A 72089-nucleotide genomic window follows, 5' to 3' on the forward strand; every position below is an offset into this window, starting at 1 on the left:
TGTCGCGTTCTGCTTGGCGCGAAACGAAATACAGCAGGGCGCCAGGCGTTCTCGGAACCCCGCCTTTTTCCGAGACTTCAGCTGGGAATCAGGCACGCTGTCTCGCGCATTCCTTTCTTCCTGCATGCCTTATTTTTGTTTTCGTCGACGCTCCGTCCCGTCCCGTCCCTTCTGTGTGTCGCGAAGGAAGTTTCAGCAGCCGAGCGCGAGTTGGGGATGGCCAAAAAAAAAAAAAGACAGAAAGAAAACGCTTTCGTCCTTGGCCAGCGTCCTACCCTCCTCTCACACGCGCACACGTGCGCGCCCCTCGCAGAGGGGTCCTTCCCTCATGCTCCTTTGCGACTGGCAGCCGGCGGTGGGTTGGGAAGAGTAGACGAAATGCGCGCGCTTTTTTCAGAAAGGAGCAGCCATAGTGACAATCAAACGGAATGGAGAAGGAACCATGTCATACGAAATATTGTTGTGTGGCCGCATGTTACGGCGAATATTTGCGTGCCGGAAAGTTCATAGCAACCGACCAGTGAAGGTAAGCGCTCGATTTTCTGAGCTCGCCTCGTTCTTTCGAATGCAGTTTACTTCGTAAAAGAGCGGGAACAGGATTGCCCTCCCGTTTCTAACTTCTAAGCATATCCTTGCTTTTGTGAATGCGTACGGTTGTAAAAGGGGAACACGTATTCACTTAAATTTTATGGAAAGAGTATAATGAGAAATCAGGTGGGCGCTCAGTAGTAGATTTTTTGTTATGATGCTGAAATCGAGTGTATATATGTTCTGCAAGAACCTTGATATGTACGATTGGCTTTTAATTTACTTCTCGCCGCAGCTGCTCACGAACGCGAAAAATACAACTAATAAATATAACTTTGTTATGTTTAATTTCACGTGAGTTTCGGCGGCATGCTGTAACGGAACACAATTTAGCGTTGCAGTTAAGCCATATGTTATCAGCTGCTTATGCGAACCATCTTACGATGTAAAACAACGCCTGACGTCTTTGTAGTATTCACATATTTTCCATGTGAAAGGCTGGTCTACGTCGGATGCTTATAACTAAAAGAAAATAAATTACAAATAAAAATAAATAAATAAAATGATCAAAAATAAATAAAAATAAGAAAATAAAACAGCTAAGCCAGTTTTTAGCACATTTTTCGAGAGCAAAAGGTAAAATTAGGCAACCAAGAAAATACACGGTTGTAATTTCATCTAGTTGTACATATAATGTTTCTTTTCTTTACATTTGCCTGTTTACTAATTTTTGTTCGTTGCGTTTTTATGTTTATGGCCATTGAGGTAATTATCGTCCTCTTTCAATGATTGCCGACGTACCACGTCGTCATCAGTTAGTCGGCTTCTCTTGTTAATTGAAAATTCTCTGGCAAGCTGTCTGAAGACTTTTCACTTAATTACTCAATGGCCTGGAAAGAAAGCTGTAAGGTATTTTATATAATTCAGTATTTTGTCCTTTTCTGTTTTCCAGGGATGCTTGAGAAACCAACTCAAGCGATGTGCGTCATAAAGTTGGCACGGGCATTAGAAAAAGTTAAACAAGCAAGACAAAGTGAAAAGTGAAGAGGCCTGTTTTGCTATAATATTCCTTCCTAAAGGTAAGGTTTTCTCTATTAGCTAAAATTTGCTTCACTTCAGTTTTCTGAACCACTTCTATACACTCTGTTTTGTTTCAGAAATACCTTATGATTTACCAGCACCACAACATTGACACACGAATAAGCTCATCTGACAGCAAGCGTCATCCAAACTGCAGGTGAGCTTCTGAGCACCCTGTGTGTTAGAGCAATGCCATTTTGTTTGTTTTCCAGGAATGGCAGTCAAACCTCATTTGAAGTGCCAGTACAAGAAAATTGATGAGGCCATACAAAAGTCCTGGTGTTCTGAGAGGTGAGACATTGTCTATGCTGTAACAACTTTGCAACTTCTCCTAAACGACAGCTTTTTTTCATTTCGCAGAAGCGTGGCAGTAACAATCCCATGTTACTGGGTTCATGGCCGTCAAGTATGTCATCAAACTGACTTGTCAAGGCAGAAGAACAAGCAAGCCCAGGAGGAGAAAAACGAAGGCAACGGCTGAAACAGCGTACTTGCGAAATTCAATTGCTTTAACACAATACGTATTCGGATCGATTGTTAATGGTAAAATAAAACGCTCATGTTCTTTCATCTTAAAGAGTGTCAGTGTTGTTATTTACGCTAGCTGGCATGTTCCTTGCTTTAAAATTCCGCCATTTCCTAGTTTGTTATTTTGCCGGACTGCCTTAATTGTGTGTGTTGGTCAGTGTAGGGATCAAATGTATGAACATGCAGTCTAAAATGCCAGTTTATACCTTTCAGGAGTTTATGAGGACGAGGTTTGAAGTGCTCGCTTATCATGCAGTCAACAATCGTCTATCTAGGAAAAAGTTAACTTATAATATCTAGTTATTGTTGCATGTATATTAGATACATGTAACTGTAAGTTACCTGTACACTGCTGCAATATCATCGCTTCGTAAGAGAAACATTGCTTGAACGTCATATCAACAGTGCACGGATGCGGCCCTCGTGGGGAAAAAACGTATCTGTAAAGTCGCGGTAACGTTGTAGGAAGCATCGCTTGAACATGATAGCGACGTTTTCTAAATGTTACCCGCACGTTGGAAAAATATAGCTGGAAAGTTACCGCGAAATTGTAGGAATGTTATTGCAACTTCATAAAAACATTGCTTGAACGTTGCAGCAACGTTCTTTGTATGCTAACTTCATGTTAAAAGTGTGGATCTAAAGTTGCTGCAAGATTGTAGCAATGTTATCACAACGTCCGAATGGTACAGGGATATGCTTAAATGTGGTATGCACGTTGCGAAAATGTAGCTGAAAAGTTGCTGCAATGTCATCAGAAAACGTCTCATAACGTTGTTCAAATGTGTCCCGCACGTGGCTGAAAGGTTGCTCCAAGAGTGTAGCAACGTTGACGAACGTCAGAAACAACGTTATCCAAACATTAAAACAACACCCTTAAAACGTTGCCCCCATGTTGGAGCAATGCTAATATCATGTTGACGCAATGTTTCCCAGAAACATTGCACTAACGTTAAAAAAAGCGGACATTAGCCACGTTTTGGCAACGTTAAGGGGAAACGTTGTGGAAATGTTCGGGCAACATTCTGTGCTACTAGGGCAATTGAAGCTGAGGATGTGGTGTAATAAAAATTTACTTCATATTGTAAAACAATAGCAGTGTTGATGTCTTCTTGAAAGTGTAAGAAACAACAGCCTTTCTTGGACCTTTTTCATGCAGACTTATTTTTGGATAACCTGAAAACAATTTAAAATAGTTAACTCGTTTCTTCTTGTCTTCTTTTTCGTTTATGGTAGGTGGTGCTTCTTTTCTTTCAGGTTGTTTTTCATGACTGATTCAGCTATTTAAGCATTCTGGAGTAGACATCTTCTCAGTACAACTGAGCTGACGTTGCCTGACGTTTATCATGCAAAGCGTCACACGTGCACCCTGCATGCTCACCATGGGCACGGACGAGTTGCAGGGTATGAATGAAGATAGCACAGAATTCTTTTATCAGCATGTAACCACCTAAGAGTCCACATACTTGAGCAAAATCATGGGCATCTTATGTGGCATAGAAATAATAGCAGTTGCCCTGCCAGTTGGAAAACATACAATTCAAACAATGCAGATGCTAATCAATATATATTTCCTTCTGCTTAGAAATGGCCTCTTTCTGTATTTTATAGTTTATAAATAACATAATGCTTGGCTGCAGCAGCTGTGATAAACTAGAAAATGTCAATAATGAAGAGATGGGCATTGCTTCCACATAATTTAGATATTTTTTTTTTTTTACCATTCGTGATGTGAAATTGCCTAGGCGAGTCTTTGGAGCTTGGTAAGAATCTGCTTCAATGCACAACGTAAACCGTGTTGGACAAACGGCACTGCTAGCATGTGACATTATGCACGTGAAAGAATGCAGGATAAAAGTTCTATACATCTTCCGGTTTCCTTTTCCTGTGTCTGCATGTTGAAAGCGCCTTTATTTGCTAAAATAAGGCTGAGTGGGAGGAGGGATGTGAAACGTTTAAAGGTCACACTGCAAAAGAATGTGCCTTAAGAGTTTCGTAAACACTATGGATTAGCTGCTTTACATCAGAAGCGTTTCTTACCAACACGTTTAGCCCCGGTGACTTTCTTGCACAGCTTGGCAGCCATGCGGAAAAGCCAACTTTAACAGCTGGAGGCAAGGTGTACGAACACATACGAGCTAAAAGCACAGGTGCGCGTTCCCCCGTTTGTGCTCAAGAGTTCCTGTAGAACATGCTTTAGTTAACTGCTGCGTAGTCAGTTAAAACTGGTGTTACGTGCGCCGCCGAAACCACATCGCGCTACACGGGGCAGCGTATTAGACCTCACTCAAGGACCTTTAGTGTTGATCGAAACATCTGGTACGCACAGTAATTTTTCATCTTCATCGTAAATTCAACGCAGCCTTGGCTGCCGGGAATCGAACCGGAGACATTGTACCTCCTGCAGCCATGAGAGGCTATATATGCGAGATCTGAGCAATCTGGCGCCTGAGAAATCTGGCGAATAAAGCCGACGTGGGATATTATTTAGAGAGTTGGCGATACCCAGGAATGGACAGCTTGAGGCTACTATAGATACATACTTGATTACACAAAACTCAAAAGTAAAAAAAAAAAAAAAAATGACGCGGGCGGCCCGACACAACATACGATATGTTGATCAACGCCGTATGTTATGCACCGGCTGCCCGCGTAATTTCTGTTCCTGCTTCGATTAAATGCTCAAACTTGTCGTAAACGGCCATGTGGGCAGCCATAACCAATTTCACGCCCATGACTACAGCGCAAACTTTGCTGTGACCGAAACCAGGTACTTTGCCGTTCGTACCAACGTTTATAGATACTTTCTATAAACGTTGGTTCGTACGAAGGTCGTCGCGTCAGCCCGCCACCAAGCAAGCTCGGGAGCTCGAAAGTGTTTCTGACAGAGCCTCATAGATGGCGCTATATGGGTAGTGCGTATAGCAATTTCCGGTGGGGCTTCACTACGTAGTACATATAGCATCGTCCTTTCCCGAAACCGTTCGTCAAACAAATCGGATCGCTGCCTGACGTTCGCTCAAGGCAGATTCCACATTTTTAGCGATTTTATTATGGTCCTTGAAACAGATGTAATCAAATAATCTGATGATGGTCAGCTGTAAAATCGAAAGTTAGACCAGTTGGACTGCGCACGGTTACCGGCAGATTGCACACAATGGATGGGGAACAACCCCTACTTGAGGCATTTCTTACCTTTTTCACCGAACGGAACGGGAACGATGCATGCGTGGGAATAATAAAAGCCGAACTTCACTGAATCCGAGTTTTTATTACATAAAAAAACTGACGAGGGCAGACTCGCCTCCGCGTGCACCACTTCGAGTATTCGATTGCCCTGTTTTCAATCTCACCGGAGTCACGTTTATCGGCAGCGGCCTTGTTCTTGACGGTACAGCGGACACTGTGCTTAGACAGGCCTGTACTTCTGGCGATGTCAGCCTGTTTTTCCTCGTGTTCAACAGCGTTAATTACGCTTAATTTATCCGAGAGTGAAATCAGCTACCCTGCCGCTCATGCCGCTGGTCGCACAAAAAAAAGCCACTGGCTTGGCCAGCTTGGCTTGGTTGCGCCAACGACCCGGCTGCCAGCAATGTTGCCAGACATAATAGTTTTCTTGGCAAAATAAACGAAAAAGCACACCGGGCGCCGGCCCCGCGGAAGTCAGCTATAAACGTTCAGTCGAAACAATTTTCGCCTAAAATTTAGTCTGTTGTAGCCGATAGTCTGCTCTAGCCGGGTCCGTTGTGAGCGGAGTGGACTCCATTTAAAATGCATGGGTACCAGACAAACCAACAGAAATGGTCTGTTGTAACCGAAAGTCTGTTGTTGCCGGATCCGCTGTAAGGAGCGTAGACTGTACATTCTATAACGGCACCATCCTGTCTCATATCTCCCCCAGCCATTTCACCTATACTACTACCTTGACTGCCACACCCCAGACACAACCCCGACCTCATATTCTCCTGCCCTCACCGCCCCTCCCCACTCCCAGCACCTACTCCCGAGCAGTGGGAATGCATGCTGACCAGCTCGGAGCAAAACCTGATCCAGCGGGCCACCCGAGCAGCGGCAGCACGCGGCTACCTGCACTAAGACGGCCACCCATCTGCTCTAAATATGTAAACTAAGCGTTTTTTCCTCCTACTACTACCTTAGAAAAACACCCAACGAGCATTATTACCCAAATGAACGCGGGGACTACCAGTAAAGTATATATATTTTCCCTCAAATGTACCGCAGTTTTCTTTGCCCTACCTAACCAGGACTTGTATGACCACTGCCAGCCGCCCCAGGAGTTTCGAACGGTTCTGCTTATACAAACCTCTTGTTCCAATCCTCTCAACCTTTGGCCGGAAGGCTGAACCGGGCGTATGCATCGTATTTCTGCGCAATAGCTTGCGCCGGAAGGCTCACTGTACCTATACTATCGGAAGACACGTGCTTGCAGTCGATTTTTTCTCGCAGTCGATTGCAGCCAATTTTTTCGTCGCGTTCGAGCTGTTGTTGTGTAAACACCTGCGCAGCACTCTGACTCGTCCTCTTTTTTCGCATCAATTGACGCGTTCATGCTTGAAGCTCATTCATTTTTGGTGTGCGACCTTCAGCATGATGTGCGGGGACATGGGCAAGGCGGCCCTGTAGCAGTGCTGGGCGTTGAAGGTTGAAGGGCGTGTAAGAACGAAGGATCGGTCAATTCCATCCTTCCGACGAGTGGGTGCAGCTCCACGGCGACAGGTTTGTCGCTACTTGAGAAAGGGTGCAATCTGGCAGTCGGCTAGATAAGTTTTACTTTCTATACAATCTGAGCTGCTACGTGAAATATGTCGTCCTCCATTTTCCGGCTGGGATTCGTGACGTGCCCGATCACCGGCCTGTCTTAGCGGCGCTTAACCTTAATTGGCACCAGTACGCCCCACCACAGGATGTGGCGGATGGACAAGCGTCTGCTAACCGACAGGGACAGTTCAGCAGCACTTAATGTTTCGTTGACTGCTTTGTTCGAGTTCAGTTCTTAGCCTTGGGATGAGTTTTAGGACCACTTGCGCGTGCTTTTAGTGAAGGTAGGTCGTGCGCGCAAGGCGCGCGCATCACGGCAGCTCTTAACGACACGTTGTTGAGGCTTCGCATCGTACAGAGAGGGGGTACCTTACCTTCGCGATGCGTGACTATGTCAAACTGCTAAAGGTACGCTACGAGTCCCTTTTACGGCAGTCATCGCAAGTAGCGAGCTGTGCGCCCACTTTGGGTAGGCCCGTCTTGGACCCACCTCTCCGTACTCCGGCAAATGAGAGCTGTCTCGCTTGTCTAGCTTGCGTTAGCCACTGTTCCAGAGGTTACACTCGCTCATGGGACGGCTAGCAAGAAGGCTGAAGATATAGCCGACGTATTCGGTGGACATGTCGCCACCCTTTCGTCGACCGAGAGCGCGTCATGGTATGCAGAAGATTTTAGGGACAAGCTTAGCGCATTTTGTAGAGTGGTTCCGTGCGTGACACATCACCTCGTTGAGTTGCTGCATGCTTCGGAGGGTGTTGACAAGTTTTGCGAGTGTGTCACAAAATGAATGCTGCGTCGGCGCCGGGGCCTGACGGGAACGCTGCTTGATTTTTCAAGATTTTCCCGGCCATTCGGGTTGCGCTGCTCGACATGAACGGCTTTCTTCTCCACGGCGTAAGGCTGGAATCCCTCCGTGAGGGTCGTGTAATCTTGACTGCAAAACCAGGCGGGTATCCTAAGCAGCACCAGGCGGGTATCCTAAGCAGCACCAGGCGTATCGACCGATCACACTCCTCAACACTGACTGCAAGATCGTAGCATCCATTTTGGCCAGACCCACCAGTGCTATTTTGCCCGATATCAGCCAGGCGCAAACGGGCAGCGTGCCAAGTTGCACGATTTTCTTATCCCTGCCGCCGACAGGGGATTTTTTCAGCTACACGACAAAGATTGGCACTTCTGGATTCTTCATCTCTCTCGATCAAGCGACATTAAGCCTTCGACAGAGTGGAACGTCGATACTTGGCAGGCGTTTTGCGTCAATACGGCCTTTCGCAAGACTTTTTAACAATGCCAGAGCTGTTGTACTCGCACGTGAGCGTTCGACTCCTTGTCAACGGGCTATCAAGTCGTTCGTTCTCTGTCACCTGTGGCATAAGGCTGGGCTGCCCCTTGTCGCCTGCACTCTTTGTCACTTGTCTTTGTCCGCTGCTTTGCCGTGCATGCAAACACAGCCATCTGCGGCTTCCCGTTGCCAGGCAGAGGCCAAGTCAAGGTGTCCGCATCTGTGGATGACGTGTCCCTGTTAATCCGGGACGAGGACAGCTATCAAGCGTTTATGCGGCTATTCAATGAATGCGGTGACCTCTCTAAAGCTGGACTGGACTGTACAGGGGCAAAAGCATGGCGATGCGCTTCGGCACATTTGCGTCTGGCTTGGCGGGCGACGTAGAATGGGTGACGGGTGTTCGAGTACTTGGTGTGGTTTTCCATTCCTCGGGTGAAGTGGCGCGCAGTACGTGGAAGCGCCTCCTTGAGACTGCGGAGCAGCGTCTTGCAGTTGCAGGAAAGTTGAGGCTTTCCCTTGCAGAGCGACGCTACATAAATAAGTCGTCCGTCTAGGCGGCGCTTTTTTATGTATAGCACGCATAGCAAAACCGCCGCGCCATTTCACCCGATAGTTCGCCACGAAGTTTGGATCGTTCTTCTGGGCGGGCAAGACAGAAATAGTGTCACGAGTGGTGCTTAGGCTGCCCAAGTCAATGGGTGGTTTCAGTCTGCCTTGGTTGAAAACCATGTGCATGTGCTCGCCTCACGCGTAGTGTTCGACCTTTTAGATGCAACTGAGTACCCAGGAAGGGCGCTGCTGCACTACTTTCTGGAAACTTCCAGCCCAGTGTTTTAAGACGAATGCATTGTCTGTCAGTCTGCCGAGCAGTCGCCGCCATTTTATGCGTACGTTGTCAAAACACAGAAACTTCTACTCTACCTTGCCAATCGCCTAAGTTTTAGGGAAAGTACGGCAAGTGAATTATGCGAAAAATTGGGGATAAACCAGTTAGACAACCAACAGATAGCAAGATCACTCGGCATCTATTGGCATCAGCTGACTTCGGCGGCACTTCCGGGTTATGTTCAGGATTTTTAATCCTTCTGTGGTTGGGAAGGTCTCCCGACGTGTGACCGCCTGGTGAGATTAAGCGTTGTGCTTTTCATATGGTGCCCGCACTGCGATCACACTGCAACACAGGAACATTCCCTGTTTCAGTGTCGTGTAGCGGCAACGTTTCGGACTGTGTTAAGCAGGTTGTTTGGTCCCACACTTCGAATTAGCGCAAGTTCACATGACGTGTTGGTGAACTTGCTGATGTGGGCTGGTGATTTTGTATTGTGGCGAAACCGTGGTTCCGTGTGTCTTTGAGCCTGACCGCAACGGGCGATGTTCCCACTGCTGTGGCGTGGTATACGGTCAATCCTTACGAGTCACTTGAAGCACGAGTTGGCAGGTTAGGCGAAGAAGCCTTTCTGTTACGCTGGTCCACACGCTTCATAGCGGTCATGAACTATATCCTGAGCATATCTATAGTACCGTATTTAGCTATATCTATAGTACCGTATCTAGTTTCTGAACTCCTTTTTTGAAAACCTGTGAACTTCCTGTGGATTGAATTTGCAGTAGTTTGTTTCAGAGCTGTGCAGGGGCCGCAATTTCTAGGCCCGGCCCGACCCGGCCCGATAGAGACACGGCCCAGGCCCGGCCCGAGCCCGAGAAATTTATAAAACTTGAGCCCGAGCCCGGCCCGGGCCCGACGAAGTTTTAAAATCTGAGCCCGAGCCCGAGAGGATATTAACATGAACTTGAAGAAGTTTGGTGTTAACCTAAAAAGCGTAAGCACAAAGCGAATACGACTGCTTTAGATATAAATTTCCTTTAAACTTGGACCGAACTTTGTACAACTTATCCTCACTTAGAAGCCTTATTTTTGGTAGTTGTGCGACTTCATTTGCCACTTCATTTGCCAGTCTTCAAAATCAAGGCACACCCGAGGATACCTTAAATGATTCCGAGTAAGTGGATTTTTTTTTATTATTGCAATTCTTCAACAGATATCGCACCTTTCGTTCTTCCATTCCTTGCTGAAATTTGATCTGACGATGCCTCCGGTTTCACCATTTGATTTTTGTCTTTCCCTCTAGTTACGCTGGCAGCATAATTTTATCTGCGCTTCCATTCTGTCTTGCCTTTAGTCATGGCTCTAAAAAAATTCTTGCGCGAAACAATCATGGGCTCTGCTTAGAAAATTGGTTCTTCAAACTCTGCACACACTGCGAAATCCAGGTCACGTTTGTTCTGCTTGTTTTAGTTTGAAAAGGAGAGAGAAAATACAATCATGTTGTAGTCTGTGGCTGGAGTGCCCTCGTTTTCTGGCCTGCTCTCTCCCACTAAGCTGATGGGACCCAGACGTTTCCTTTATTTATGTGAAAGCTTTCTAAGTGCAATCGTCTTTTTAGCATATCTTTTAATGGAGCGGTAGTGAATTAGCACTTCCTTTTTTTGTTTTCACTTTACCTGAAATATCAACAAGAAAACTTTCTCTTGCCAACAATTCAGAATTTGCGGCACAGGATAGCCGGGCCTCAGGGCTCAGGGCTCAGACTAATTCGGACTCAAACTAACGCGCGAGTTTGACATTGAGCGAGCGCGAGGCTAGTGTAGCATGGTGAGTTTGAGCTTGAGTGAGTTTGAGCCCGACTAAGTTTGAGTACGCATTAGACCGAGTGAGTTCCGAGTACCTTTTGGGAGTTTGAGTGTGCCTTAGACCGAGTGAGTTCTGAGTACATTTTGAGTCCTGAGTACATTTTCAGTTTGAGTACATTTTGAGTACTGAGTACATTTTCAGGTCTGAGTACATTTTGAGTTTGAGTACATTTTGAGTTCTGAGCACATTTTGATTTTGAGTACATTTTCAGTTTCAGTAGATTTTGAGTCTGAGTACATTCTAAGTTTGAGTACATTTAGAGTTCTGAGTACATTTTGAGTTCTGGGTACATTTCGAGTTTCGAGTACATTTTGAGTTTGAGTCCATTTTGAGTTCGGAGTACATATGAGTTTTGAGTCCATTTCGAGTTCTGAGTACATATGAGTAACCTAAGAGGCAGCTATGGTTGGCTGTTAAATTTCACGTGTCGTTTGGGCTCGCAATTCAGTTTATGCGGGTACGGCAGCATTCGCGACGAGCACGATCGGTGGTGTGGTGGAGTGCGGGGGTGGTCTGGTTTAGCAGCTGGGCGTGTGAGCGATAATCGACTGATGAGGTCATAAAAAAGGGCTATCTCACCTTTTCCTCTTGATGGATCCTCTAAGAAGGTTAGAGAGGGTGGTGGGAAAGCACACAGCGGCACTTGCTCGCTTGTTGTTCGCCTGTTTTCTGTTAACAGTTCGATTGGCTAGGGTCAAAAAGGAAGAGGTGAGCACCGGGGGGAGAGGGGGCGGCGGCTGTCCCCTCTGCTGTTTCAAATGAGTTGTTGACTGAATTAACTGCGCCCGTTTAGATAGAATAATGACCGCATTATGAGATAGATTGTGAGAAAATTCAAACTGATATTGTTAAGGTCTGTAAGGTATCAAGTTAAAGGTCCTGATTAACGAAATCACGTGAGGTAAATTAAAAAATTCTCCCACTGTAGAGTCATCAGGCAGTCATCATAGGCAATAGATTTGGTTAAAATTCAAAATGATGCCGCAATGGCGCTTGGGGAATCATATTCAATGAGGGCAATCTTGTGGGACAAAAATGCGGTATGGCTATATCACGAGATAGTCATGGTTAGTTATTGTTTGAGTTAACGATCGAAGTGATGCCACTAGGATGTGTTGGGTATCAAATTAAAGGGACACTGAAGGGATTTGTCAGTCTCTCGTTTTTGGTTGCACTGCGTAGACTTTCTCAAATTAACACACTTTTCATTGTTTCTCCGGTTCACAAGTATGTAATTATTTTCTAAAGCTCAAAAGAAGAAAAATTACCATGCGTGGTCTGCGGCGGCCACACCAACTAAATGCTGTGACGACGGGAGGAGGTGCACCGTGATTGGACGATGCCCGCGATTAGCATTCAAGAATGTTTCGGTTTTGGTTCGTAACATGCTTGACATTCAATGTTATCTGATGGGCATTCTCGATATCACAGTAATCGTTATACCGCGCTTCTGCCATGTTGTGGGCTGTAAATGCCTAAGGTGAGCCTCCCAGGACGGCTTGGAATCGTAGCAATCACTAGCCGAGGCCTACACAGTGGATGAACACCCTCTGCGTCACCGCAGACGCTCAAATGCCATGCACTTTTCCCCCATACTTGTAACTTGCCTCACTCATGCCTGTATCGTGAAAAGAGTGTTCGCACCAGGCCAAGGGTCTGTCGATTCTGGCCTGTGCCCACTGCCCACAAGCAGTTGGTGCTTATGGCAACAGCACGCCAACGAGAACTGGCTAGCGCGTCAGTGTCAGTCTGCGCGCGTTATGCGACCTCGCTCATGGAGCAGTGAACGTTAGGGCCCAAAATGGGGAACTGACTACAGAAAACACTGGCCGAAAACGGAAAAAAAAAAATCAGCCTACAAAAAAAAGTAAAGTAACCTCGCGGATTCTAACTTGCCCTTGGCAAAATACCATACCTAGCGCTTGAGACCACTCGGCCACGGGCCAGCGCTGACGACGATGGAAATATAATGTATATAATGTATAACCAGTTTACACTTCTATTTAGTTTTAGCATTTTAAGCAGCGTAGGTGACTCTTTGTTGTATAGCCGTCGTGCAGTAAGCGTCCCCCAAAATTTCCACAATATCTCACGTCTAGCAATTGCATTTCTTACATGGAAAAGCATTTGCAGATGCGTAGTAGTGCTGCTGACCCAGCGCAAAAAAGTGCTTCTTGCTGCCTAGTTTTACGCTGTACGGTAAAATTTTCTGTTGATTTTACTTCCTTAGTACCTACATTGACTTTGCTGAATTCTCCCGCCTTCAAGTGGCCTTAGATTTTACTACTAGCGTACGAGTCAGCGAAGCGTCGCATGTGTGCTTGGGCAGCGCTTGTGTGGAGCGACCTGGACTTGGAGCTTGATACAGCGTACAAACTAACGAACTAAAGAAGCGCACATTCTTCAATTCATAAATGTGTCGCGGCCTAGTTTCAACTGAGCGAACGAATTACGACGACCCGTCGGCGGACTAAAAAAAATTTCTCTGGTTTACGGAATAACCCGGAGGTAATGTATTGCCGACCACTTTCCGCGATTTAGAAACGGACTCCGTCATACGGACTCCTTCACCTCAATTGCGGACACTCCGTGCAAGCTTAACGTAAGGTGTCCATTTTATTGCTATGGACATTTGTGTGATTTGTGCGCAAGGTCTCCGTTTTTTTGCTACAGACATTCCGTGCAAGCTATGCGTAAGGTGTCCGTTTCTTTTCTTGTTAACGGAAGCTCCATAACTTGCATTACTACAGTGCCCGTTTTGTCGAAACAACAGTGCCGTAACTTCTATAATTCTGCAAACGTGAGACGTCCGCTCTCTGGCAACAGCTGCCATGAAATGTTCGCCACATGCATGCATGCATGCACCAAAGCCAGTAGCTCTGCATGCAAAAAGTATCTGGACACGTGTTGGGTTGAACACAAATACATACAATTTATTTTCACACAAGCTGCCATGTTCTGCTGTGTCACCCCCCGGCATCACCTAAAGATGAGAAAAGGAAAAAAAATGCAAGACCAATTAGCCACTTCACAAAAATTAAGAGCTAGATTCGTTTAAACTTTTGTCTATTAAACATAGCACTATTTTTTAGAAAAGCCTATTTCTTAGAACACCTTTGAAATGTGGGCCGTCAGCTAAAAACAAAATGTGGTTGATCCCTCCCATAGGGGTCGGTAAACTCCTCATAGGAATCGGTAAATCAGTAATTGGTAAAACACGAAAGTGATCGACACGATCAGTTGAATGTCTGCATCGATATGAACTTGCACATCGCTATTTATATTTCTTCGGTATGGCACCGTCAGAATTATCAACCTGGATTGCACACAGGATTGGACACTGGATTGCACCCAAATGAAACCACACGTGCTCGCAAACCATGCGAACGAAACCGAATGGGTTGCCAGCGAATCGTCTGGTGAACGAGCATGATTTGCGGGGCTGTCTGTGGGTGCGCTTGGCGAGCGACAACCTGTTATCGCGACGCTTTCGCAAATGTGCGGCCACTGCTTCCCTGCTCGTGGAGTGTACGGCAGACGGTTGCATTGCGAAGAGCTCAGCTGGCGCTCAGCGAGCTCAGCTGTCGCCGCTTATTAGCTTCGTGATGCACTAATTTGCTTCACCTCTTTTAGACAGCAGCACCATCGAAATAGAAGAGGTTATACGAAAAATATATGTCACGTTCATACGGCTGTGTGCGCTGCAGCTCGTAGCGGAGTCTGTAAAGCGCCTGGAAGTTCCCGTTGCGGCGAAAGAGCACCCGGATCGAATCCTGGCGCAGCCGCGTTTTTCTGGTGATGTCATTTCCGTGACGGATGTGAAGTCAGTCAGATTATTGTGGATCCCGGCATACAAAACCTCCGTGTTAAAATTTTTAAGCAATTCTAACCAATACCAAAAAAGCACTTTTTCTCTATGCACTGGAATTTTAAAAAGCCTGCAGGCCCTGGATTGGTTCACATTTTATTCACTTGGCCAGGAAAACACTGATCCTAATCAACTGCTGCTCAGTAATAGCTAATTTAAAAGCAGTCATTTCTGTTAAATCAAAACAGTTTTTCAGGCAACCTTCTTTAAGATCCAGAAATGAATACTATCTTGAAATATGCATTTAAAGGGAAGTGAATTTTTTAAGCTCTTGTTTTTGCTTGCGCTAGGTAGACTGGCTCAAATGAACACAGTTTTCATCGTTTATACGGGCGATAAGGCGGTATTATTTTATAAAGCCTGAAAAAGGAAAAACTGCCACGCGTGGTTTGCGACGGCCGCACCAACAGCAGTGACATCAGTAAAAAGTGCTACGTGATTGGACAATGTGCAAGATTATACTTCACACAAGTTTCGGTTTCGGCTCTGTGAAACAATATGCTTGGCATCCGACATTATCGTTGGATGGGCATTCTAAATACCTCGTACCGTGCTTCTGCCATGTAAAATGCGTCAGATAAGCCTGCCAGTACGGCTTGGAATCGTAGCAATCACTAGCCGATGCGTACGCAGTGGATGAACGCCCTCTCCATCACCTCAGACACTCAAATGCAATGCACTGTTCCCCCACCTTTGGATGGGGCCTATAGCATGGAGCTTGCCTGGCCTGTATCGTAAAAAGCGTGTTCGCACTGCCTAGGCCAAGGGTCTGCGGATTCTGTCCTTTTGCCCACTGCCCGCAAGCAGTCTCATGGCAATAGCACGCCAACGAGAACTCGCTAGCGCGTCAGTGTCAGTCTGGACGCATTCTGCGAACTCTCTCTTGTAGCAATGAACATTACAGCGCAAATTCAGCAGTGCCTACCCGTAAAATACCGAGCAAGCGCCCCCCCCAAAACTTGTAGATAATTGGCTTAGAGATAGGGAGGGGGCCCTTATTTGGATCGGGCCCCAAATTCAAGATGGCGGCGATCGCGAGAAAGGCACTGTAGCCTTCATTATGAAAAATGTTTATTTATGAGTCATGACACTTCTAGGCAATGCTAAAAACGTAAATTTTCACATTCACTTCAATCACTGTTAAATCCGCAAAACGATTCTTCAGAATTCGATCCCAAAATATGGTTCAGGCCCTCGGTCTGCAGCTCGTCAGGGTCCTCGGGGACAATGAAGTTTTGTTGCAGCAAAACTTCATAGTTGTTATCCCACTCACGTATCCTTTTACCGTCCTATTTGAACATGCGAGAAGTGAGGTGCACGTTTCTGCCATTTTTCCCATGCCAGTCCACTACTTCAAGCTTCCTTTTTACCGTGTACGAATGCATAGTGAACAAAGACAACCGCTCCCGAAAAAATGGCGGCTATGACTGGTAACGCGTTCTCGTAGCAGCAACGACTTGGACTGTATTGGATTCGGCATCGGCTTTGAACACTGTGGCATCCAAAAGCCTGGAAAAAAAAAAAACCGCTTTCGGAATGGCGGGAAGTGGGAGGGGGGCGCGCTTGCTTGGTCGTGTACAGAAATTCTAAATTCCTGGAAAATGCTTGGGGGGCGCTTGCATGGGTGGGGGTGCTTGATCGGTATTTTACGGTAAATTCAGTGAATTCAGCATTGAATTAATTCAGTATAGAAAACAACGGCAAAAAACGAAAAAATCAACATACAAAAAAAAAAAAAAAAAGAAAAGCCTGCACTCATCGGGATTCAAACTTGCAACTTGCAAAACATCACACCTTGAGCTCCAAACCACTTGGCAACGAGACAATGCTGCCGAAGTTGCAAATATAATGTATATAATGTATGCCAGATTACAATTTTATTTAGTTTTCACATTTCAAGGAGCCTAAACGACTATTTCTTGTTTTGCGTCCCCCAAATTCCCACAATGGCTCATGTGTAGTGATTGCATTTATTAGCCAAAAAAGCGTTCACAGATGTGTGGTCACGCTGCTGACCGCTGTGCAAAACTCACCCAGCACAAAACAGTGCTTCCTGCACCCTAGTTGTATGATGCACTGTAAAAGTTTCTGTTGATTTTATTTACTTTGCTGACTTTTTTCCCCCCTTTAACTGCCCTTAGATATTCCTACTAGCATGCCAGTAAGTGAAATGTCGCATGCGCACTTGCCCAGTAATTGCATGGAGCGACCTGGATTTAGAGCTTGATACAGTATAAAAACTAGCAAACTAAAGGCACATTCTTCCATTCACAAAGTCGTCGTGGCTTAATTTCAACTGTGCGAAGGAATTGTGATGACCCGTCGGCAGCCAGCGGACTAAACGCTGGGTCGACTGACTCTGTCTGAGGGTTGGCGAGCCGTGCAGTAGCGCAGTCAAGCCAAGCCACCTTTTTGTGACGTCATGTGAAATGCCACAGAAAATGGGTGAGGATGCAGAGAGGAGAGCATTTTTAAATTGATTTTTCTTGTCAATAAAGTCATGTAAAGGCAGCGAGAGTGGTCGAAACATGGCCTACAGACTCCAGACTACAATTTGCGCTTTAATCCCGCATTGTTTACAAATCATGCCAGTGTCCCTTTAAGCTATTTTCCAACTAATTGAGTGAACTTGTCTTGTAAGCATACTGTGCCCACAATGGTGCGGCCTGAACTCCTGTCTATCCACATTTTACTTTCATGTTCTGGGAAATGTGTGTTGCTTGCACAGGATTGCAAAATTAAAGGGTCCTTAAGGGGAGACGCGGCTTTCAACTTCAGAAAAATGACCAAAACATCGTTTTTTAAAGCCACATATTCGGCTTCTATGTTTCCTATTCTGTGTGTCTGCAAAGTTTTTCCGGTGAAAAGCGTCGCAAAGTGGCTTAAAAAATAGTTTTGCCAGGCGCGGTGACAAAGTATCAGCGCAAAAGGGCGAAAAAACAGCAATTTTCGCAGCACTGTGTCTCCGCAACGGTACCACCGGGCGCGGCCATTTTGATATCGTTAGATCGGCCGAGCGTTCGTCTTTCCGGTGGTTCCGCTCGTCTCTTTTATCTTCGTTCTTTCCCAAACGCACGAACGGCAGAAAAGAAACAACGCACAAACGAAGCTAGAAATAGATGCTGAAGCGCTATTCGTCCTCCGGTCGGGGTGGGCTAAGACGACCCTCCTGATTGGGTGTCGCGGTGCAATGCAAGATGGCGGCCGCCTGAACTGCGTAGCGTGGTCGGTTTGAGTTCATTTTCGCTGCTTCGTTCGGCCAAGTTTCTGTTCAGTCTGCGGTATTAAACACGGACGTTATCGCGATGGGAAGGCCCGAGATCACGAGCCAGATTACGGGAAGTTGTGTGGCTCGAAAGGCAGAGGTCATCGAACGTTTCGTGGTGCGCGTGACTCTACCGTCGCCAGACCCCGGAGGGCGACGCGGTGTGCGCGCTTGTGATAGCGGTTCGTGAAGTGAACTTTTAGTCGGATTTGCGATGTTTACACGCTTAGTTATTGCTGTGTTTTGATTGTGGGCTCGCTAGCCTTGGGAAAGAAACGGTCGATGCGTCAATGCAGCCAGCAGTCAATGCAGCCAGCGCGCACTGGAGCATCACGTGACTGCGCAACCGGTTACTATTGAACGCCAGTAGTTGTAATTAATGCCTGCGACGTTAGATTTAATCTTAAAAGCAACCTGACAAGCCATATCAGAGATAATCAAAGTACGATATGTCGCGGTAAGCGTGCGCTGCGACGCGCGCGAGCCATATCACTTTTCTTGCGTAACATTTCCCGTGCACTTCTAATAATCATGCAAACAGGTTTGAGTTAGGAATATAGCAATAAAAATATGTTCTCTGCGTTAAAAATTTATCTTACTGTCGCAGAATTTAACAGTGATTTTTTAAAGAAAATTATTGATACCAATGCATATAACCTATGGCTTAGGGCATACTGACTGTGCTACGAGAAATATTGGATGCCTTGAACGTCAAAAGTAGTGAAAAAAAAAAAAAAAAAAAAAAACTTCCATCAAAGTTGGAGTTATGCACAATATTATACCAAGCTTCAAAGTAGCTCATTTGCAACCTTGTGGTATGCAAACTTTTTGCAGTGAACACCTGCACGTATGAGTACTAAGTTGCTGCACCAGGCAAAGTAATAAAACAAAAGAAGCCATAAATTTTCAAATTTAAGTAAAAAAAATGCTTCACTTGTTGCCATAGGGACAACACTGCAAAGGGAAGCTGTCCAGTCCGATACAGCCAACCAGCTAACCTACTTTGCATTGAAAGCCCATTGAAAGCCATCTCCCCCTCCGTTTGGTCTGCTAACTGGGCTATGTACTCTTCACAGAGGAGCTGAAAATGATGTTTTGTGGAAAGAGAAAAGCTGTAAAAGGCACTCCAATTTCAAGGCAAGGCCTTCCAGAAGCCCCATGTTCAAAAGGACATGAAAGGCTACAACCGTGACGACTTTTGATAAGTGAAATCTATGTTGCAACTTCGGAAGCCGTTTTCTCAAAACAGTTTTTTTTGCCACCTGTGTCGCTTGTTCCAGGGATTTCTGTGTGACCGCTGGGGCAATTTTGATTCCGTTTCTTGCATTACATTCCTTGATGAACAGTTCAGGTCGTGACACTCTTGGTTTTTCAGATTTGTTTTTTGTGATTTTTTTTATTCAAATCGTCGTTCACAGTCGACATGCCTGTTGGGTCATTTCAGATAAGATTGAACAAAGCATGGCTGGTCGACCTCTTCAATTTGCTTGAAATTTTTTTACCTCATTCCCGCGTGTACTTAATGTGCGGATTCCCAAATATTTTCTGCGGAAAAAATTTCGGCCAGCTGGAAAAAAATTTGGAACCCACCCGCTTGGACCCCGGCCGCTACGTGCACATGCGCCGCGGCCAAATTTAGCGACGTCTACCAAGAAATATACTAATCAGGCGGGAATGGTAATTTTTATGCTTAATCTACGCCTGGTTTACATTGCGCACCCAAAATATCGTCTGCTAGAGAAACATATATATTTCTTAATAAATTTCCAAATCTTGCTCAGAGCGCATTTTGTTGTGTACTTTGCGGGCCAGTATTATCGTAAGTAATGGAGCTAGAGCGTTCAAATTTGAGTGAGGGCTGCTCCTGGTAAGCACAAATAAGGGCAGTAAATATCGTGTCTGTGCACACTACGGTTAAAAAGTAAATGGCGCACAAGTGTGAAGAAAAAACTAACACACTCCGAGTTCAGAGGCTTATTAAAAAAAAAAACACTTCTTCGATTTTGCTGAAATTCTCCCCAGATGTTCACCTGTGCATGTACTTGAATGATCATTAAAAACATGTTGCATCATTTTGTTCCTGACGCGCCTCCAGCGCGAGAAAAAAGCCTGGTTGGCCAGGTCTTCACAAGATCCTGAGACATGAAACAGTGAGCAACTTGCAATGAATGTGCAGACATTTGATAATTTTTTTTGTACCGAAGGCAAACGATTACTTTTATATAGGATTACAGAGAATTCAGAAGTGAAACTGAAATTTTTATGTGAATTTTGGAACGAAGATAAACAATCTGCACACCACTAAACGTGCACTCTTCGAAGAAAAAACGGAGAAACTCCAGATTCCCGCGCATTTAAAAAAAACGCTTCTTCGAGTTTTATGAAGCTTTCCACGGATATTTTCCTCTAAACGCACTTGTGTGAGCCATAGAAATATTGTGCGTCATTCTAAGCACAGCGCGGATAGTCATGCGGTGGCGAAACCGCTGCAATGATGGTGGTAAAACTCGCAATTTGAAGGTCTTCGGGACTATTTTCATAGCTTTCTCTAGATTTCCCCAACCACGGTCACTCGTTGTCTTACATTATCGACGCTCTTTTTTTGTGCGCACTGCTGCAGTGATGCGGTATATTTGGTTCATAAGATCAGCTATTTGACAAGGTGCACGCAGACTTGTTTTTTAACTCACCTGGACGTAAGTTTCGTTCGCCTGAAATCAAAGGTTCAACGGAAGCCCGTCCGGTCGGCAGCACACATGGCAAGTATTAAAAACAGACATCGGCCACACACGACCCTGGCGCGGGTAACGTCTCCAGGTAGCGCACCCCTCTTCGGTCCTTCTCCGGACACACTGGTTTAGTTACCGAATTAGTGACCAAACAGGAAGGCAAACGCCCTCGAGCCCGGTGGGGTCCGGGACGACACATGTGGGATCTTCATTTTTGTGTTTGAGTCGAGTATTTTTTGGGCTTTTTCAACCGTATGCGGCGGCGGGGACTTGGCTGACAGAAAGAGGGAAAGAGGGGACTGGAAGAAAAGGTGCTGCATGCATTCGAACGGTTACAAGTTTTCAGTTCTGTCACACTGGGAGAGTGCCTTGCGCTGCCTCCCCGCTATTTGACTACGGTCGCATTTTAATCTTCATTTCATCACTTTTTATTATTCCTTTGAAGTACCGTATTTACTCACGTAATCCTCGCACCCGCATAATCCTTGCACCCCTAATGTGAGCCACCAAAACTTGGATTTTTTGGTTCCTCGCATAATCCTCGCACCCCCAACTTTGCAGCGGCGAAAGTTGCCTGCTCGCGAAACCCGCATGGTGCACGCGCTCTCCAACGCGCGCCCTCCCCCGCCGCCTCTCCGTTCGGCGGAGCGCTGTGTATCCAAGGCCATCCAGGCGCCCTAACAACCTGCATGGCTACTCCCTAACAGAGTATTAACTCTATGCTAACACGCATCTCACACTGTCCTTGAGCCGGTTTCGCGTGCGTGCAACTAGACGGCGTTCGCGCAGCCCGCTGTCGTGTCACCGTCGTGGTCCCGTCATTGAGCAGCAGCAGTCATTGAGTCACTTGCGTCAGTGGTGGATAGCTCGCTGCCATTTTGAGAACTTTTTGATCTCTTTGTTTTGTGCATGATACCGCTTCGCCATGGGGAAGAACACCAGCTACACTGCCGCTTTCAAATTGAAAGCGATAGAGTACGCGATCGAACACGGCAACCGCGCCGCAGGCAGGCACTTCGGCGTCACCGACTTGAACGTGCGTTACTGGAGTAGGGCACGCACATGACGACGACGAGATAGGGCGCGCGCCAGAAAGCAAAGGCGGCAATTTCATGATCGCTTATCGACGGGAGACTGTTTACGTTGTAAATAATAAAATAAAAAGAAATAGCTGCTGTTGGCAACACTGAGCTTACATATACAAAAAACGACCGCTACATTTAGCGGGACTGGCAAAAGCCAAATTGGCAACACTGTGCACCGGATTTTTTTTTTCCCGCATAATTCTCGCATCCCTATCTTCGCATTGACTTTTCCGAAAAAAAAGTGCGAGGATTATGCGAGTAAATACGGTATTCTGATTTTATTATTCTTTTGGTATATATTTAGCTTGTTACTCAGTCTCTTTTGTCATAGTTTTGTGGCTGCAAACGATGACGTCTGCCATGACTGTCCGCATGCCTGCTTGGGTTTAGAAAAAATCAGGGTGTGGGTAGACGACAATCTCCCACTGTACTCCAAGGTGACTTATGTGAGTGACGGAGCTGCCAGTCACTTTGAAAACAGGTACCAGCTTCATGAGTTGCGAAAGAGCAACGTGCCTGAAACACAATGAATATTCTCCGCAACAGGGCACGGAAAGAATGCCTGCGATGGAGTTGGGGGAATCGTCAAACACCAGGCGACACTTTACAACCTAATAGAACCACTAAGAAATGCGATTCAGACGGCAAAAGACATGGTAACTGTGTTGTCTGAGAACATCAAGGGCGTTCACTTCATATACCTCAGGGGGAACGAAATTTCCAGCTATCGCGGAACAAAAAAGGAAGAATGGCGAACAGTGCGTGCCTTTCCCGGCATACAGTCCTGCCACGTGTGGCGTTTAAGGAAGATCAGAAGCATATATATGCGAACTATACGCAGCGCGGACTGTTTGTGCCCCTTTGAGGAAACTGTGAACATTGATGCAGCAAGCAATGTGTAAATAAACAGCTAGTAGCTGCACGGTATTAAGGGGTGCCGATGGAACTCTGTCATGTCAAACGTTGACTTTGTTAGTGTCACTTGGCTATTCTGTTCTACTTATCTTAGGAGATATTCTGCCCTTTCTACGAAATAAATTAGGGAAATCTGCAGAAAGTCACAATCGTCGTTTTATGTCTCAGCTACTTGTCACGAGCATGCTTGACAAGGCTCTTTTGCTTTTCAGTGATCAAAATTATGCGAATTTTTTTAATGGCTCACGCAATTAAATTAGGAGGAAAATATCCGTGGAAAGCTTCATAAAACTCGAAGAAGAGTTTTTTTTTAAATGCGAGTGAATCTGGAGTTCCTCCGTTTTTTTCTTCGAAGAGTACACGTTTAGCGGTGCGCAGATTGTTTATTTTCGTTCCAAAATTCACATAAAAATTCAAGTTTCGCTTCTGAATTCTCTGTAATGCTATCAATAAGAAATCGTGTGCCTTTCGTACAAAAAAATTATCAAATGTCTGCACATTCAATGGAAGTTGCTCTCACTGTTTCATGTCTCAGGATCTTGTGAAGACCTGGCCAACCAGGCTTTTCTCACGCTGTAGGCACGTCAGGAACAAAATGATGCAACATGTTTTTAATGATCATTGAAGTACATGCACAGGTGAACATCTGGGGAGAATTTCAGCAAAATCGAAGAAGTGTTTTTTTTTTTTTAATAGGCCAATGAACTCGGAGTGTTTTAGTTTTTTTCTTCACACTTGTGCGCATGACACGATATTTACGGCCCTTATTTGTGCTTGCCAGGAGCAGCCCTCACTCAAATTTGAACGCTCTAGCTTCATTACTTACAATAATACTGGCCCGCAAAGTACACAACAAAATGAGCTCTGAGCAAGATTTGGAAATTTATTACAAAAAATATATGTTTTTCTAGCCAACGATATTTCGGATGCGAAATGTACACCAGGCGTAGATTAAGCATAAAAATTACCATTCCCGCCTGATTAGTATATTTCTTGGTAGACGTCGCTAAATTTGGCCGCGGCGCATGGGCACGCAGCGGCCGGGGTTTAAGCGGGTGGGTTCCAAATTTTTTTTTCAGCCGGCCAAAATTTTTTCTGCCAACAATATTTGTGAATCCGCACATTAAATACACGCGGGAATGAGGTAAAACAATTTTAAGCAAATCGAAGAGGTCGACCAGCCATGCTTTGTTCGATCTTATCTGAAATGACCATGTTGCACATTAACCTCTAAAAAAATTAAAACTAAACATTGTGTTGTAAAAAAAAATTCTAAAACTGTCATGACTTCGTCCATTCATTTGGAAATGCAAAGCACTCTGAACAAGTTTTCTATAATGTTTTATAAGTCGCTCAAGCTCGGTACAAGCGGAACAGAAAGAAAATTTAATAAATAAAAAGTTATCAAAATATTACCTTGAAATTTTTATGGTGTTATCACAGAAGCATTTCCAGTTGCTGTGCCAATTTTCATCGAAATCCACAAAGAAATAAAAAAGTTGATTTTGAAAGCCGGGGACGTGGCTTTCACAATCAATTTTCAAAATCAAGAAAGGCAATATGGCTCGCACACATCGCAGCGCACGCTTACCGCGACATATCGATTTTGATTATCCCTGATATGGCTTGTCAGGTCGCTTTTAAGATTTAATCTAACGTTGCAGGCATTAATTACAACTACTGGCATTCAATAGTAACCAGTTGCGCAGTCATGTGATGCTCCAATGCGCGTCGGCTATGCCGTGCACGCCGCAGCGTATGACGCGTCGACTGTTTCTTTCCCAAGGCTAGCGAGCCCACAATCAAAACACAGCAATAACTAAGCGTGTAAACATCGCAAATCCGACTAAAAGTTCACTTCACGAACCGCTATCACAAGCGCGCACACCGCGTTGCCCTCCGGGGTCTGGCAACGGTAGAGTCAGGCGCACCACGAAGCGTTCGATGACCTCCGCCTTTCGAGCCACACAACTTCCCGTAATCTGGCTCGTGATCTCAGGCCTTCCAATCGCGATAACATCCCTGTTTAATACCACAGACTGAACTGAAACTTGGCCGAGTGAAGCAGCGAAAATGAACTCAAACCGCCCACGCTACACCGTTCAGGCAGCCGCCATCTTGCATTGCGCCGCGACACCCAATCAGGAGGGTCGTCTTAGCCCGCCCCGACCGGAGGACGAATAGCGCTTCAGCATCTATTTCTAGCTTCGTTTGTGCGTTGTTTCTTTTCTGCCGTTCATGTGTTTGTGAAAGAACGAAGAAAAAAGACGAGCGGAACCGGAAAGACGAACGCTCGGCCGATCTAACGATATCAAAATGGCCGCACCCGGTGGCACCGTTGCGGAGATACAGCGCTCCGAAAATTGCCGTTTTTTCGCCCTTTTGCACTGATAGTTTGTCACCGCGCCTGGCAAAACTATTTTTTAAGCCACTTTGCGACGCTTTTCAGCGGAAAAACTTTGCAGACGCACAGAATAGGAAACATAGAAGCCGAATATGTGGCTTAAAAAAAAAAAAAACGATGTTTTGGTCATTTTTCTGAAGTCGAAAGCCGCGTCCCCCCTTAAATGCCGCAAGGGCCACCAGCAAGGGCCACAAAGTTCTGTTATGCTTGTTTTTCATGCCTATCATGCTCGCAAAGCATGTAACCTTAATATGGCTACATTATTAAGGCTAGACAGCTGAATGCAGAGGGAATAAAGTGCATCAAAGTAAGCAAATAAGGTGTACAGCTGCTGTGGCAGTTGAATGTTCCCAATGTCTGTGTAAAGTGGACTGTGCACAAATGCAGTTAGCCCACAACACGGCATTTGTTGCACAGCATAAGCTTTAAGCATCACAGGTTGGTGCAGACTAGAGTGTGGCTGCTACGGTGCAAAATGTAATTCGATTGATTGTGGGGTTTAACGCACAGACGCAACACAGGCGATGAGGCGCGCCGTAGTGGAGGGCTCCGGATTAATTTTGACGAACTGATGATCTTTATCGTGTGCCGAAATCTCGTACACACGGGCGTTTTTGCTTTACGCCTCAATCAGAAATGCGGCCACTGCGGCCGGGAATCAAACCCGCGACCCCGTGATGTACTGCATTAAAGGGAAGGTGAAGCGGTTTTAGAATTAAAAGAAAAGTTGACTAGCAGCAAGTACACATTGAATCATTCCCGTGTACGAAATATTTTCGCAATACATGCAATAGAAGCGGCACAATGCGCAAACAAAAATGGCCCGATGCCCTGCCCCCATCTCGCGGCGCAATGCCGGAAGACCGAAGAGCGCGGGCGAAAACCGGCTGAAAAACGTCATACCTGGACTTCCGGCCGGATTGGCCGCCTCTGCCATGCTCTTTTCGCCGTGTTTCCTTGTGAATGATACTCGTTGTGGTTGATAGCACTTATTTGTACAACTTCCGTCTTCAAAAAGTATGCACGAACGCCAAACGAGGCATACATTACCATGCCATATTCGTAAGCAGGATAATGCCACGCCGGGATGTTTGATAACATACGGAAGTGACAACCGAGATGGCTGAGCTTGATGACAGAGAATATACTACACTACGTTAGATACTTGCTCCAGTGCGTTTTTCTTGTTTTTTATTATGCGACGGACGTAAACGTTCAAATTGGATGCTATATTTAGGAAGGATGGTGAATACTGCTGTACTTTGGCCCGGGATGTTTCTGTTTTCTTCAGTTCCAGAACCAAAGTCACATTTGTTCAGGAAATACCTGTTTCGTTAAACGCGTTGGTTTTCTTTCCCTATGGACTTAGAACAGTGTTCAAAAACCCAAGCCGATAATGCTGCAGAGACACCAGTATGATACAATGTTTTCAGAATAAATGCAACTCAAGCAGTAAGACGCCACTCATCGAAGTGAAGCTAGCTATTGGCCACGAGCTCGACATGTAGGTGGCGACAGCGTCGCGCTGCTAGTGTGGATGCTCCGCTGAGCGGCCCGTAAGAATGCACACTGTGGGCGTTGCAAGAGCAGCGTTGCAAGAGCAGCGAGAAGAGAACGCATGTAACGAGCGCGAAAAGCCAATCTATGGTTATCAGTATTACTTACAATCGAAACTACACTAGCGTCGTGTTCTGTAGCGGTGAAAAAGCAGTACACGTATTTTCAAAACTGATTAACCCCCTTTGTTCCGAGATTGTCCAGGAATTGTGGGACGCCTTTTTCAAAATTGTATTGAAAGCAAGCATCGTGGGAAAAAAATAAAAAAAAAACAGCGAGTAATGGCACACACCTCCCACACATGTGGGCAACAACGTGCATTATATATTACGCGTTTTCTCCTCTTTCTTTAAACTTAAGTCCACGTTAAGACGTGACCAAATTAGGCATTTGGTTATGCTGAGTGAGACACGTTTCTGGACAAGGGGATTCATGTCGGATTTGAACATGATATATATGAAAATGACACACGAAATGCCGCATGACTGACGCAAACTCACAACTGCTTAATTTTACCGAAAAATTCCCCCTAAATACTCTTGCGCATCCATAGAAACGTGTTTTAAATAACACGTAAAATTAGCAACTCGATACAGTTGAATAAATGTTTATTCCTCCTCCTGAGTATAACCAGAGACCAGAGTCTCTGGTATAACCAACGACTGTCCAAAAATGGTATTTATTTTAGAAAAGGTACGGAAAGGACACAGTCACACAGGCGCTTGCGGGTGTAATTAAATACGTGGCCGGTAATGTATGGGTGATAGCGCACAGGTAGTGTGCAGTGTAAATGTTTTTGCTTGTTTCTTCTTTCTATAAGGACACAGCGCAATTTTACAAGGGTGTGGAATTTGCACGCATATGCACAGGTCTTGTCGCTTCTTACCCGTTTCGCGTACTAAACTTTTATCCTTTAAATAATCACGACGCCACCTTCAAAAAGCACCCTTCGACGTTCCCGAAACGGCAGACGACTGCACTCAACAATAAGAACAGTGCAATGTGTGGAAGCAATGTTTATAACACATTTCATACTCAAGCGGTGACCAGGGCGAAGATGTTTCGTGGAATTAAACCAGCGCATTAACCCGCAACAGCCGCTGATTATTGCGTTTCTAGAGGAAATGCGCACGCAGAGCTAACTATGTCATTGCTTACTGCCAAACGAGCACATATATTGGTTGTTTTGTCGTGTGCAGCACGCGTCTTGCGCCGCACGCAACGTGAAAAAGCAGACGACGCGAGAGCGCCATCCACACTAGGAGCGGTTCGTCCCGCCGCCGCCAGAGGCCGACTGTGTTCGCGCTCGGGGCGAATCGCGGAGGCGCCTTAGCGCCGCTGCACAAATGTGGCGCGCGCGTATCTGGGTCTGTGTATGGGATGAGTAACGGGGCTGGCGTGAACGACAACGAACAAAGGAAATTCGGAAACAGAGTCCGCTTGTTGGTTTATGCGTGTACCGGCAACATATGTCTCGCATATACGTTTACAGCGCATGAACGCTATTTTTTTGCGCAGTGCACGTACGTGCTTTTTGCTGGTAGATTGTTTATAAAACGCCGCTTAATCTTCGGCATAAATGGTTTCGTATATAGGAACAAACAGTTAAGGCAGTACCTAATATTAACATAAGGAATAGAAACCCCCTATGCTGGTTGCCTAATTCACAAATATTTTTACGGAACCCTCTAGCCGATGCCACAGTCACTCCTTTGGGGTTCTCGGTTGTGTAAAGCAAATTTAAGCTCCAAGATAATTGAATCAACAGCACGGGAAGATATAAAATAAACTTGCAGTCATGTGCGAACAATAAACTGCAAGCTAAATTGCCGAAAAGGCAAGCGCCGCTGCCGTGCGATCGTTCACAATGCTTCCGACAACTCGCGTGGCCGAAGGGTGTCCTCCTTTGACGTCATGACGGGCGAAACCAATCAGGGGAGTCAAAAGACGAAAAGCGCGCGTTTTTCAAACGGGACCGCGCGTTTTGCAAAATAAATGCTGCTTGGAATCATGTGCGATAAAATTCAATGCGATATTCGGATTCAGCGCGCAAGAAACTATATAAACGTGCCTCTAACTCAATATTTTTGGAAAGCGCTTCAGTTTCCCTTTAAGGGGGGACGCGGGTCTTAGAATGGTCCAAAATAGCGAAAATACGCATTTTGGGAAAAACACATTTTTGAAAAACACGTCTTTGTACCTTCAAGCACCTACTCTAAAAGTTTCACCGCTGAATTTGATCAGGAATAATCTCAAAAACGACTTTGAAAACGCAGCGGGAGCCGCAAAACGCCGCAAAACGGGCTAAAAAAGCTTGAACTTCGCGCGCGCGCCACACTCGAAGCAGACTGCCGGCGGCGGCCATCTTGGGCTCGCTTTGTAGCTGATTTCTTAGTGCGTATTTTGCGCCAACTCAAAATGGCGTCGCATACATGGTATTTGTGCCTTTCCGTGTTCTGTAAAGACACAGAGAAAAGGTGAATGAGGATATACAGTTTCTGAAGTGTAACAGTAGAAAATTTAATTTTCCTTTGCAATTTGTACGGTATTCGTGTGAATTTACGTCAATCTTTTCAGAGTTATTTTTGTGTTACAGTCACATACTTGGTATGCTTTTCTGCGTGAAGAATAGAGCTACAAAACGATGCTATTTATATTGTTGTAGCTATGCTGCAGCAAAAGTTACCGTGATCTGAAACTTCAAATGCATTTTTCTCAGTTTCTTTTTTTGCAAGACCAAGCTCTGCCTTACGGGGGTTTTTGTAATGTTGCTCTTGGGCTAGGATGACAAGACTGGTACCATTGTATTCGTACTGAATTGATCTAGGGGGTGATGCTATTTTTATTGCTCTGTCATTGTTTACCTATTTCCAGAAATTATTAAAAATGAGGCAATTTTATACGGATTGCTGATATCAAATGTTCACCTCTTTCATGCTTTGCAAAAGGCTTCAAAATTAATAAAAATAGCATAGCCCCCCAGAGTAGACCTTTGGCATTATGTCCGTATAAATCATCATTGAGTTTGCTAAAGCGAAATTGCTCTAAACCCCCGTAAGAAATGCCTCAATAAATAAATTTCAAAGTGTTGTATTTCTTGAACAAATGAAGCTATGTCAAAACCAATTACATATTTGAAATCAGTGTACAAAACTGCTTAAGACTGCCAATTTTCATCTAGCTGGCACTAATAATAAAAAAAATTGTCTAAAGACCCACCTCCCCCCTTAAGTAGAACTGCTAAAATTTTTCAGCCATATCCACAACACTGTTTTGATAGTTTACCTGTTTCATGATTTAGCTGGTTTATTGCTGCAGATGCTACACTAGACATGATAAAAAATAAACAAGTTGACTAGCTAAAGAACACGGCCTGTGCCTTTTTTGCCATCATCCCATTTAGTCCTTTTTCCCCCAAGAAAAAATTTTGTCTATGGTTAATATACGTTGATCTATATTGGGTATAAGAGGTTTGGCCAGTAGTTTACCAAATCAGAGACATAAATCATTGCTTCTCCAACACTGACCTCTGCTCTGTTGCTCCTTTTCTTTTGATCGCAGCTCCAAAAATGCTGAGCTTTGTAAACACAGAGCAGAAAGTGCCTTTTCAAAGAAGTCTCCACATGCGGACGACATCACGACTTTCCACAAAACCAATTGCAGAACTCTCATCCAAGTGCAGATGTAAACATGCTCATCTTGTCCCATGAAAATTATCTTACAGTGCCATCAAAGAATGTAATTTAATACAATAAGTTGATGCATGTCAAGGCAGAACACGAGATCCAGACGGCTTGTCTTCTGTAACTGGTTGTGAAAACATTTAACAAATATATATTCAAAATTTACATAATTTGCAATATTAGCTCATGAGCTTCAAAAATTGCAAATTTAAACAGGTTTGCCACATTGATATACACACGAACGAAGTAAAATACCCACCTCCAAATTCACATGCTAGCCCGCAGCCTCTGGGTCAGCCTCAGGATCTTCGAATGCACAGCCGTGCGCACCCTTTTGCCACTGTTCCACTTCGTTCCTGTTGCTGGATTGATGACTAACAGCTGCCTGGAAAAAAAAGGGGGATGATTTATCATGCTTATATTTATGCTGCACTGTATTCTACAAGCTATTCCGACATATCAGAAATTTTATGCCTTGAGCCAAGCCTGCAATATTTTACATACAATGGTCTCCAAATTATTCTGGGCACTATTTTAGGTGTGAAGATATGAGCACATGAACAACTCATTCAAAAATAGTCTACACCTGTTACAGTGGACCCCCTTAATCCGGTGAAAAATGTCCACTGTATCCGAAGAATGCAGTATCCGAACTTGAGGGGGGTGTGGTGGGAGAGTATATGAGTGTAAAGTGGGAACTTTGGCCAGTGCTGCATATGCATGCCACAATTTGTTCTTTCTACACACCTGCAGCATCTCTGCACAGAGTTCAGGTAGGGAAAATGAGTCATTTAACACTGTTTTCGAAGGTTAGCACCAGCACTTGGATAAAGCCTAGCACATGCGGTCGAGCACATAGACACACGCTAAGCTGAGCAAATAAAGCAAAAATGTAACTACGCAATTACTAACCAGCTATAAAAATCAGTCACGGCCAGCAGAATTAGCTAGGCTTTTTTTAAACCCTTTGTGACTAGCACTGGCATAGCCAGGAGGGGGGGAAGGGGTCAAACACCCCCAAAAAGTTTCACTGACTGATAGAAGGTTCCTTCTCTTCCTTTTAAGGAAGCATGTAGAAAATGTACTGATGACTTCCTATATATACATATAGTCCCATAGGGGAGGGCATTTGCACAACCCCCCCCCACCGACAAATTTCTGGCTATACGCCACTGGTGACTAGGCAGGTTTACCCAAAATCGTTCGTGAAACAACTGGCATCTGACTATGCCTGTGTCAGGCAGTGTCAGTCAACACGACACTGACAGACGTTTTGCCAAGGATGCTCCCGAATTTTTAACCATCTTAGTCTGGTCAATAAAACAGCTGATATGAAATATTCTGTGGACAGCTGTGAAATCAGAAGTTAGACCAGTTGGACTCCGCATGGGTGTAACCAGTTGTCAGCCTGCCTGGCAGCAGGGCCAGAATGAAAAGGTTGTCGGTGCGTCTTAAGGTCTGTTAAACAAATATTCGGTCTAGCTAGAAGACACGGTAAATACAGCACCCATGGTCGTGGTGTGCATGGTGCTGAAAGTGAGGTTCTGCGATTCTATTTGGCCAGACGTCCTCTTCAGCGGCGCTTTACCTTCATGCTCTGTAAATTGTGTGTCACCTGTACTTGGTTGTAAAATCAAAGGCCCCATAAAACTTTCAACGTCAACAAGGGCCACATAATTGTCTTACACTTCTTATGCCCACCATGTGCACAAGAAAGCTTGTAATCTTAGTAAGGCTACATTAATAAGGCTAGACAGCTCAATGTGAAGAGAATAAAACACATTGAAATAACCAGGTAAGGCAGCCAGCCCTGGTGTACAGCTCCTGAGGTGGTTGAATGCTCCCAATGTGCGTAAAGCGGACTGCGCACAGTCGGAGTTAGCACCCAACACAGCATTTCTTGCATGGTATAACCTTTAACATCACGGGCATAACTAGGATGCGAAATGTAGTTTGACGCATTAATGAGAAGTGCTAAAATTTTAGTCATACTGGCAAGATCATATGTTTAGGGAATACACTTCCCAGTTTTGATAAATTCCCTGCTTGAGCCTGTTGGTTCATTGCTGCAGAATGCTGTAACACCTTACACAACAAAAAATAAACAAGATAACCGTCTAGCTAAAGAACAGGGGTGATTTGCCTTTTTTAACCACTATGTCAAGCCCTTTTTCCCGATTAAAAATTTTGTTTGTGGTTATTCGAAGTTGATATATCTTGGGTATAAATGGTTTGGCCAGATGCTTACCAAAATAGATGTGCAAATCACTTTCTCCAACATTGAATCCTGCTCTGCTTGTTTTTTTTGTTGTTGTTTTTGTCCACAGCTTCTGAAACGCTGTGCTTTGTGAACACCAACAGTGCAGACAGTGCCTTTTTAAAGTCTGAAAGGGCTGATGGCATCACGACTTTCCAAAAACCGATTGCAGACCTCTCATTTAGGCACAGATACACATGCTTATCATGTCCTCCTAAAATTGTCTTATAGTGCCATAAAAGAATATGGCTTAATATGAGAAATTGACGCATGTCAAAGGACAACAAAAAATAGGACCCAGAATGCTTGTCTTCTGTAAGCACTTGTTCAAACCTTCAAGAGTTATACACTGAAAATTCATTTAAATTGTAATATTTAGACTGACAAATGGCTTATGAGCTTTGAAAAAGTACAAATTTAAGAATGGCTGCCAAAAGAAGCATCATATAAAAGAAGTAAAATACCTGCCATCAGCTTGATTCACTGGTCTGCAGCCTTTGCACCAATTCCATCAGCTACGAGTGCACGCTAGTGCGCATCCTTCCGCTGCGTGTTCACTTGCTGCCCGTGGCGGGTTGACCTTGAACAGCTACCTGGAAAAGAGGGATGCATTACTGATTTTCTTCATGCTGCTTACATTCATGCTGTACTGTATTTTATATAATGTATGCACTAGCCACTCAGCCACACAGTGAAGCCGATATTATTTGTGGTTGGAGAGCTACGCGAGCAGTGCCGTCGTTTCGCGCTAGCTCAGTATCATCCCCGAACGTCCGTTTCCTTATTTCTTGCATTGCTCCAAACGACCATGGCTGGAGTTACAAATTTTTTTCTACCAAAGCTTGTGACAATATTGTATGTGGTAGTGGCATGTGCAATGAGCCACTCAATTATCATTTCCCCAAGGCCTGCTGCGTGCTTCTTATGTAGTGTGAGAGACGTTGAGGAGCTCTAGCGACAGTATTCTGATGCATTGAACGCGCGACCATCCTCAAACTGGGTTTCCAACAAAGTTAGGCGATTATGCAAACTGTCTGGGTTGAAGTGCTTGTGAGGTGTGTATGCATTAAAAGTGCGGCAGGGACGATTCACTAACTTGAGGTGACGAAGATTACGCCGATTGTTTCCAAGTGTGTTTTTTTCCGATGCACATGAAGCGGAAATTAGAAACAACAAGAAACAAGCTCACGGAACAGGCTTGGTCATTAGGGAACAGTCGAAAGGAAATGATTGGAAGCCCACAATTACCAGTGGTTTTGTATAGCACATTCACTTCAAAACACTCAAATAGCCCAGGGTGATGCCGAGTGCCCGCATGGGTGCGCATAATCCATAAAGTACACTGCATGAACTAAATAGTGAAAGTGTCACACACTAATTAGGGTTTTAAGCATGTGGCCCGGCGTGAGATGACTGTCAACATCGCATCGTCCTCACCTACAATTAAATGTGCACAGAAAATTTAGTATTGATTCACCCCATCATCAATGCCTTCTTTGTGAATTCGTTGCATGCAGCCATACCGTCTTCGAACGGTACCCTATTCTTTGCTTTGAAACAATCGAAAACCTGGCATTTGTTTTCATCACGCGGCCTGTTTCAGGCCCGCGGTTCTAGGGAGCATGAACATGCAGTCTGGCATCCTGAAGCGAACGAAAAAGCCAGCTACTCGTTACAAAAAGGCATTTGTAAACCAGCAAATCACGCAGGAAAAAAAAAGCGCCACCCCCACAGTGGTTTTTGCGAACACTAAGCCGCATACCATGTTTTACGTCAGCGAATGCGTTGTCTGTGTGGCAGTGTTTCACTGTAAAAATAAAGTCAGCCTCCTTGCGAGGGTAGCCCCACCATGCGGTTTAGGGGCCAGTGCATACACCCTATACGCTTCTGGGTCCTCTTTTTTTTTTTTTTATAAAATCTGAGTTCTTATGCCTTGAGCCAAGCCTGTGATATTTGCCACACAGTGGTCCCCAAATTATTTCAGGTCCCATTTTAAATGGGATAATACGAACACTCCACGTCTGAAAGTGAGATAACTGTCAGTCATTAAATGTAACAGAGTGGATCCCTAGCGCAGGCAAGCATGGCAGGAGCAGCAGAAAATTAGATGAGCAGATAAGATCAAGAAGTATGCGGGGATAAATTGGTCGCAGTTAGCACAGGACCGGTCTTTTGAGATATATGAGAGAGGCCTTTGCCCTGCAGTGGGCGTACATAGGCCGATGATGATGATGATGAATATGAACCCACGAACAACTTATTTAAATTCACCCACTGCACTCGAGAACCCCATAATATTATGCTCAGGCGGACAACAGGTTTCTTATTAAACAACCCAGGTTATTCTAGGTTCTTTGTTTATCTGGTTCATAGTTTTCATATAAAACCTATCGGAACTACAGAAATTCCTGCGCTCTACTGCTGAACTGAATATCGTGGCAGACACAATACCTAAGAAAGAAAATTTGTTAAAAATTTAAAAAATCATGTCTGCCCTACATGTCCAAGCTTTACCAAGAAAATTCCAAGCATGATAACGAATGAACTCAGCGCCCAAGTATACGGCAAACAAGAAAACAATGCTAGGCCTGCTGAAATAGTAACCAACCTCTGGAGAAATTCAAGTGTGGTAGCTGCTGGCTCAGCCTACTCCAGGTCGAGTCCACAGCACACGAGTAGCAGCACGCAAGTTCCCTCCCCGAGGATCGTCACCTCCGTGTATAGTGCCTCTTGCTTGCAAAAAACAGCGGCGCCATTGATAGATGCTGCCTGCAAGCAATCGAAAACACTTGTGATAAACCTCGCCTTCCAGTGTTTCAGTAGTGGCATTTAAAAATAAATCCCGGGCTCAACGCTCGACAACTTGCTACAAGGTGGGCTACAGTGCAACACTCCAGATTAAAGGCCAACTGCACTAAAAAATGTGACCTCTTGAAAACCTCATTTCTATTTCGTCTGCCTAAAAATACAGCAAGATACAAAATATGACAGCTGACATACGCGTATGCATGGCACAAATGACCATCAAAAATCGGCGACTCTGAAACCGAAATTGAGAAGCGTGCAGACATTACAACCAGGCTGAAGTGATGTCGCAGCCGGCAAGCCAGAGCAAACCTGCTCACAATACAGTTAAACGTCGATATAACGAAGTCGTACTTGCGGGCAAATATTTCGTTAAATCGAGAATTTCGTAAAATCGAGGTTTCGATTTTAGAGTTCATTTAACCAGTTATTGAGGATTCAAAGCCTTGCCCATCGCTCAGAAACAACTGCTATGTAGTTACCTCTCCACTTAAAGCGAAATTTGTACTAAAACTGGCCGCGAAAATTGTGTTAATTGAGAGTTTCAACACTTAGGCTATGTAATTCGGATAGCCGACGGTAGTTCATGTGTCGTCGTAAAACCGGTGCTCTTTCCGCAACGCCTCATTAAATTTGATAGCAGACTAGGTTTCAACTTTTTATTTTTTTCATTTCCGTCAATTTGATTGATTGTGGGGTTTAACGCGCCGACGCAACGCAGGCGATGAGGCGCGCCGTAGTGGAGGGCTCCGGATTAATTTTGACCACCTGGGGATCTTTAACGTGCGCCGAAATCTCGTACACACGGGCGTTTTTGCTTTTCGCCTCCATCAGAAAAGCGGCCGCCGCGGCCGAGAATCGAACCCGCGACCTCGTGCTCATTTCAGTCAATACTAAACGCTGCTGTTAGTCAATTGAACCCGCGTCTATGCCCTGTGAACTTCACCCAGGCGAGATGCTGGTTCGAAGGTACACCTCTTTTCGTCCGTTCAGTGGTAGGCTTAGGCGCGGCGTTGAGGGGTGCGGCGGGCCAACAGCGGAAGGGTGCTATGAAACTTTCTAAAGACTTTTTCATGTACAAAAACTCTGCAGTATGGGCGCGGGATGCAACCACGACACTAGAGATAGCCATGATTGTGAGTCGAGCGGAGTACACGCGGCCGGACTGTGTAACAGCGCTTACGTGCTCTCGCTAAAGCGGAAAGCTTACATAAAGTATCTTCCGGCAAAATTCGATTAAGCAATTACTTTTATGCCCGCTGAGCCCTAAAGAAACCGATTTCTCCGGACCGCAGCTGTCTAATTAACACGGGTGAAACAAAGACGACCATGTTCAAAGAGAGCAATTTATTGCCACCAGCCCTTGATGTTTAAGCCGTAGCGAAGAAGTTAGTAAGCAGTGCTTAGTGTTTCTTGACCTCGTATGCTGACAGCGCTAACAAGGCTTGCTCTTACACATTCGCGTGTGCCTGCGTGCCTCCGCAGAACGTCTATGGCAGTGGTTCTCAAATGGGGGTCCGCGGACCCTAGGGGGTCCACGAAGTCATTTCTAGGATCCGCGAAGCCATTTCTACCGAAACAGGTTGAATGTGGCTGCAGATATGCAACTCTGTTCAAGCACGACTGTGCCACGTATTGATGAACTGTCCAAAATGAAGTGATGTGGCACGTTTGTTTGATGTTTTTGGTAGCAATAAAAGGCACCTGTTTCACGCTCCAGTTGTGTTAATTTACCTACATACCCCCCCCCCCCCCCTCCCTCCCCTCCGCTGCAAGGGGTCCCCCATCACTTCCACCAGTCCACAAGGGGTCCCCGACATCCATGGCTGAGAACCACTGGTCTATGGCATCCATCACTTCGGTGGCCGTCAGTCTACTGTCGGTTTCACCGACACTTCCTCAGTCTCTTTTTCGGAACACTTTTCTTTCCCTTGGAGTGCTCACGCTGCTTACAAGACTCACCCAATGATGCACGAACAAAAATGTTGATGTGGTTATCAGCGAGCACAACCTTGAGCAGCAGCACCGTGAGGAAGGATGCGTAGAAAAAAAGCTTGAAGTAGGTTTCAGCAGTCTAAGCATAGAGGGCGCTGGCGTAGGCAACAACGGAGACGTCGAAATGGCGGCCGCACTATTCAACCGTCTATGACCACTTACGATTTGAGCAGCTTCTTTCATCGCTTTGAATTGTTGTCAACCGCAGATTTCACCGCTTTTCTTTCATTTTAGCCGTTTAAGAGTTAATGCGAGTACTGAATGTTTTCAATGTAGGCTCTGAGAGGCAAAATATAACGTGCCTCGACCGGAATTTCGTTCTTCCTTTCTTGCCGTGACTTCGTTAAATCGGAAGCGCCACATGAAATTACTTCGTAAAATCGAGATAAAAATACATGCATTTAGCAAAATTTTGATAGAAAACTTGAAAAAATTCGTTATATCGTGAATTTCGTTAAATCGAGGTTCAATATAGCGAGGTTCAACTGTAGCTTCACGTTTGCAGCAGGTCCAAGGGAAGCCCACCCAGCAGAGCTTGACTGGTTCCCCTGGCTGGCTGGAGGACCAATCGCCTGGTTGGCTGCCATGTCACTTCCGCTTCATCGCTGTTTGCACGATCCGCTGGCAGATCTCACGTTGTCTGCGATGGTGTCTATTTTTGATTTTTTAAACATTTCCAACTGATTATCAAGGCATTTCACAGGGCTACCATACGCACTGTCATCCAAAATAAATTTTGCCGATGCAAAATTTGAGTACATTTGGCCTTCAATTGGCCCACCTGGAGTTTTTTTTAACATGCACATAGCACGTACACAATCCTTTTAATACTTCACCATCAGAAACAGGTGTTACAGCCAAATATCAAACCTGTGCCCTTGTGCACAGCAGCAGCATGCCTTTGTCTCTGAGCTACTGGCAGGTCGACAAACTATTCTGAGTGGCTTTAAGGAAGCACGCACGCGATTCACTATTTAAGCAAGTCCCCAAAACAAATCTTAGAAATGTAAAAAAAATTCGGGGTTTAACGTATCAAAGCTACACCTGTGCTTTGCGGTGTGCTTTTGTGCAGGGCTTCAAATTAATTTTGAACACCCCGAGACATTTCACACGGTTCCTTTTTAACAGTCATTGTTCACACAGTTCCTTTCAAAATTAGATCTGATAATCTACCGTCACGGAGAGCCTAAGCTACGGGAGCCAAGAGATGCAAAGTGGGCAGGAGGGAAAAGAACAAAGTAAACAGCACCTCGAGCCACCAACATACACCTATGGGTTGCGACTTATTTTGTTTTTGTTCTCAGTATTTTTCTTGTGCGAATAATAAATAAAATACCTCTGGACAGCCATTACAGCATTTGTTGCTGGCTCTGCAGCTGGACTGAAACAGTGCACAATTCGCTGTCATAGGGTCGACATCTTTGCACTGGCTAACAACAGGCTCTCCTTGTGAATCAACATAAATGGGAAGAGGCCCTGTGATTGCTCTGGAGCAGTTACTGGTTCCATTTAAATATTGTTGTTTAGGCTGTCAGAGTGCACTGATGTATCCTTTGTTTTGTGGCACCTAGACTCGAGGGTCATAATAAATGAGCCAGCTGACCTCAGCACGCTGACACAGCCTGTGAAAGAATGCACAACAGACTTTTCTATTCTTGAGGTGGCCCACAATGTGTGGGATGGGCTTCAAAACGTCTTGACTCGTGGCTCCCACATGACGGCCGAGAACACAAAAATGCAACAGTTTGTTTTTCTAGCCTGTTTTTTTTTTTTTTTTTTTGGGGGGGGGGGGGGGGTATGAAAATATGGCTCTTGAAGGCTTTGTATCCTGCAAACCACACTGCGTAAACTAATGGGACAAAGCATAACCCTAAGTACACTGCTGCGAAACGCAAAACGTTCAAAGCAGGCGAAACACTAAGGAAAGGTTTCTCTACACCAGCTGCAGCTTTTCATCCTGCATTGCTATCTGCAAATGATATTATCATTAAAATGTAAAAATCACTGCAGCCATAATTCTGTAAACGTTCACTACATCAGCACTTTTCTACACCTGAGAGACATTTAGCTGCATAGTTACATTTTTGGCGCACCTGTACCCGTATGACCTGTGTTGTGTTGCGCTGATTCCGATAGTGAGCTACGCCTTCGACAATTGAATGATATTCGTAAAATTAGTACTGGCAGATTGACTGCCGTAAAAGATGTGCGAATAAAACTTAGAAGTAAAACAGCAAATACTCGCGGCATGCTCGTAAGCGGGCTTCTCAAAGGACTTTACACCGTAATGAGAACTGAACATATTTGCGGCGCTCGAACAGTTTTACTCGACTGCGGAAATACCCCAGAAAACTACGCGACAGTTATGGCCAGCGCAGGTTTGCTGTTTAGAACCACCAACCAATATGATATGCTCTCCAGTATAGCTTGGCAAGTCAGTTCATATATTCCATTCGCCCTGCAGAGCCACGCCACCAATAACTCGTGTGAGCGCGCAACGCTCGTAAATGCCGCGCTTGCACCACGACCAGCCTCGAGGGGAAAGTCTTAACACTTCAAGGAAAGAAAAAAAAACGAGCTCACCTTCTGGAAAAGCATGACGGGCGTCTCGCGGCGACGTGTCAGTCACCGCGCGTCAATACACGGCTCTGAATTAGGGGAGAACAAAGCCAGGTTCAACTAAGGCGTTGGTTCAATGCGCCCCGCGACGCAGTACTTCAAAGCAAGCAATGAAATGACGCTTACCTGCTGTCACGCTATCTCTCGGTCGCGCGATAACGCGATAACTGCGAACGTTCTTTGCTCCCGCAGTGCCACCACGTGCCACAAGAAAAACAAGACATACCACGCGCGATGGACGAATGCGGTGCCGGGCGCACAGAGTCCTAGGTCCTAGAGAGCAACAAGTGATGAAGTGTAATAACCAGCGCCATTACGATTGCAGGTTGAATTTTGTTTCTGCGACGCATTGTAGACAAACGATACTGCAGCATGCATTGGATATGTTTATAAATGTTTTGTTTTTAACGCCCGGCTGCACCTGGTTGTCTTGTCTGCGTCCCAATCGAAGCGCGTGTTCCACTCTTTCTTTCTTATGCCGCACGGGTTATCTCATTTGATCAGTGAAATTTATGGCCGGACTTTCCTTTTTAAAACATCTTTTTTCCACGCACAATCAATTGGCGATTGGAATAAGCTTCCGAAAAAACGTCGTTTGCGCATCTGGTGTTAGATTTGACACCGCTCTAGTGTTCTCTGCGTGGTGACATTGAAAACAGTGTTTCTTGAATGTCCGTGATCGTGTTCCTGTCAATTATTTGTTTTTGTTTTTGGACGATAGTGAAGTCGCACCGGAAATTGCAATACGATGATGATGATGACATTTGGCTGTACCCAGATTGCCGGCCTATTTGACTCAACCACCGCGCGGTGGCGCAAGTGACCGATCCTGAAATACCGATCCTGAAAGAAAATGAAATACTTGGGGAACTGCAGAATGGATTTAGACAAGACAGGCGACTGGATGACAATCTGTTCGTGATAACGCAATGCATTGAAATTGCGAAAGCACAGAATAGACCACTATGGATTACGTTCTTGGACATTAAAGGCGCATATGACAACGTAAACAGAGAACGGCTGTGGAGGATGCTGAAACTCCAGGGATTAGATGACGAGTTAGTACAGTTCCTTATAGCAATCTATAAAGACAATAGAGTGCACCTTACTTGGGAAGGACAGAAATGCGCCCAGCAGGTCAACATCGATCGGGGACTGAAACAGGGATGCCCTTTGAGCCCAATACTGTTCATGCTTTACATGGCAGGGTTAGAAAAGAAAATGGAAGAAAGTCAAGTAGGGTTTAGCCTAACCCATATGCTGCAAGGCGAAGTGGTACAACAGCATATTCCGGGAATGTTATACGCAGACGACATTGTCCTTTTAGCTGATAACCAAACCGATATGCAGCGGCTAATAAATATTTGCGGCCAGGAAGCCACTGACCTCGGATTAAATTTCAGTGCAGAAAAATCAGGAATAATGGTTTTCAATGACGCTACCACCGACGTAGGGTCTATCCAGCAAGGCGAATTACCTAGAGTGAAGGAATATAAATATTTGGGAGTGTGGATAAACGAAGGGGATAACTACTTAAGTACTCACGAGGAGCAACTTAAGGTTAAGGGAAACGCAGCTATAATGAAGCATAGAGCTCTGTGGGGGTATAACAAATATGAAGTAGTAAGAGGGATGTGGAAAGGAGTAATGGTTCCGGGTCTCACGTTTGCGAATGCTGTACTCTGCTTAAAATCAGACGTTCTATCAGGCCTTGAAGTAAACCAGAGAACGGTAGGACGTTTGGCCTTAGGCGCGCATGGAAAAACAACTAACGAAGCAGTTCAGGGAGATATGGGCTGGGCGTCGTTTGAAGTTAGAGAAGCTCAGAGTAAAATATGCGTTGAGATGAGGTTGAGGGCAATGGATCAACGAAGGTGGGCAGCTAAGGTTTTTAGGTACCTATACTTGAAAAGCGTGGACACGCAGTGGTTAAGAAAGACTAGAAGGCTAACGATGAAATACGGAAAGAACAGTGGGGAATCCAAAACAGCCAAGGTAACAAAAAAGAGGCAAGGCAGATAGAAACGAATAAATGGAGGGAAAAAATGGAAGCTAAAACGTCGTTAGAGTTGTACAGGGCTGAGAAGATGAACATCAGAAAGGAAAATTTCTACGATAATTCCCAGGGCAGTGCTTTGCTTTTTGAGGCTAGAGCAGGTTGCCTGCGAACTAAGAGTTTTGTGGGGAAGTATTCACAAAATGATGGGGTATGCGTGGTCTGCGGAAAAGAAACAGAAACTATGCGGCACATCGTGTTAGAATGTGAGGGTATCCATCCAAATCTACATGAAGGGAATATTGGGCTTTCAGAAGCCCTAGGATTTAAGGGTATCACAGAGGAAGTTAACTTCAAGGCTGTCGAGGGGACGAAAAGAAGATTAGAATGCTGGTGGACGAAAAGCAGAGAGGGGAATATTGCCTAGGACAGTTACCACCTGTAACAGAAAAAAAAAAAGTATTTTGTGCCTAATAAGCTTTTTGTGCCTGCCCTAAGCAGCGGTAGTATTGAACCAAAAGTGTAAAACATATGTATATTAGTCCTTTGTGGTAAGATGACATGTCATCACCCCGATACAAAGGGGAAACCAATAGAAATCATCATCATCATCATCATCATCGGTGGCGGTGGTGGCGTCAGCTGAAACCGGGCTTTTGTGCGCGATTTTGTTTTCGTCTGAAGTACATTCTAAGATAAAATTTGTTCGCCTGTGTTCTTCATGTCATTTTAGTTAACTTTACTCCTTTCCAGAGTGCTTTATTGTGCAATCATTGCATGAACAGATTTTGTTTCGCTCGTACAGTCTACCGGCCCACTTTAATTGTATATCGGTTTTGTCGTTATTTGGCGTATTTATGGGCTACTTCTAATAAGCAACTGCAACTCCTATCTGTAATCCTTTTTCCACAGAGTTTGCTGCTCGTCGATGTTGGGAAAAGTTGCGTTATTCCACGCATGAAACAGCAGCGGTGAATCTGCCAGTCGCATAGGGCAACGATATGACCAAGACGAACAACACATGACAAATTCAAACAAATTAAACGCGATCAGATAGCTACATATTCAAACAAATAAACGCAATCAGATAGCTTAAAACAATTATAAATGAACAGAAACGAAACAGATGTGAAAACAAAAATGAGACTTGTTATTACACTGCGAGTACGTGTATGCACGCGTGCATATATGCGAAAACAAAAGTTCGAGTTTGTTACGTTACACTGGGAGTACATATGAGTGGAAGGATGATTTTCAAAGCTTCAGAACTTTCCGTGAGAGGGGCTTTGTATAATATATATCATTCTCACAGCATTCTTGTCGGCCTTATCAAAAGGCGTGGTTGACAGCAGCGGCTTAATAAACTTTCTACACATGAGTTCCACCAACTCTCGCCGATGACCTATAGCTTCGTCGGGACACACACCAAGACTGGCATTGATGCGATAAGCTCAACGCTGTGTTTCAAGCATGGGGCTTCGTAAGCGACCGACGATCCGAAAGCATCGCGTCAGGAAACTTCATGGCAAGCAGCAGTCGCACTAGCTGTTGCGTTTGATATATCTTGCCGATCTTTCCGGTGCGGATTCCCGCTTTCTTTTTTTGGAGCTGACATCGCTCCTTGCTTCTCTTTTCGCTGCCGGCCTCATGTACGAAGGACAGTGCGGGAAAATACTACGCACAGCATCTTGTCCTGTAACTCCGAAAGTGTTCCGGCCGAAAGTGCAGACTGCAGACCATATCGAGTAACGCACTGGACTTTGAGTTGGGCTCCCTGTTCTTTCTAGAAATGTTCTTTACCCATTGTGCTTTCAGGACTTTGTTCACTGAGAACTCATGGTTGGAGACATCCGGATCCTTCTTCCGCACGCTGAAGAATGGCGGCAACAATATCGTATTCTTCGGTTTTACATTTCACGAGCAAAACCTCGTCGCTTGTTTAATGGGCAGGTATCTTACACGAATTTAGCGGCAGGTATGCCCGCAGGTATTGTAATAAATACGTAACATGAAGAGCCGTTCCCTAGCAAGAAGAAGGAATGCTCAGTGCATGGTTTGCCCGCGGATCGTTTGCTACCATGCGACCTAGCGGGAGAGGATCGGTAGCGGGAAGATCGGTAAGTGGCGCCACCAGACGGCACGCTTTGGGGTGACGCCGCAGGCATTGTAGTAGTAAAGGAGGCGATGGCTGTACCCTTTGAATCGGGTGGGTGTGCCGCGCACACGCTAGCCAGGACAAACAGAAAGCATAGAGTTAATACTACTGACTCTAGAGGAAAAGCTGCCCGGCCAGCCCGTGCATTGAAACCGTGCTACACCCGGGCGCTGACATGATGCCACCCTCACAGCGTTGCCCGCTGCCTTTTTGCCTACTAGAGTTGGCGGCAGTAGTCGGTATTCACCTAGTAACCAACGCATTCCATCATGGCAGCCACCGTTGCTGTGAGTGCGCCGTGAAAACTTTGCTGTGCAGAAACGTTGTGTGAAGTTTTTCCTGTGGTAGGTAGCGAACTTTTGTGCCATGCTGCCGCGTTAGATGCAGTTTTGCATTCTCCGCAACTGAGAAGGGTAGCGCGTAGATTAGCGGGTACTTCGTACGCTCGGAGAGGTAGCTCTTGCGGGTGCGTCAGGGGAGTTCGGTCGTCGCTTCGGAGTTGAGCGGACGTGTTTTTTCGTGCTCCTGTGCTTCGGAGGGGCTTCATTTCGTCGGCCCGTTGCAAGCGCGGCCCGTTGGACGTCGCCCGGTTTTCGCTCTGCTGGTGTGGGCGGTCGAGTGCCAGCTCCCGCCCCCCCCCCTTCCCCCCCCCCCCCCCCCCCCCCCCTTAGTACCCGTCTCCAAAGCGGTCGGGACCGCCGCAGACTTCGCTCTTCGTCGCACCATGCTCGCCTCCGCGCTTCACTGTTCCCTTCGAGGTTTCTCGTCTCCCGGACGGAGCATTACGCCAGCCAACAGTGTTCGTGGTGTGTTGTGTGCGACGGAATCGACCACAGTGGAACTACTCTTCTCTACTCTTCCCTCACCTTTGTAATCTTTACTTTTCTTTCTCCTATCCTATTTCCCAAACTATTCCCGCTTCCGGACTGTGTTAAATGCAGGTGAGCTCCCATGAGAGCTTAATAATATCCCCAGTCCATTTATTTTCCTGCTTCCTTTAAAAAGAAATCACTTCCCCCTGATTGCTTTTTTCCTCTGATTTTTTTCCTGGTGGCCTCCCCTGTATTCGCGCATGCGCTGTTTCTGTATATATCATTTTGTGTGTGCTAAAAGAGTTCAGTTGATATGCAGCGCTAGTCCTGTGTATTCTTTTCTTTGTTGTCCCGTCTGTACAGCGCTATTTTAACATGTTTCACACGCCTCCCCCCCTCCCCCTATGTATGCGTCAGCTGACTGTTTTCGCAACCTGTTGAGGTGCTCTTTACAACTACTTGCTGTTCTAGCGAATGGAAGTTCAAACTGGACAACGCTTCCAAGAAATGCATTTAAATGGAAATCGTATTTGTGACTGCACTTTATGCTAAACAAACATGCTTTCTGTGCCTGTTCCTGTGCCTGTCTACGAGGCCCCTGCAGCACGTGTGTCAACTTTTTTCTCCTGTTGAAATGCTTTTAGGTAGTGGCCCTTGCATTAGCTTAGATTCAATAACCGTGAAATACCCAAGCCTAATATTACTAAGTTATGTGCATCAAAAACTTTCTCAAGAGATTTTCCGTTTTTCTAGGTACGCTTAGAAGATTTGTCATTGGGACGTCACACAAGGTACATGATTAATGTTGTCAGGTTACATTAGGTCGCAATAATTCTAGTTAATAGCAGCTTAAACAAAATCTCGACAAAAGCAAACCAGAGACTGGAAGATATCATGTAGAACGCGCATTTCCATTCTGGGTTTGTGGAACTATAGCTTTCAGTACTTCCAACTACAAAGAAAGTAGTGCAAGTATTCATTAGTCGCTGCAGGGCTCTTTACCTTTTAAAATTCCATGCCCCCTCTCCCAGAATAAAGAAAGAGGAAAATTGTGTGAGGAACTATTTCCAGCAGAGCTATGGCAGGTTTAAAGGCCAACTGCACTCAAAATTTCGACTTCTTGAAAACCCTATTTTCGTATAGTCTGCTTAAAAAGAAAGCAACATGCAAAATACAACAGCTGAAATGCGCACGCGGACGCCGCAAGCGGCCAGCAAAAATCGGCGATTTTGAAACCGAAACCGAGGAGAGCGCGGCCATTGCAGTGACGTTGCAGCCGTCCAGCGAGCGGCCGGACGGTCACCAGTTCTCCGCGCGCAAGCTCTACGCGCGCACGGGGCAGCAGAGCTCGACCGGTTCTCCCGCTGCGTGGCTGGCCAGAGGAAAAAGCCACCGTCGGCTGTAACGTCACAGGCGCGTCATGGCTGTTTACGCTATCCGCCGGCAGGTGCAGAGTGGTCTGCGGCGGAGCCTTTTTAAACGCTTCTGACTGATTAATGAGGCGTTTCACGGGGCTACCACTTGTGTCTCAGCTTATTTGGGGGTACTTACTACGCATTAAAAACAAATTTGGCCGAGGTGAAATTTGAGTGCAGTTGGCCTTTAAAGCCAATAAACAGACAGGGTTAGAAGCCAAAAAACCTTTTTGAAGAAAAAACAATTTCATGATAAAAAACCTAAGCACTGGAGAATAGGAGAAGAACGAAATAAACAAATACAATCAGAGGCAGCATAAAAGAGCAAAGAATGAACAAAGCAAATGCAATTCTACGAGGCAGTTAGTCACGAAAGCTTCCACGGAGGAGCAGACACTTCAGGAGAAATTTTAAAAAATTAGAAATTATTTACCCTATTTACATTATGTACACAGAAAATCAGACATATTTCAGTGGTTTTAGACAAGATGGGGCTGAAGTAGCAAAATCAGTTCTTGCCTTGAAGAAGCAGATTGCAGTGATTAAGAGACAAAAACAGTCACAGGTGCTGTAGGGGTGTTGCCAGCATACAGCATCCTTCATTTGCCCATTTTGCCTGCTTCTTTTATGCCTATCTTTTTTTCGCCCATGGTGCTGTCTTTGTATTGGCCATTTCCATGCCATGTTATTTTTTCTCCCGAAATTTTTATCCTTTATTTTGTGCCAGTCCTTTCAAGTTTCCTGTTCCAATTTCCACATGTAGCACAGCCAGCTGGACAGTTCTTCTTCGTCTTTCCTTGGTTAACCTCCCTAGCTTTCTTCTACAGTTTCTTCCTTTCTTTGAAGTCGTACATTAGGTCATCTTAGCCTTGCTCTTACCATCACAAACTTCCCTAGAGGTCTGGTGGCATTACTGGTGGTGAAATAAAATTGGTTGGATAAGAATTACTTGTACATATGACCCTCTTGCTTTTTCTGTGTTTATTTTTGCTTCTGATACACGGACTGATGGCACTGCGATGGCCCATTATTTTTGATGAAAATAAGAATGCTGATGACCACAATCTGAATGAGCATTAGCCAGAACTTTCATAATCAGCTACAGCATTACTGGAACCCAGCTTCGGTAATGCAACTTCGTCATCATCTTTGTTGCTGTGAGCACGCTGGAATGGAAGCGTGGGAATTCTATAAGGTCTGGTGTGGCACCTTTGTGGCCACCGGTTTGATATTGGCATAAATGAGAAGGCTGTGCTACACATATCGAATTCCTTCGTTCTATCGCGTATCGCATTCGCAAATCGCATTCCTTCCTTTTATCTAGTGTATAACGCTGAAGAACGTCTCCAGATGGCCCTGGCTGAACCGATACGTGCAGATGTAACTGTCGCAAATAATAAAATTGAGAGTTCAATTTATTGTCGGCTTTCTTAATGACTGCCATATGCAATGCACATTAAGTGTCTGAATACTCTATATTAGCGATTGATAGTCTCATGCTAGGCAGTCTGATTCACCTGCTATAGTTATGTTTGGCAGCTGTTTCAAAATTAACCACTATGATTGAACTAATGAGCGGCAATAACAATTTATAGGTGCACTCAAATTAATTTACTTTTCAAGGGAGACGTATATCCATCGTCGACTTCGCCTTGCACAAAATACACGACGGTCCCATTGCAACCCAAGAAAGCGCACATGTGTGTTACCTCAACATGCTTCCTAGGCGGTTTCTGTTGACAGACAGATTTCCGGCCGAACCCGCAAGCATTTCAGGCAAAACCGCCTGCAGGCGGGTGGTCCTGATAATTGGGCGTGAACAGAAGTTGCCGTTTCCGTTCATTGGCGAAGGCACCCAGGGAAGGACAGAATAATTTTTCTTAACGCCACACCACACGGGTGCCCATCTCACATAAACGAAGTTTACTCCTCCCCCACCTCCTCTGTGCAGGTATATACATGGGCCATATGAGAGCGGAGGTGCAAGTATACGTAATTAAACAACGTCGCTGATCCGCCGAATTTAAGAAATGGGTCATGCAAAGCATCAAATATATTCTCGAAAATTTCAGATTGCGTGTTTCAGCGATCGAAGGAGCATGCACCAATCGCACACACCCATACAGGAGATTTCTGCACCTACATTCGGGATTACCTTTCGGCTTCGCCTTGTCCTCCTCTAGAAAACCACCTTACCGTGCAAATAAAGTTACCATTATTATTATTAGTTGCGGTTGTTTTATCTCTGACTCAAGTAAAACACCGTTAAGTGAAAGTATAACTGCACCTGTAAACAAGAGCCTACTTATACGCTACGCATGGTAAAATGGTTCGTACATTTGTTTGTTTTTAATTTATGAATCATATACGATTAAAAGGAGCCGATCTGCCAAGACATGTTTGGCGTAACATGATATGACCGGCTGACGGCGAGTTCAAATCGGCAGCAGCCACTACGGACATGTAGAGAAGGTGTCCTTGAAGATAGGCGGCGGCGGCTTTATTCCGTATCGTCGGCAGTCTTCGCAAGCAACGAAGTGACACAGCAGACACTAAGGCGTGTTAGAGTGAACCTTTGTAAATTAGCCCCACACGACTGACGCTCCTCAGAATATACCGAAACTGAATTTGGCGCCTCAGCTCGACGTCTTCTTTTTGCTTATAATTTCATTTATTTTTGTTCGTCAAGCATAAATACTTCAAGAAACTAATAAAAAGCATACAAACTCGTAAAGAAACTCAGTTATTGCCATAAAAGTTGCCTAATTTTAGCTTAGAGCCCTAAATTTGTGCCTGATTTTCAAGAAAAATTGTTAGCCATATCTTCAACTTCTGATCTGGCAACTACAGCGTGGCATCATGGCGGCATTCGTGTTTAGACACATTTTTGAGCCAGCTTTACCCGCCTGACAGAAAGAGAAATGCATGACAAACAACGACAATAACGCGGCCCGAACGAGACACAAACATATGGCACACCAAAAAGAAACACTTGACAACACTCAGCCACATACGAGAAACCAAAAAAGCATTAACATAACGAAGAATCTCAGAATGTACAATTAACGTCCCTGGGCTGCCGTCGCACACCAGCGTTCCAGGCGGCGCTTTGTACGCGCAACAGCGCGCACGTGCACCACGCCGTCGGCGTCCCCGAAGCCGAGAGCTTCCTGCAGGGTCGGAGGCAGACCACTTTCGCAGATATTGTCACAGTGTCCGACACCTGCGTTCGGTGGACTCGTCCCCCTCGCCACAAGCACGGCACACCACACTGGCCACCTGGTCATCGAACGTTTTCTGGCGCACGAGAGTACGGAGGGCTCCCGCACGAGCCTCGATGAGCAACGTGCTCCCCAAGCTATTGTCGTACAGCTGGCAGCCACCGATCGAAGTCTTGTGCTGCGCGTAAACCGCCAGAGTGGGCTTTTCCTGCACAGCACGCTGCCACATCGCCTCCTCTTCCTCGCGCACTCGACGGCGCGTGTTACGTGTCCAGGCTGCGGCAGTGTCCACAGAAATAGGCTCGCGGAAGAAGCCGTACTTCTTCTCCAAGAAGTACACACGGCGCGCCCAATTTTTGCGGATGCAAGTCGCCGCCAGATACTCGAACACGCGTCGCGCCCAGCGCTCCCGATGCATGAACTGGAGGCGACCGCGGTACGACAGCTCACGTGCTTAAAGGACGACCAGCCGAGGTCTCCCTGTACCGCTTCATTGGCCACATACCGATGACATCCTACAGCGGTGCGTCCCACTGCGCGCTGCTGTCTCTCGAGCCATTGCCGAGTGGACGTGGAGATGCACACCACAGCATTCGCGAACGTGAGAGCCGGCACATGCACCAACTTCCACAGGTCACGCACCATCAGGAAACGGTTGCAGCCCCACAAGCTTCGGCGGCGAAGAATGCACTGGCCACGAACGGCAGACTGACGCACCTTTACCTCGTGGTGTGAGCACATGGAAGCACCGGCAGAAAGCACTACGCCCATGGTACTTATAAGACGAACACATGCTGATTTCTTCCCCGCCGAGGGTAACTGCTGCGTCTCCGCTGGTTCCCGCGAAGGTAAGAACCGCAGACTTCTTGGCGCTGAACCGGAGTCCAAGCTGTGTTATCTCAGCGAAGCAGATGTCCAGCAGGGTCTGCAATTCCGGCGAGCAGGCCGCCATAAGTACCAGATCATCGGCAAATGCAAGCCCTGGCAGGCGGTATTGCTCGTCCGCCCCAGTGGTGCTGTACCTGAGCCGAAAACCGAGACCACATTGGAGCAGTTTCCGCTCAATACTTGTGGCATACAAGGTATACAGAAGCGGAGAGAGCGGGCACCCTTGACGGAGGCCCCTAGTTACAGGGATTTGGTCTGACTGAGTCTGACCAAAGTGCGCTCTGATGGTGTTGCCCTCGTAAACTCGTTGGACCGTCCGCACCAGCGTTTCCGGAAGCCCGAGACGACTGAGTTTCTGGAAACGGGGGGCATGGGGGATAGTGTCGTACGCCTTTCCCACGTCCAAAAAGCAGCACATTAAAGAGCGCTGCTCATTGATCGCGATTTCGGCACACTGTGTTAGTATAAACAGGTTATCGTCTAGACGACGGCCTGGACGAAACCCGTTCTGAAGTTCGGTCAGGAGCCGTTTGAACTCGGCCCACCCGCTCAGCCAATCCTTGAGGGCGCCCATGAAGATGCGGTACATGGCGCTAGTAACAGTGAGGGGTCGACAGTCTTCCAGGATATCGGCTTGACCACCTTGCTTGGGTATAAGCGTCAGCCGACCGTGATGCCACTCTTCAGGAATGGGTTCACCCTCCAGAATGCCGGTAAACAGCACCGCCAGCTGTTCTCGTGTCGCTGGCCCGAAGCACTTCAATAGTCGCGCTGGTAAGCCATCCGGTCCGGTGGCCGTACGAGAGCTGAGTCGAGCCAAGACACGGTCGACTGTTATGCTGGAGAACGCCCAGCGGAGTTGCGATGCTTCTAAATCAACCTCATGCGGGGTTAACAAGGGGCCGGTACCCATGACTACTTCATCTGCAGCTGGTGCGACATTGATGGAATCAGCATCTATGGAGCCGAACAAGCGAGTGAAGTGTTGATTCAGGTGCTCTTTGATATTGGGAACTTGTTGTCCCTTCACGGCATCCCTGAGTTGCTGCGGAGGTACGTTTTTTAGGTCTTAGTTCTTAACATAGTGCCAGAACTTTTGGGACGTAGCCTTTCCCTCTTCCCGCATAGAGTGCCGCAGGCGCAGGTTATGCTCGGCAAGCTTAGACTGCACTAATGCTTGCACCCTGCGTTTGAGCGTCAGGTAGTGTTGCCAAGTCGTTATTGACGCCTCGGCGTCGCCTGCTTTGACTGCACTACGGTGGTCACGATTTGCAGCGCGACGCGCTTGCCACGCGGTTTCCACCTCGCAGTCCCACCAACGATTCAGCTTTGGTTGGTTGGATCCGCGTGCTCTGCTCATGTGCCGCTGCATAATGGAGCGGAGGACTGCCACAAAGTCATGATACGTAGCTGCCTCGCTTCTTCGGTGGCTGGTCTCAAACTCTGCGGCGACTGTCTCCATGGCCCGGTCTGGCAGGTACGTACCCGCGGTGGCACGTGGAAAGTAGTCACACCTCTTCTGGCCACCATGCGCGAAGTGAAACAACAGGCGGTTGTGATCACTCCCCAGGCTGTGCACGCCAGGCTCATCAATACAGAACATTTGGAGAGGGCCAGTGAGACGGGGAGACACCAACGCATAATCAATGGTTGTAGCACTGCCACGCGCACACCAGGTGATTTGCCCTTGACAACGTTGACCAAGGTTGGCGATTGCTAACTGCAAGTCGTCCGCCAACCGCCAACTGGCGATTGCTAACTGCAAGTCGTCCGCAAGTCGTCCGCCCACAGGTGGTCACGGCACTCCCCAAACTGACGTTTCCACCGGAGGCCGCGTCGCCAAAGCAAGCCCACACCTCCACCTTTGCGATCATTTACCGACCTATTCTGGCCTGTCCAGCATCAGTCCTGGTGAATGGGCGGTTGCTCTTCATCACGGGAGTGCGTTTCGGCTACTGCATAAACAGACATGCCTTCCTCCTCAAGAGCACGATACAGTTCTGCCATTTCTGGGTACGTCGGGCACCGTTCATATTCAGGAAGCCTACTCTTACACACCTACGATGTGCGCGTCGACGACTGCGGTGGGTTCGCTGCAGCTCAATTGATCTCCCTACTGCCCGCACTGTTGGGCCATGTGGTGGCGAACGAAGTCGCCGACCAGTCGGAACAGGTCGAAGCCCGCACTGGGTGGACCCGTTAGCTGCGGGGGTGTTGGCCACAACTGCGGTAGAGGTAAATGTTGGGCAGGAGGAGGAGGCTGGGGCTGGGGTATTGTCCCTAACCCATGGGGAATCCGTAATGTCGCAGGTGCAAAAGGGGTTGGGGGCGGTGACCTTTCCCAAGGGAACGCCAGTGGCCAGAGGGGAGTAGCCTGGTACTGTACTTGGTGCTGGGGATGGGGTGGTGCGTTGACGCTGTGGTCGTTTTGCGTTGCCCTGTGCACTGGTGACGCAAGGGACTTGCGATGCTTCCTCGGAATTTTGGAGTCTTGCGAAGACTGTGGTTTCTGAGCCGTCGTGCGGCCACGGTGGAGTCGATGACCTAAAAAACCTTGAGTAGCTTCACAGATCCTTTCAGCGACGAAGCTGACTCCTTGAGGACTGTATCGCACGCCCTCTTTTTCCCACATCGTGCCGACCCAGCCTTTGTTCAGGTTGACGAACCTATGTCGGGCTCGCTTGCACCACTTTCGCAGCTGAGCATTAGCGAGCATGACGGCGGCCCGTACCTCTTCGCCCTGATTGGTGACATCAGGTATGGAGCATACCAGCAACCTGGTCGAGCGGTCTGTGCCGCCATCCAGCTCACGCGTCACCTGCTCGGGCTGGCCTTTCATCACTTCGGTGAGCCCGACGTGTACAACGTAGCGTCGCTGAATTGGCCGAGCTTTGCGGTCGTACCTGTCAATTGATTCCAGGGCTGTTGCCACTGAGCTGTTCCCTTTCCGGTACATACACCCCACTGCTTTAGGCAGCTCGACTGCTCTTTGTACAGATGTCGCAATCGCGCCCTCGTTTCCGTCCCCGACAATGATGACCTCACGGTCGACACTCTGAGCAGGGAAGACACACTTGTCACCAGGGCCTGGATGCAACCTCGATAATCGGTGTTGTTGGGAAGAGGGCGTTCCTCCCTGCGGCTGTTGCTTGGATGCCGGTGACAGGGGTGACACAGAGCTGGCATCGATTTTTGCACCGGCATCATTGTGGCTCGGCGACTCTCGGCAGCCCATCTGTGAGCAGTGCAGGCATCTAGTAGCCGAGTCATCTTGCGCAGGGAGAAGAAGAGGATCAGGCTGCTCGACGACTGGGGTTTCAACTACATCTCCATCATGTTTGTCCGCGGCCGGCGCAGGAGAAGTCCCCGCAGAGATGTCAAGAGTGCTGGAAGTTTCCGTAGGCGTCACTTCACCCTGTGCACGACCACTGCGCGATGTGTGATCCGGTGACTGTGTGCACTACCCATATAGCGCCATCTATGGGTGCTATCAGAAACACTTTTTTTAATGTTTTTTAACCTACGTGGTCTCAAGCGTTCGGCCGGTCGACATGGCTGCTTTTCGTCGCTTTTGACCGATCCATGGATAGATCGATCCCACCAATCTTGTTGCGACAAATCACGGTAATAAAGCGCAAGTCTTGAGTCGTGGGCCGGGCTGATGTACACGATTCGCGCCAGGGCCGTCAAGCTGGCGTGGCAACTTTCCGATCGCGTCGTCAACACACCGCAGTGGTTCGAAGACGGCTTGCCCAATCTGAAGTTATACGTATATCTGGCCTCGTTGGTTTGTCCCGTAACGCTTGCTTTACTGATGTTGAAGTAGGAGACCCGCATCGACCACCGAGCTTGTGTTTCCGTCACCAGCCTTTCCAGCCGATGCGCGAGCATGCATGCGTTGTCGCGTGGCCGGCCCGTGCAACTGAACGGTGCGAACGCGTATTGTATGCGCGTTTCCACTCGCCTTGTTAAATGTCGTTGCAGGCATTGTTACAAGTGGGATGACGCATAAGGACAAGCACTTTTTTAATCAACAAGTGTGAAGCTATTAGTAATGATAGATGGGGGAGTCAGTGCTGATGCTTGGATCCGCTTCCTAGTGCCGAATAGGCATGGAGGCGTATACCTTTCTCAAGGCCAAAACATCGTTCCAAGTTGTAGTGAAAGTTGTGGAACAGACCATGAAGGCACCCGTGCCCTTTTTCTTATCGTTTCTCTTTGAATCAGTCTCGTATTTATGCATTGAGAACCCATTCGGCCAGCGGCACACTTTATTGGTTCCTTATGCATGGGCGTCAGCAGGATTTTATCTTGAGGGGGCCGGCAAATCCAGTTTCACGAAGGAAGAGGCAGAGGGCATGCATGGGGGAAGGTGCAAGTGCTGGGGTAGCTGGGGGGGGGGCAACATGTTTACGTTCCCATTCTGCAGTATGATTCTAATCTTGTACATTGCCATTTTGAATCAGAAGTGTGGTCGCATACAGTTCTGCACCATCTGCCCCAATTATCTGTGACTGGCAATAAAAACTGGCTGCTTCAAAATAATAATGAAGAAATTTCTTAGCCACATTTACAATCATGCAAAAAGTATTGTGCAGCCATTTCATGTAATAAGAGTTGGTATGGAAAATCATGCTCAATAGGTTTTTCACGAAAGTTGGTTTCAAGAATTGAAATTGGGCCAGTAGAACAAAAAATAACACAAAATGAAGAAGGTCCTGGGTTTTGCCATGTATATATTTTTTCTTTTTATTTTTATTTTTTTTCTATCATGTATAGAAGGAACACAGCCGTATTGCTAATTATATTGCACCTTTGGTTTTACAGGTCACCCAGAAAGGACAACACCAACTGAAGCTGAGGATAGGGTGTAATAAAAATTTACTTTATATTGTAAAACAATGGCAGTGTTGATGTCTTCTTGAAAGTGTAAGAAACAACAGCCTTTCTTGGACCTTTTGCATGCAGACTTATTTTTGGATAACCTGAAAACAATGTGAAATAGTTAACTCGTTTCTTCTTGTCTTCTTTTTCTTTTAGGGTGGAGGGTGCTTCTATTTTTTTTCAGGTTGTTTTGAGTTGACTGTTTTTCACGATTGGTTCAGTTATTTAAGCATTCTGGAGTAGACATATTCTCATTACAACTGAGCAGACGTCGCCTGACGTTTACCATGCTAAGCGTCACACGTGCACCCTGCATGCTCACCATGAGCACGGACGAGTTGCATTGTATGAATGAAGATAGCACAGAATTCTTTTATCAGCATGTAACCACCTAAGAGTCGCATACTAGAGCAAAATCATGGGCATCTTATGTGCATAGAAATAATAGCAATTGCCCTGCCAGTTGGAAAACATCCAATTCAAACAACGCAGATGCTAATCAATATAATTCCGTCTGCTTAGAAATGGTCTCTTTCCTGTATTTTCTAGTTTATAGATGTAACATGACGCTTGGCTGCAGCAGCTCTGATAAACTAGAAAGTGTCAACAATGAAGAGATGGGCATTGCTTCCACATAATTTAGAGAGATAATTTTTTTTTTACCATTCGTGATGTGAAATTTCCTGGGTGAGTCTTTGGATCTTGGTAAGAAACTGTTATAATGCACAAAGTAAAACGTGGTGGACAAATGGCACTGCCAGCATGTGACATAATGTACGTGAAAGAAAAAAGTTCTATACATCTTCCTTTACCTGTGTCTGCATGTTGAAAGCGCCTTTATTTATCAAAAGAAGGCCGAGTGCGAAGAGGGGTGTGAAACGTTTAAAGGCCACATTGCAAAAGAATGTTTCCTAAGCGTTTCTTAAACACTATGGATGAGCTGCTTTACATCAGAAGCGTTTCTTACTATCACATTTAGCCCCGGTGACTTTCTTGCACAGCTTAACTGCCACGCGGAAAAGCCAACTTTAACAGCTCGAGGCAAGGTGTACAAACACATATGAGCACAGGTGCATATGTTCTCCCGTTTGTACTCAGGAGTTCCTGTAGAACATGCTTTAGTTAACTGCTGCGTAGTCAATCAAAACTGGTGTTTTGTGCGCCGCCGAAACCACAACGCGCTAAGAGGCACGGGGCAGCGTTGTAGACATGTGCACGTATCTCACTCAGGGATCTTTAGTGTTGATCGAAACATCGGGTACACGCAGTAATTTTCCGCCTTCATCGTAAATTCAACGCAGCCTTGGCCGCCGGGAATCGAACCCGAGACATTGTACCCCCTGCAGCCACGAGAGACCATGCGATATCTGAGCAATCTGGCGCCTGATAAATCTTATTAAGGCGAATAAAGCCGCCGTGGGATATTATTTAGAGAGTTGGCAATACCCAGGAATGAACAGCTTCGGGCTACACATACTGGCTTACACAAAACTCGAAAATAAAATAAACAAAAAATGACGCGGCCGGCCCGACCCAACATACGATATGTTGATCAACACCGTATTAACCGTATGTTGTGCACCGGCTGCCCGCGTAATTTCTGTTCATGCCTCGATTAAAAGCTCAAACGCGTCGTAAACGTCCCTGTGGGCAGCCATAATCTATTTCGCGCCCATGACTGCAGCGCAAACTTTGCCGTGACCGAAAAGGTACGTTGCCGTTCGTACGGAGGTCGCGTCAGCCCGCCACCAAGCAAGCTCGGGAGTGTTTCTCACAGCTCCTCATAGATGGCGCTATTGGCCTCGAGGACAAAGCTCGCATTGTGCTGCTGCCTGGCGGTGAAAAGGTTCCACCGATGCACAGCTATTGTTACATTGGCATCACTTTCAACACCACTGGCGACAAGTATGCTACACACGAGGCTTTACTGAAAGAAAAGTCGAGACGCGCCAGCTGTACCCTGCGCAGACGGTGCTTATGGGGGTGCAACCGATACCTGTTGGTCCGTGACCTGTGGAAGTCGGTGCACGTCCCATGTCTCACCTTTGCGAACGCTGTGGTGTGTGTGTTGGCGCCAACACGGGGGTGGCTCGAGCGTGGTCAGCGAGAGGTAGGCCGCCTTGCCTTGGGCTGCCATGGCCGAGTGGCTGTGGAGGCCATACAGGGTGACTTGGGATGGTCAACGTTTGAGGCTCGCGAGGCCACCAGCAAAATTGCATTCGAAGAGCGACTCCGAGTCATGAACGACGAACGCTGGGCGCGGCGATTGTTCCGCTACATGGCATTCAAGGGTGTACGCACACAGTGGTGCAACCGCCTCTACAACCTCCGTCGAAAATTCGGCTTCACTACCTACCCGATCGAGGTGGGCCCGCCGCAGAAGATCACGGAGAAGGTGCGCTCCAGGTTGAAAGAAGAGGAACGCGCTCACTGGCAGACCGCAATGCACCAAAAGTCTACCCTGGAACTGTACCGCAACCACAGGCAAGATATAGGCCGGATGCGTGTCTACGACAACAGCAGCGGCAGCACACTCCCCTTCGAGGCCCGTGCGGGGGCACTGCGGACGCTGCTGTACTGCCGGCACTACGACAGCACACCAGAGGTTCAAGGAAGGAAGGAAGGAAGGAAGAATGTAGAAGAAAGGCAGGAAAGTTAACCTGGCTAGAGCCTAGTTTGCTATCCTGCACGTGGGAAAGGGGAAATGGGCAAAAAAGAGAGAGGAAAAAAAAAAGAGGAAAAGTTGGACCAGAGACGTATGCCCAGCACTGAGGCACTGACAGTGATTGACACTGGAAGCTCTCAGTCTATAGCCTAGTGTTCAAGTTCGTCGCCCGTAGAAAACGTAATAGTTCCTTAGTCGCCTTCTGAGCGGATGACTGAGAATGCCAGTGGCACAGAATCTTTCCCTCCGAAAATGGCCGCCGAGAGTCCAGGTTCCTCAGCGCTGACGACAGCTTTTTTCTTTCAGCCGAGTAGCGTGGGCACTCGCATAAAACGTGGCGTATCGTCTCCGATGTGCCGCACGTTTCGCACTCCGCCCTTGCTGCCATTCCTATTAAGTACGAGTAAGCATTTGTGAATGCCACCCCCAGCCAGAGACGGCAAAGAAGGGTTGCGTCAGACCGTGGGAGGCCTAGTGGAAGGGGACGTTGCAGGTGCGGGTCAAAGGCACCAATGCGTGCGCATGTGGAATCTTCTGGAGACCATTGGGAGATAGCTGTTTCCCGGGCAAGAATGACCAGAGGTTCAAGCAGCAAAGTGCAGGGCATGCGGCGACCACGAGGAAAGCATGGAGCACCTGGTGCTGCATTGCCACAAGCTGCGCCCACCCGCCAGAGTCAACGCCACTATACAACAGGCGCTAGGGTTCGAGGACGGCGTCGACAGTGCCATGGACGTACACACGACGAAAGAGCGACTGCAACTCTGGCAGCGATCGGTTCGGCTGGGTACGGCTGTGGTGACGGTGCAGTGAACGCACGAGTGAACTGCAGTGAATGGTGACAGAGCAGTGGACGTACATACGCATGCAGTGTACCATATGCACAAGACTGCAGGAAAACTGCTACCTTTAGTTTTCTCGCTGGTGGGGACGGTGCAATGACTTTAGGCATTCAGCCGGTTTTTTTTTTCTTTTTATATGTATTTTGTTAACTTTTTCACCTGGCTTGGACATTTCGGTGTCCGCCCGATACAAAGGGTTTCTGGCCACAACGATCATCATCATCACATACCGTGGCGCCACCTACGGGTGACGTCACTTGTAGGACGCCGAATCGTGTTGTCTGCTACAACACATTTCCCGTGCGTACGCGGAAGCGTGTTTTCTTGTTGTGGCCAGCGTCTCACCCTCTCCTTGTGGATTTCATGCAAATTACCAAAAAAGTTGCCTGTAAACCAAATAATCCAGGCCAGCAATCAGCGACTCGCTTGTTCCCGGCGATACCGCCGCGTTTAGGTAGTTGCTACCGCCGCGACCCACAGCTCTTACATACGCAGCCAGCTAACGCCAAGGACGATGCAGCTGATGCGGAGAAAAGTACGCTGTAAATTCATTATGAAATACTTGTGACGGTACATGTGTGTACAAGGAAACACCTTGTAACAGCGACGGAAATCCGTCGCTCACTTATGATCTCACCACGCTAACTGCTCGTATTGCCTGGTAAATTAATGACTACGTGAGAACGGTGATCAGATTGCTTCGCCGCACATGCTTAAAAGTATTGTTATGGTCTGCAGTTTGGCTTAATCAGTGCCTATTTCCCCTACGATGTTTTTATAGTCATGCCCGGATTTGATTAACGATCACTGCCGTAGCCTGTGCTCTGCACGGATGATGTTAACATTTGGCGACAACTTGTCCGCAATGTATGAACGGTATGAACGCGAGTTTTTAACGCCTTCGAGCGGGTTTGTACAAGGCTATATTTAGTTTTCGTTAGGGGCTCGGCGTGGTCATTTATAATTGCAGCGTGTTTTGTATATTTACAGTAAGCCCGCCTTTCTCAAGCATCAATTTCGAAACTCACGACTGCTCACAGAATGCGAGGCTGCGTACGGCGAAACACGTCGTTGATGATTTCGGGTAATGGGAGATTTAGAATAGGAGAACCGAGCGTTGGGGGCCCCAAAGGAGCTAGAGGAACCCAAATGCAACACGCGCGTGCGCGACGGGAGGGCCTTCCCCAACAGCTCGCAGCCGGCTTCGGATCCCGTTGAAAAGGAAGTATTGAGCTCATCACTCAAACTCCGCGCGCACTCAAAACACAAAAGAAACGGCAAAACTGTGCCTACAGGTTCAGGCATAGAAGAGGTTCGTACACAGCGATGACGACGACGGAAATGGGAGAATCTAGCCGCGAAGTTGACCAGTGACAGCCGATCGGGCAGCCATGGCCTATGTGACGTCCCTTAGGCCATGTCAGGGGTTGCATAATGAGGACAACTGAAGAGAGAGCGGTTGGTTTTTCCGCGTCTTTCACATCGATTTGCGCGCTCACCGCTTCACGTGCACGTGTAATATTTGGCTCAGGTATTCCTGGCAACCTAAATCTAAACGTCTGGTAATCTAAACCTGGTAATCTAAACGTCGCGCAGGTTTACTTGCACTGCTCAAAGAGTGTTGCAGGGTCCCTTTAAGGCTTGGCGTCGCAGCAGATATTTCAGTTAGAGTTGCGAGTGACAGTCCCTAACAGAATGTTTCACCGCGCTGGGAACTCTGTGCGCGCGATGATTTCCGTTGAAGCGATCGACGATCAAGATACCTGCACGGCCTCGGCCGATTCTTGCCCGCAAGCATAGCCATCATTCGACCGCTCGCCGCACCGTGCGTGAACTGTCCGGCGCTGCCGGGACCGACCTACGCGGCCGGTCGGCGTAAATCGCGGCAGATATTTGAGCATCGCTTTGAAAACCACAGCTGATGACACTACCTATCAGAATTTTTCATTGCACTAACATCCACTTTCACCAATCTGGAACTTATTTTCCACGACTTGTGTGATTTTAAAAAGCGGCGACAAGTTGTTGCGGCCGCGACCTGCGTTGGTTCGAGCCGCACCGTCGGCCGTGCGGGCAGGCACGGCGGGTGCGTGTGCTTCTGCGAGCAGTTAACGCTTCATGATTTCCTGCTTTATACATTTCTTGCAAACAAGGGAAATCTAGAAACTTAACTCGGCGATCGTCGTAGTCCACTTTGTTGATCGGGGAAACAAGCCGCTGCTTACGCTTCGGTCGCATACGTAATACACCACCACGCTCATGGTGTTTGCGGATAATCTACCACAGTTGATACGGTTATAAAGTCCCCATGAGGCCGAACTGCGCTTGACGCACTGAGAATTAACTTCAAACGAAGGAAATTAACACGAAAATACTTTTAGAACGCGCTTCCTAAGCGAAGTGTCAAGCGCTGCAAGCCAACTACGCATCAAGATAGGAACGGTGATCCTACAAGTGACGTCAAAACGATCGCAGCGCCGGCCTCTCCAGGGGTGGGCCTCGCGGCCAATATGGGTAGTGCGTAGGCTTCCTGAATATGAACGGTGCCCGGCGTACCCAGATATGGGCAGAACTGTATCGTGCTCTTGAGGAGGAAGGCATGTCTGTTTATGCAGTAGCAGAGACGCACTTCCGTGATGAAGAGCAACCGCCCATTCACCAGGACTGGTGCTGGACAGGCCAGAATAGGTCGGGAAATGATCGCAAAGGTGGAGGTGTGGGCTTGCTTTGGCGACGCGGCCTCCGGTGGAAACGTCAGTATGGGGAGTGCCGTGACCACCTGTGGGCCATTGGCCAACTTTTGGGTGTACCTACGGCAGTGTGCGTCCTGTACCTGTCTGTTGTATCAACGCACCAGGCAGCTAATGCGGAACTGCTCACCTGCGTTTTAAATGATGCAAGAAAATGGGCCAATTAAGGACCAAGAAATAATCATTATAGGCGATTTCAATGGTCACGTAACAGAACTGGATGGATTCACCGATGCAAATGGCAGGTTGCTGCTTCAGTTGGCGGACGACTTGCAGTTAGCAATCGCCAACCTTGGTCAACGTTGTCAAGGGCAAATCACCTGGTGTGCGCGTGGCAGTGCTACAACCATTGATTATGCGTTGGTATCTCCCCGTCTCACTGGCCTTCTCCAAATGTTCTGTATTGACGAGCCTGGCGTGCACAGCCTGGGGAGCGATCACAACCGCCTGTTGCTTCACTTCGCGCATGGTAGCCAGAAGAGGTGTGACTACTTTCCACGTGCCACCGCGGGTATGCACCTGCCAGACCGGGCCATGGAGACAGTCGCCGCAGAGTTTGAGACCAGCCACCGAAGAAGCGAGGCAGCTACGTATCATGACTTTGTGGCAGTCCTCCGCTCCATTATGCAGCGGCACATGAGCAGAGCACGCGGATCCAACCAACCAAAGCTGAATCGTTGGTGGGACTGCGAGGTGGAAACCGCGTGGCAAGCGCGTCGCGCTGCAAATCGTGACCACCGTAGTGCAGTCAAAGCAGGCGACGCCGAGGCGTCAATAACGACTTGGCAACACTACCTGACGCTCAAACGCAGGGTGCAAGCATTAGTGCAGTCTAAGCTTGCCGAGCATAACCTGCGCCTGCGGCACTCTATGCGGGAAGAGGGAAAGGCTACGTCCCAAAAGTTCTGGCACTATGTTAAGAACTTAGACCAAAAAAACGAGCCCCCGCAGCAACTCAGGGATGCCGTGAAGGGACAACAAGTTCCCAATATCAAAGAGCACCTGAATCAACACTTCACTCGCTTGTTCGGCTCCATAGATGCTGATTCCATCAATGTCGCACCAGCTGCAGATGAAGTAGTCATGGGTACCGGCCCCTTGTTAACCCCGCATGAGGTTGATTTAGAAGCATCGCAACTCCGCTGGGCGTTCTCCAGCATAACAGTCGACCGTGTCTTGGCTCGACTCAGCTCTCGTACGGCCACCGGACCGGATGGCTTACCAGCGCGACTATTGAAGTGCTTCGGGCCAGCGACACGAGAACAGCTGGCGGTGCTGTTTACCGGCATTCTGGAGGGTGAACCCATTCCTGAAGAGTGGCATCACGGTCGGCTGACGCTTATACCCAAGCAAGGTGGTCAAGCCGATATCCTGGAAGACTGTCGACCCCTTACAGTTACCAGTGCCATGTACCGCATCTTCATGGGCGCTCTCCAGGATTGGCTGAGCGGGTGGGCCGAGTCAAAACGGCTCCTGACCGAACTTCAGAACGGGTTTCGTCCAGGCCGTCGTCTAGAGAGACTCTAGACGATAACCTGTTCATACTAACACAGTGTGCCGAAATCACGATCAGGGAGCAGCGTTCTTTAATGTGCTGCCTTTTGGACGTGGAAAAGGCGTACGACACTGTCCCCCATGCCCCCCTTTTCTAGAAACTCAGTGGTCTAGGGCTTCCGGAAACGCTGCTGCGGATGGTCCAACGAGTTTACGAGGGCAACACCATCAGAGCGCACTTTGGTCAGACTCAGTCAGATCAAATCCCTGTAACTAGGGGCCTCCGTCAAGGGTGTCCGCTCTCTCCGCTTCTGTATATCTTGTATGCCACAAGTATTGAGCGGAAACTGCTCCAATGCGGTCTCGGTTTTCAGCTCAGTTACAGTACCACTGGGGCGGACGAGCAATACCGCCTGCCAGGGCTTGCATTTGCCGATGACCTGGTACTTATGGCGGCCTGCTCGCCGGAATTGCAGACCCTGCTGGACATCTGCTTCGCTGAGGTAACACAGCTTGGACTCCGGTTCAGCGCCAAGAAGTCTGCGGTTCTTACCTTCGTGGGAACCAGCGGAGACGCAGCAGTTACCCTCGGCGGGGAAGAAATCAGCATGTGTTCGTCTTATAAGTACCATGGGCGCAGTGCTTTCTGCCGGTACTTCCATGTGCTCACACCACGAGGCAAAGGTGCGTCAGTCTGCCGTTCGTGGCCAGTGCATTCTTCGCCGCCGAAGCTTGTGGGGCTGCAACCGTTTCCTGATGGTGCGTGACCTGTGGAAGTTGGTGCATGTGCCGGCTCTCACGTTCGCGAACGCTGTGGTGTGCCTCTCCACGTCCACTCGGCAATGGCTCGAGAGACAGCAGCGCGCAGTGGGACGCACCGCTGTAGGATGTCATCGATATGTGGCCTATCAAGCGGTACAGGGAGACCTCGGCTGGTCGTCCTTTGAAGCACGTGAGCTGTCGTACCGCGGTCGCCTCCAGTTCATGCATCGGTAGCGCTGGGCGCGACGCGTGTTCGAGTATCTGGCGGCGACTTGCATCCGCACAAATTGGGCGCGCCGTGTGTACTTCTTGGAGAAGAAGTACGGCTTCTTCCGCGAGCCTATTTCTGTGGACACTGCCGCAGCCTGGACACGTAACACGCGCCGTCGAGTGCGCGAGGAAGAGGAGGCGATGTGGCAGCGTGCTGTGCGGGAAAAGCCCACTCTGGCGGTTTACGCGCAGCACAAGACTTCGATCGGTGGCTGCCAGCTGTACGACAATAGCTTGGGGAGCACGTTGCTCATCGAGGCTCGTGCGGGAGCCCTCCGTACTCTCGTGCGCCAGAAAACGTTCGATGACCAGGTGGCCAGTGTGGTGTGCCGTGCTTGTGGCGAGGGGGACGAGTCCGTTGAACACTTGATCTTAAGCTGTGCATTTCTCGGACACTGTGAAAGTATCCGCGAAAGTGGTCCGCCTCCGACCCTGCAGGAAGCTCTCGGCTTCGGGGACGCCGATGGTGTGGTGGACGTGCGCGCTGTTGCGCGTACAAAGCGGCGCCTGGAACGCTGGTGTGCGACGGCAGCCCAGGGACGTTAATTGTACATTCTCAGATTCTTCGTTATGTTATGCTTTTTTTTCTTGATTTCTCGTGTGTGGCTGAGTGTTGTCAAGTGTTTCCTTTTGGTGGGCCATATGTTTGTGTCTCGTTCGGGCCGTGTTATTGTCGTTATGCTTGTCAAGCATTTCTCTTTCTGTTCGTCCTTGCTAGCGTGTGCGCGGCACACCCACCCGATTCAAAGGGTACAGCCAAAATATCATCATCATAATCATCATCATCATCGTATAGCAATTTCCGGTGGGACTTCACTACGTAGTACATATAGCATCGTCCTTTGTTTTTTTATTATTGTTGCTGCTGCCTGTTGCTGCCCACTGCAAGATTTGATGACCCCTGTGACTCGTTTTACAGAATGTCGTTTTTTTTATTTCACCTTTTGTATTGTTTTCCTTTTTTCTCTTTCATTTTTTTTTGTCTTTGGCTCTGTTGATTGATTGATTGTAGGATTTAACGCGCCGACGCAGCGCAGGCGATGAGGCGCGCCGTAGTGGAGGGCTCCGGTTAATTTTGACCACCTGGGGATCTTTAACGTGCGCCGAAATGTCGTACAAACGGGCGTTTTTGCTTTTCGCCTCCATCAGAGAAGCGGCCGCCGCGGCCGGGAATCGAACCCGCGACCTCGTGCGCAACGCCGTAGCCACTTCGGCTCTGTTGTCGTTTGATGTTATACTATGTTCTTTGCTGCAAGCTTTTAAAAGATGTCTCTATTTATTTTTATTTTTGTATATTAGGTTATTCGTGATTCCGTTTCTGCACTGGGCTCTTTTTATGCATCTCCTACAACAATGCCCGCTGGGTGAATATAGTAAGCTGAATAAATAAATGTTGATAGGGAAAATGTTTCGCCCTAACGTCACTAGCCTAAAATAGTCTTCTTTGAGCTACAGTTTCTCGATGTAATTCGACCGTTCGAGCAACAGCCGCGCCAAAAGATAAATGCGCAGAGCAGACGCCGCGGCATTCGATTCGCGGACACTCTCCTGCACACGTCACTTTGTTGACTGCAGCTTCGCCGCCTGTTTATTCATTGAGTTGTTAGGGGAGCACAAGTTCGTTCGAACCTGTTTTGCCTTCAAGTCAACTGAGTCGTTTTGCCTACGTGACAATACATTTAAATTTATTGTCACGGAGACCTCCTAATTAGGAGGTCTCCTCACGACGCAATGGCGTTCTGCTTTCATCTTAGCCAGATGTAATTTTGTTTTCCTCACTCTTTTTGTCGAATCACGTAAATTTCCTTCGTTTTCTAAAATACGGAAGCTGTTTACGTTTCTTTTAGGTACACTCCCTACGTTTCCTCAAATACGAAAGCAGTTTACGTTTTTTAACGTAGGCTTAATTTGTCCGTAATAATACGGAATATTTTACTGTGGTTAACGCTGGGCCGACTGACTCTGTCGTAAGGTCGGCGGCCCGTGCAGTACCGCAGTCAAGCCAAGTCATCTCCTCCTGACGTCACACGAAAACACCACAGAAAATGGGCGAGAATACAGAGAGGAGGATATCATTTTCGAATTGATGTTTATACTAAATAAATTCGCGTAAACGCACTCAGAGTGGTCGAAACATGGCTTGTGGACTCCGGACTACAATTTGTGCTAGTAATCCTGCAATGTTTATATTCACTTCAGTGTCCGTTTAATGGTATCGATCAGGGGAATCACTTGGGACAAATACAAAAATGCGTCCTAGTTATAGCCATGAGATCGTCATGGTGAGTCTTATACTGGGTTAAAATTCGAAGTGACCCCGCTATAATTTACGGTCTTGATGAGGGGAATAACGCGGGGCAAATAAAAAAGGCTTCGTGGTTCTAATCATGAGATAGTCATGGTGAGTCATAGATTGCGTTAAAATTCAAGGTGAGGCTGCTAAAGCATGTGGGGTATCAAATTGAATGTTTGAATTAGGGTAATCACGTGGGGCATGGCATGAAAATCATGGCACTGAATAATGACCAGTTAAGTAAAAAAGTCTTATTCAGTGCCCCACAGATATAATTGTGCTCGTTAATTGTTGGTACGCCATGTTCAAGTTGGTTCGTTACATTACAGCAGTCAACATCCTCCAACAAGCCTGCATTCTCATGAAACAGCTTAGGAACTATTGGGCTGCTATGCCTCCCTACGTACGCTCAGAAGTAAGTGGGTTGGCGCAATTAGCCAATCCCTCCGATCGCGCGCGCGATAGTGCAAATTTCCAGGCATGGCTTGCTGCTGTCACGTGCGAACATGTTGACATTTAATACGCGCGATCCCATACCTCATACTGAGTTGGTTGTTATAAACACGGCCATGAAATACTCCTTTAACTGTGCAGGTCGTAGAATTACATGCTCATAAAGTAAAATATTTGCCGCCGCATAACACTGTTTCCTGCTGCCAAACAGGGGCAACTTATTTGATACACAAATTTTCCATGGCCGTTTGCTTGCTTAAAAGAACCTTAGCGTTTCAGCGGTGGGTGGGAACCGCGAACCCGCGAACTGCTATTTCCTGACACGACTGGGCGTTCGCCGCCATCGCGACGCTTTTATTTCGTTTTTGGATAACTTTTTCGCATACCCCAGCTGTAGCATAGGTGTCCGGATGATTTTTGTCGGCTTCCCGTTGATGATACGAACAGAACACACCTCCAGAGGACAGAAACGTGCGATATGGATTGAGCATGAGGATGAATAAACAGCGCTTCGAATAGCAGCGTACGACAGCACCTATTCTGACAAATTTGCTTGGTTCGAAGTCTTTCCGATTCAGCACGATGATCAATTCGCGGCGGCACTGAAGAGGCGCAGGAAATTCGCGCAGCGAATAGATTCCGCACATGCAGACACTTCATTTGTCGTGGTGCACTTCACACGTTTCTTGCACGAGCCCTTTGCCCTAACGTTGATTGTTGGTGCAGACAACAACGGCGCAATCACGCCCGGACGAGTAGCTTCTGTACATCGCCAAGTAAAGACAATGACAGAAACCTGCCCACAATAGACCTTATGCGAAATTGCTTGGTGATCTAGCAACACTATTGTAAACAACACCGTCCGCCATATTGGGACGAGCAACGATCCGGAAGTCTCGTATTGTTTACTGTGGAAGAGTAGGTGACGGTAACGCGGTATGGCTCAAACTGGGCGGCGTCTTCTGGGTCCCGACCACGGATTGTGGACGAAGGGCTTGTCTGCGCTGCCGACTGTGTCTGAGGACTCATACCACTTGTGGTGCCGCGCCAAATACCCATCCGAGCGGCAGCGGAGCAGGGCATACGGCCTATAGCCACCGAGGCCTATTGCTCGCCTTTATCGGTGCGGATCAACACATGCGACTTGCAGTAAGTAAATCCTTGTTTGTTTTTTCCTTGACGCGAGTTAACCGGTATGAGCACTCAGGTATAGAACTCTGTTCACGGTTGTTTACCATGCACATGCGTATCGGGGACCCTGTTGCAGTAACCCTGAAAGTGGAAAGCAACAATCGCCAGACCGTGCCGCTAGTGGGTGGATTAGTTATTTTCAAATGCTGTACATCGAACTTACGGGATGATTTTTGGGCGAAGATGTTTACGGATTACGGAAAGATTGCGTCCGTTTTCCGTGACGGTCGTCCGCCCGCGCGTTTGCCGCAAAGCAATCGCGCTTTGCGGTGAAGTCAACTACAAAAGTGCATATACGCCTTGAATTTTCTTTTTTTGTTCGTTTTCATTATTTATTGCGCATGTTCTGCCGCAAAAATCTGTTTGTGTGTCTGGCTTCCCCTTTTTTGGCAGTGTGGCGGTTGTGTTTGTTTCTAAAGTGCATGTTTTCCTTGTGCCCGAACAGATAATACAGTAAAACCTCGTTAGCTCGAACTCTCTGAACTAAAAAAATTTTTTTTTAAATTCGATGGGCCATCGGTATAGCATGAATCTTTACCTATTTATCTCGAAAGGTTTTGGAAGTGAGTTCCAGATAATCATAATATTGCTTGCTTAAGTTATGACGAACACGATTTTGCGAACACGAACACGATCATTACTTACGGTAAGGTTTATTAATGTTAAACTTCCTTCTCTTGAAATTACATTAACAAAGCATGCAGCGATACTTGCACGCTCGAACTTGAAAGACAATTTTGACGACATTGCTGTTTGAGGTGTAGATTATTGCCCTTACAACAGTGTTAAGCAAGAAAGTCTGGTCATTTTGAGTCTTTTCCTTGCGGCCACTGTTTTCTGCTCTGTCCCTTTACCATAAACTGCAGCGGACTAGTACTCTTCGTTCCTGAGTGCTGTTTAATGTTACTCTATCTGTTCTTGGAGGTTGGGCCCCATCAATGTGCTAAGCAGCAGCTTTCGCTCCCAGAAGAAAAGTGGCCGGCCCTATGTTGTGTGCCTCACGCTTGAGACGGACAGTGGGGCGATTGTGGAGGCAGCGTGCCAGTGCCCGGCGGGTCGCAGTGGAGCATGCAGTAACATCCTGGCTGCAGTTCACCTACGTCCTCTTGCAAGCCCAAAGTTTTAAAGAGGCGCCACCAGAGTTTGCGTGCCCTGAGCTGCCACAACAGTGGGGGCGTCCGATACAGCAGGGCATTAAGCCAGTGAGTGTCCAAGACATTGAGTGGAGAAAATGGCTCCGCGAGAAAATGGCCTCTCCTTTCCCTTGCCTGTGCGTCTGTTCGACGCACGTCGAGTACAGGAGCAATGCGAGCAGCAACGCCGTGGAGGCGCTTGGGAGAAAACTTGGTAGCCTTGGGAATGGGGTTTTTGCCTCAGTTTTGCTGGCCTCACCCCCCCCCCCCCCCCTCCCGAGTGACAGAAGCAAGGGCTGGCACGGCACCTGAAGGGTCACATATGAGCTACTAGCAAGCATTCATGCCACATTACACCGTGGTCATTTCGCGAGCACGCAGAGGCTGGCCAACGTCGTGTTTACTCGACCGCGGCATACAGGGGTGCGCGAATGCTTCCTTTTGTTCCATTTATATCCACAGTTTGCTATACTGCCCGCGCTATACATCAGCGAAGTAGTTTAATTTACTGGGATTTTCACTGTAGATACAAAAAAAGCAAAAGCGCTCAAGCTGATGCGCTGCGGACTGATGCAACTCTGGCCGCTTTTTTATTTTTTTGAAGAAAACTTGAAAATTGCCTCGCTACCTACAGCAGTGGCCACTATCATTACGTCGGAGGCGTGCATGCAGCATGTGACAAACTAGAGGAGTGAGTGTGTATTTTAGTCGCAAAATATTCGTCAGTAAATAAATCGTGGCTGAAATGACAATGGGCCCATAAAGTTAACTTGACGTAACAACAAACCTGTCAGCCCGGCAAATCGGGAACCAAGTGCAAAAGCTCAAATTTTCGAACGTTAAATCATCATAAAACAGTGTATGCCACTTCCGCAACGACATGCGACAAAATGCAACGTAAAAGAAACCAACAACATACTCTCATACCGTGCGCGCCCGCCACAGAGGAAATTTTCAACCGCGCCGTGACGGAGCGCCTCTGTCATGAACACGAACACGGAGCTAAGAGTTTGTATGCAATCATACGTGCAATTGCTTGCAATCAGCGCTACAATCATCATGGCCAGCAGGTATAGCGGTATTAAATCTGCAACAAAAATTGTTTCCGACCTCACAGGAGTTACGGTATAATGTCGTACCAAATGCAAGAATTTGAGCTCACGAATTTGCACACGTAATATTTTTACCATGCGTGAATTTTGAAACTCTGAATGCTAATGAATTCTGAGTCCATCTGAGCTCGAGTAAATTCCTATCACGAGGAAGTTGTGAGTCCATTTGAGTTCTGAATTCATTTGGAGTTTTCAGACCATTTAGAGTTGTGAGTTCATTTTTAGTTTCACGCACATTAAGAGTTCCGAATACATTTTGAGTTTTAGTACACTTCGAGTTCTAAGTACATTTTGAGTTTGAGTACATTTTGAGTTCTGAGTACATTTTGATTTTGAGTACATTTTGAATTTGAATACATTTTTAGTTCTGAGTACATTTTGAGTTTGAGTACATTTTAAGTTTGGGTACATTTTGAGTTTTGAGTCCGGTGAGATCTGAGTTTTGCGTTCACTGTGAGTTTGACTTTGAGTGCGCGCAGATGTGCTGCTTAGCAGTGAGTCGGAGTTTGAGTGAGTGGTGATTCGAAAAACAAAATTGTGAGTGAGTTAGAGTGAGCCGCGCCAGCTTTGCCGAGGTATGGTGTTCAAATGCCCGCAGTACTTGGAAACTGATTGTTTTTTTTCTGTTTTTTAGGACAGCGCTGTTACTACTAGTCGCTGCACGCTGATATGTGGTTTGTTATAAATTCTCTTACTACATTTCTGAGAGCCCTGCCGATGTGCGGCCGCTTTGCAGCATTTGGTGTGGTTCGCTACGCCCGGTGCCCGCAGTGCGGACGCACCGGGGGAGCATGCTATTTTTGAGTGTCGTGTGGCTGCCACAGTCTGGCTCTTACTCAGCAAAATGTTTGAGCTTAGGCTGGGAGCCCACACGAAATCAAAATATCCATTCACCAGCTTTCTGCTGCGGGTGGGTGCCTTTGTTGTCTGGCGCCAGCGAGATGTAGCCGCCTTGCAGATACGACCGCAGCGCGCGTTGTACCCCCTGTTGTGGTGCGTTCGCAAAATGGTAATAGAGCGCTTGCACCATGAACTGGTAGCACTGGGGGAAGAAGCTTTCCTTCTGCTTTGATCAATTCGTTTCATTTTAGTTTGCAATAACACCGTGCAATAATGTGTATATTAAGGTCTAACACTTCCGTGTTGTCTCGGGAAGGGAGTCGTATGTTCAAAGGGCAAAGCACAGTTTAGGCAGCCTGGCTGAGCGTGCCTCTATATACGAACAAAGACATGAGTACAGAGGAGAACTGATGGGTGAGAACGGTTCTGACAGTTCTTTAAAGAATCGCTTCAAAATTTGTTACAGTGAGCACGTATGTACAGTGGGGTCCACTGTTAAAGGGAAACGGCGAGCGGGTGGCCACTGCGCTCCGCGAAGCGCCGGCGCCGAGAAGTGGCGAGAATCGGAGACAGCCGGCACATGCGCACTGACCGCACGAGGCGGCAGAAGCCGCTCTGTCGTCTGCTACGGCGCTTCTCCCGGCCGTTCACATCCTTCGAGTGCGAGAGAGAGAGAGAGAATAACCTTTATTTCGTTCCAGCATGCGGGATTCCCACCGGCCGCGCAGGGCGCGGGGTTCACCCTATCTAGCAACCACCTTTACCTCGGTGGCACCCGGGCCTAGACCTCGGGGCTAGGTTGCCGGCCTCCTATTGCTACTCGGAGTGTCCCCCTT

General features: G+C 47.1%; 2 long non-coding RNA genes across 7 annotated transcripts; one reads left to right on the plus strand and one right to left on the minus strand.

Moving 5' to 3' along the window:
- The first annotated feature begins 316 nt into the window (after window positions 1-316).
- LOC144163089 (uncharacterized) lies at window positions 317-2233 on the plus strand. 3 transcript variants are annotated; one of them, XR_013320827.1, is made up of 4 exons: window positions 317-526; window positions 1481-1607; window positions 1686-1899; window positions 1969-2229. It is a non-coding gene; the product is annotated as an uncharacterized LOC144163089 (long non-coding RNA). The 3 variants fall into 3 exon arrangements; XR_013320829.1 differs by lacking the exon at window positions 317-526 and having other exon boundaries at window positions 895-1607; window positions 1686-1765; window positions 1821-1899; window positions 1969-2233; XR_013320825.1 differs by lacking the exon at window positions 317-526 and having other exon boundaries at window positions 895-1607; window positions 1969-2233.
- An 11573-nt stretch (window positions 2234-13806) lies between these two features.
- LOC144174981 (uncharacterized) lies at window positions 13807-40341 on the minus strand. Of its 4 annotated transcripts, none has more exons than XR_013323577.1 (7): window positions 40204-40341; window positions 40042-40106; window positions 37956-38098; window positions 35267-35427; window positions 33123-33251; window positions 30661-30786; window positions 13807-13878 (listed from the first exon to the last, which is right to left on the minus strand). It is a non-coding gene; the product is annotated as an uncharacterized LOC144174981 (long non-coding RNA). The 4 variants fall into 4 exon arrangements; XR_013323575.1 differs by having other exon boundaries at window positions 37984-38110; XR_013323573.1 differs by having other exon boundaries at window positions 37956-38110.
- Between the last annotated feature and the right edge of the window lie 31748 nt (window positions 40342-72089).

The sequence above is a fragment of the Haemaphysalis longicornis genome, unplaced genomic scaffold (genome assembly GCF_048455015.1).
Source record: "Haemaphysalis longicornis isolate Haplotype H1 unplaced genomic scaffold, Haemaphysalis longicornis Haplotype H1 scaffold_1, whole genome shotgun sequence".
NCBI lineage: Eukaryota > Metazoa > Arthropoda > Arachnida > Ixodida > Ixodidae > Haemaphysalis > Haemaphysalis longicornis.